The 72,089-nt window shown below is 36.5% G+C and overlaps 1 protein-coding gene and 1 pseudogene across 1 annotated transcript; one reads left to right on the top strand and one right to left on the bottom strand.

The window, feature by feature from the left end:
- The first annotated feature begins 38,758 nt into the window (after nt 1-38,758).
- On the top strand, nt 38,759-40,507 carry LOC131158669 (uncharacterized). The gene has a single exon (XM_058113536.1). The coding sequence runs from the start codon at nt 38,759-38,761 to the stop codon at nt 40,505-40,507; it is 1,749 nt and encodes a 582-aa protein (XP_057969519.1).
- Nucleotides 40,508-61,643: 21,136 nt separating this feature from the next.
- Nucleotides 61,644-68,645, bottom strand: LOC131157991 (disease resistance protein RUN1-like; annotated as a pseudogene).
- Nucleotides 68,646-72,089: the final 3,444 nt, after the last annotated feature.

The raw sequence follows: 72,089 nt of genomic DNA, 5'->3' as shown, positions 1-72,089 counted from the left end.
GAAACCTAGCACACATACACACACTAAACATAATATCAAGCCTACTAGCAGTGAGATATAGAAGACTCTTAATCATGCCACGATACAATTTCACGTTAACAGAGATTCCTTGCTCATCTTTATCAAGTCTAATGGAAGAACTCATAGGGGTACCAAGAATTTTACAATCTTCCATATTAAATTTCTTTAGCAAGTCTCTGACATATTTAGATTGACATATGAAAGTTCCATATTTAGCTTGTTTAATTTGTAGCCCTAAGAAGAAACTAAGTTCACCCATCATGCTCATTTCAAATTGACTTTTCATGCATTTGGCAAACTCATTACACAACTCATCATTAGTAGCTCCAAAAATGATATTGTCCACATAAATTTGAACAAGGAGCATATCATCATTTTTGGATTTGATGAAGAGTGTAGTGTCAATTTTGTCACCGGTAAACCCATTTTTTAGTAGAAAACCACTAAGCCTCTCATACCAAGTTCTAGGAGCTTGTTTCAATCCATACAAGGCCTTAGACAACCGGTAAATATGATCTGGATTTTTATGATTTTCAAAATTGGGTGGTTGTTCTACATATACTTCTTCATTAATATAACCATTTAGAAAAACGCTTTTATTTGAAACAATTTAAAATTTTTAAAAGCAACATAAGCAAGTAGCATACGAATGACTTCTAACCTAGCAACAGGAGCATATGTTTCATCAAAGTCTATCCCTTCTTCCTGATTTTAACCTTGGGCAATTAGTCTAACCTTATTCCTAGTTACTACCCCATTCTTATCTTTTTTTATTTGTATATACCCATTTAGTTCCAATAATGGTGTGATCATTAGGCCTAGGAATTAGGGTCCACACTCTGCTTCTTTCAAATTAATTAAGTTCTTTTTGCATGGACATCACCCAAGACTCATCCTCTATGGTTTCTTTAATATTTTTAGGTTCTTCTTGGGACAAAAAAGTAGAATGACTCACTAGGTTCTTCAAGGAGGATCTTGTGGTTACACCACGAGATTGTTCACCTATGATTTGATTTATAGGATGGTTTCTAATAAATTTCCAATCTCTAGGCAACTCATGAATTTCACTTTCATTCTCTTTAGATGATTTATCATTTACTTTTGAATTTTCATTTGCGTTGTTTTCAATAAATAACTTATCTAAGCATTTTCTAATATCAATATCATCTTCATCATCTTTCTTTGAAAATGGATTAGATTCATCAAACACAACATGGATAGATTCAATGACAGTCAATGTTCTTTTATTGAAAACCCTATATGCTTTACTATTAAGAGCATAGCCTAGGAAAATACCTTCATCAAATTTAGAGTCAAAATTCCCTAGGTGTTCATTATCCCTAAGTACAAAGCATTTATAACCAAACACATGAAAATAGGAAATATTAGGTTTATGGTTGTTCCACAATTCATAAAGGGTTTTATTGAGAGATGGTCTAACACTACAAAGAAACTGGTTTTTAGTGACGAAATTATTAGTGACGGTTTTAATTTCATCACTAAAAGTGGGTATTAGTGACGGTTCTAGCAACTAAAACCGTCACTAATAATTTCATCACTAAAAACCAATTTTCCCGTTTGAATTATCGCGGGAAACCACTTTTTGCGCCAAAATTATCCTAGAAAAATATTAGCAACGGTTTTTGGGGTATTAGCGACGGATTCAAATTGTCACTAATTGTCGATTATTAGTGACGGTTTTGCCATCGTCACTATTGTTTCAGACTATTAGTGACAATTTTTTATTTTCGTCACTACTGGTTCCTTATTAGTGACGGTTTTCTGAATTGTCACTAATAGTCTTTCATATTAAAGAAAAAGTAAGAAAAAAATCATTTCAGAGTACTTGTGACGGTTTTGTATTTTCATCACTAATGGGTCCTTATTAGTGACGATTTTCAGAGCCGTCACCAATAGTATTTTTATTTAAAAAATAAACAAAAAATAATTTTAGAGTAGTAGTGACAATTCCTTATTTTCGTCACAACTCGTCCTTTATTAGTGACGATTTTAGAAACCGTCACTAATTGTTCTTTTATTTAAAAAAATAAATAACAATTTATTTAAGAGTAGTAGTGACGGTTTTAAAAACCGTTACTGATGCTCAAAATTTGAAATCCCTGCCTTAGCCCGCATAATTTCCCACACTTTCCCAAATTTCTTCTTTCTCCTTCCGCCTCCTTCTCCCTCCTGCCGTCTCTTCACTCTTCATCATTTTGCTCCTCCCTCTTGCCCTTCCCTCCTCCTCGCTCCTCACTCCTGCCCTTCCCTCCTCGCTCCTCCATGCACGCAGTGCAGTCCTACCGCCACTGAATCTCAAGCCTTCGCCCACAGCGTCTCCGCCCGTCGCTGCCGCCCCTAGCATCTCCGCCTGTCACCGCCGCCCACAACATCTCTGCCCGTCGCCGCGTCACCTCGTTGCTCAGTCACCTCGTCGCCCATAGCATCTCTACCTTCTCGATTTGTAGGTTTGTTCATGTACATATTGAAGTCTTCAAGTCCTATATATATATAAATGCATTACCATATTTCATGAATTAAGGAATGTTCTTCCTTTGAGCTTTGACACAAATCCACTGCACCTTTAAACTTGCTTTTGACTCTAAAGCTAATAAATGTTTACTGCTCTTTTGCTTTTCCCATAGCTTTAGCCAACTTGCTTTTGCCCTCTGTGCAGTAACTCTTCTTCTGTACTACGTGCTGCCAGATTTTTCCTCATCTTTATGTTTACCTCCTCTGGATAGCCATTGAGTGAATGCAATTCTAGTTGAGCCTGTAACAATTCTTGCTTTGCATCAAATGCTTTTCCATGGATATTGAAAAAGTTCCTTTTTTATGGGACTTCAAATTGTTCTTTAGTGTAACGACTTGAAGAATAATGGTATTTAAATAAGGGGAAATGGGAATCGGAAACAAAAGGAGGCAGTCGACGACGTTGCATTTTGGAAAGGATAATCCTGAGAATTTTTCAGCTACTTGTCAACGAATACAGGGGACTCATCGACGAGGGTATAATAGGAAATCGTCGACGAGGATAGGATTTGTCGACGAAATTTCTACAGAACTCGCCAATGAGGTGATGTGTCTTGTCGACGAGGAAATGCCGAGAGGGGTTCTGGGGCAGTCTGAATTTCATCGACGAGGAGTGGGTTTCGTCGACAAAATTATTGAGGGACTCGTCGACAAGATGACGTGGCTCGTCGACGAATCCAACCCTGTAAATAGTGAAAAACTCGGATTTTTGATGGAAAATCAGTGCAGAAACCCTCTCTCTCTCTCTCATCCTTCGGTCCTTCCCCCTTCTTTCTTTGATTTTGGGTCGGATTTCCACCGGTTTGACGATCTGAAGTCACCACGACGTTCCTGAGAAAGTTCTCTGCAAGTCTGCCGGAGCGGATCGTCGGTGGGGTTGAGTTGGAAACCATCCCAAATCCAAGGTAAGACTTTCTACTCAGTATTTGGTTAATTAACAGTTGTAGGAAGTGATATATGTGTAGAAATACTGAACCTTAGTTCTGGGGAATGCTGTTTTTAGGGTGTTGAATGGGGAACCCTGTGGGTGTGGGACAGATTTTCTTAGGGGCTTCTCAGGAATCAAGTAAGGGGATAAATTAAGCTAGTTCTTTTAAGAAAATGTATGTATATATAGCATTTGATTTCAGGAAAGTAAATATGTTCATATATATGATTTATATGTGGGAAAACACTATTGAAAATGATGGTATGTTAAATATATGAAAAACTTGAGTATAAATTGTTATGAAATACTGTTTTTTGTAAATGTGATTATTATACGGATTTTTATAATGAAAAACCGACGTACGAGCTGAGATTTTTATATATGTTTGCCGGTGTACGGGCTGAGCTATGTGTATGATTTGCCAACGTACGAGCTGTGCTATGGATATGTTTGCTGGTGTACAGGCCGAGCTATGGATATGATTTGCCATTGTACGGGTTGTTCTATGATTTGTCGGCGTATGAGGCGAGTTATGATAAAATGTGAAATACCAGCGTACGGGCCGATGATTTTTCATGATATACGTATATATGTAAAATGATATGATTGATTTGAGAATTAATGATATGAAATATCCATGTATCATGGTTTCAATATATGTTATATGGTATCAGAATCTGGTTGACTTGGTCTAGGCTAGCACTTGCACGGTACTGTTGCTATGTGAACATGGTCTTCGTGATCATGATATCTGTGTTAACGCCGCTGTACAAAGTGGTGTGAGATTGGATGGTCGATGTGGTTTTTAAGAAGTGTGTGAGTGCCCTTTGTGTACTAACCAAGTATGGCAGACCCATCAAACTTACAGACTGTACTTTTGACTTGACAATGGTCGGCCAACCATTTTTAGGTCGCGCCTTCGGGCCACACAACCCAGTCATGTGGGGGTAATACATGACAACAACCAGCTAACCTACCAGGAATGTTTTTATATTATTATTATATAAGATGAAATATGTTTATGAAAATGCAGTATGTTTTGCCATGTTTCGATTTTATATATATATATATATATATATATATATATATATGTTTTTTCTGGATTTGACAAAACAGTTACTAAATATGTTCTGTATGATATATGTATAATACGGAATACTCATGTTACCACACACTAATATTAGTTTATTTCCCTTATTGAGAGGTGTCTCACCTCAAAATTTTATAAACTTTTCAGGAGCCCTAGATAGGAGAGCAGGAAAAGCCCCCCTGATCTAGTGATATTTGTCTGCCCTCTTTGAAGGGTAAGTTTTAGTATGGAAAGTTGGATTTTGTGAGATATGTCCCTAGAATTTGTTTTTGGGATGTATATACTAAAATACAGTGGATATAGTTACTCTGGTATTTATGGTAATGTGATGGATATTTTCGTATTTATAATATTGTGATTGTATGTTTCTTGCTGTTTAGGCTTCCGTTATGTGTTCTGATGTATCCCTGGTACCCACGGGTCCAGGTGGATTATGATCTGCCGAGATTTGTGATATTGATTTTATTATATATATATATTTTTTAAAAATGTGAAAATTAAGCAGGTCATCACATTTAGAATCTTCAAATTTCTCATAGAGTTCAAACATTGGAGTGCCGTTTTTAATAACATTCCAAGATGCTAACAAATATTTTTTAAAAAAATTTTAGATTCAGTTATAGTTCTTGTGAACTCCTCATTTTTAGGCCATCATTTTAATATCTGAATGGAGTGTTTCTAATCCTCAATTCTTGTTCTAATCTCCAATTCTACTAGTCATTCTCGACAAATCAAGCTATAGTTGTCTTCTTTTCAGCTATTCATTTGAAGCGTGCACACATATGAGCCAGCGTCTCATTTCTCCAATCTGACTTTGTAGTATGATGGCTTGTTTATGCTTTCTTTAGTTCTTTAATGTTGTAAACTTCAGGGTTCTAACCCACTCTGTTCTGATTACTTTATGGATGAAAGTGTCCAATCACTTTGTATAACTTTCCCAACCTTACTTAAATTCATAGGCTTGGTTTTTGTTTTGTAAAGACCCCGTACATTCCAACTAGCAACATGGCATATTGAAGATTATGTTTTTAGGTTATTGGAGGCCTAACAGGATTGAGCTGAACAAATGCAAATTAGTCCATTTTTATTTGATTCTCTTTTTACTAATGTCTAAGGACCTCAAAGTGAAAGTCTCATGCTGCCTTTGGATAATGTTTGTCATAAATCTGTTTTGAGATAGCATGGTAATGCATGAACTTATCAAACTTCATGTAGTTTTGAAAACAATAATAATAATAAAGTGAAAAATGGAATATTTTAGGGAATAAAACTAACCGCACAATTTTTGAATGAAATGCCTTAAATCAATTAGCATGTCCAATTAAATAATCTCTTTGAATTTAATTGTATGGGTAAAAATGAAACTTCCATTAGGCAATTATTAAGTCCAAGTAAAAAATTAATAAACCTTTATCCTTCAATTTGAAAGTGATAAGTTAAAATATGAAAAAACATAAATTTATTAAGCTAATTTAGGGGGGGGGGGGAATTGGTCAGTTAATTAAGATATTTTTAAAAATCTTGTATATCCAATTAATTTTTTAATTGATCAATCTAACCTATTATCAGTCGATTGACATAAATATGAATATATAAATTTGTTATTATTTTAAAAAGTTGAAAGATTTATATATGAAAATAGGATATAGTTCCCAAGAGGGGGGTGAATTGAGTTTTAAAATTTTCTTTTAATTTCTTTAATGAAAACTTTGAGAGAAATTTTATTGCTGGAAAATTTCTTAGATATTGAAATCTTTGGAGTTTAGGGCTATTTATAGATGTTTAAGAGATAATTCCTTGCCCCCCAAGTTTACTTGGAGTAAACATCAAGTTTTCCAAAAGAGTAGTGCCCAAGAAATCTATTTAATCTTCCTGGTGAATTTTAAAAATCCTGTTTCGAGTGGCAGTTGCCTACCACGACCTGACAATCGCCTGCCATAGTGAAAACTAGACAACCAGAAGGTTGGCAGTCACCTACCAAGACACAGGCAGTCGCCTGGCTTGACCACCCAAGCGCCTGACAATGCTCAGGCAGTCGCTTGGCACCCTACTGCCTACCAAGTTTACTTATTCTAAAATTTGGCAGTTTATTGCCTATATAGGGTAGTCTCCTGGGTCTTAGTCTTTCCCCTTATATTCTTTGAAAACTTTTTTTCCTTTGAGACCTTTGTTACTTTGATTTCAAAAACATATTTTAAGGTTTTTTAAAAATGTGTTTCTTAGTTTCTTTTGATTTATAAGAGTTTCAATTCAGTTTATATTGAAGTTTACATGAAGTACTTATATAAAGACATCCTTAATACTCTAGTCTTTTGATCTTCAAGTAAATCCTTATTCTTCCATGATCATATATCATCTTTAAGCTTTTGATCATCTTTCTTTCTTCAACCTTTTGTATAGTATGTTCATCATAAGCTTTATTATCCTTTTGAGCTTGAAAATTCTTGAGTTTTGCCTTCTTTCTGAAAGAATTTCACTTGAAACAAACCATATCAAATTTATCGTGATTTGTTATCATCAAAATAAGATTTGTAAGCCTTGTTAGGCCAACAATATATAAAAAATTGATAGTGTTAATAAATCTAAATGAAAAAGACTAACTAGATAATTATAAGGTCTCAAAATGTTTGTTCAAAATATTTATTTATCAGTAAACATTTATTAGCTTTTAGAGTCATATTAGCTTTGACACAAATTAATCAATATTTTTCCATCAAATAAGCTTTTAGAGTTTCCCAAGTTTTTAAAACATTTTAAGTGTGAAGTCAACTGCCCTGGGGCCTTATAAACATTTATTAGCCCCTTTCATATTTGCATGCATTTTTTTTCCCAAATCAAAAGGTTATTAATTACAATTAATTATTTTTTACTTAATTATGTTCATGTGTTTATGATTTGTTTGGGATATCATTATTATTGTTCCAAAAATCACTACTATTGTTCCAAAAAAAATTATTTGTTGGTTTCAGAGTTACAACCCAAATCTTTAGGCTTGTATGCATGAAACGTGAATATTCAAATTTATTTTTCAAATTTTACATGATTCCTTATATTCAAATTTTTGACGAAAGATTTTGTTTTTGGCATCAACATATTTTTTTCTTCATAGAGAGTTTTGTTTCCTGGTTTTAAGATTTTGTTTTCTTGATGTATAATTTTATTTCTCGGTTCAAAATTTTTGTTTTATTTTATATGTATTTAATCATGACAAATGAAGGAGGTTTCCCATCGTTTCTTAATGGGCTTAAAAATAATAATAATCTTTGCCATGTATTTTGTTAAATTTATCTGGAACTTGAAAATTGAATAAAAAACAAAACAATTTGAATATGTGAAGGATCTTTAGGAAAGATTGAAGAGAGTGTCCATGACATTAAAGAATGTGATATGAGCAATAAACTTACTGACTTCCAATTCTACAGTCACAAAACTTAACCTTACAAGTAAATCAATGTCGAATTTTTCAATTGAAACCACGCACAATAAAAGGAAATCCTACTTATCACAGGCTCCTTATGCAAAATTAATTATTGTCATTTCATGTGTGCATTTAAGCTTAGTCGTGTTCAAGAATGTTTACTATACATTCATGCCTTATCGTACATGTGGGACAAATCCATTGTTAAAATTCAATTGATTATTAGTCATATTACGTAGACTAATAATTACTTGTTTCATTTACGATTAGTGATGTTTGTATTTCAACCATTCTTAAATTGTCCAATGTGGACAGTTTAGGAAGTTGTATTTATATTGTTGTCATCATTCATGCTTTGTTCATTGTCATTATATATTTCGAGTGCGTCTCTACTTGTGTTCTTTGGGTGCATAGTAGGATGTGGTGACAATTTGCTAGTGATGGAAAATTAGCAGGTGATGTGCACTTCCCCCATCTCGTGTACTTGGAGAGCCATAGGGAGATGCTGCTGAAATTTATAATGACTACGACAAAGGAATTTAAGCGATTGATCGCAACGTAATTGCAACATTCCTGAATGTGATAGGATTTGTACCCTTTAGAAGGAAGGTGGTTGATTATAGGATTCACGATGCATGCGTCATAAATATTCTGACAATGTAATCAACACCATTTACTTGAACATGTTATAGAGAATTAATGAACATGAATAAGAGTTGGATGAACGCTCGGGGTAGGTTTTTTCCAAAATACGTGAAAGAGATACATGATTTCATAGAGTTCGTGCATCCTCGTGCAGACGGCGCTAGTAGAATAAGGTGTTCTTGCAAGAAATGCCAAAACATAACATTCAAACACATTGATTTGGTTCATACACATTTATTAGACTTTTGAGTGGAGAAAAGGTGCACAACATGCGTGTTCCACGGTGAAGATTATGCAGTTTAGAGCGATGATGATGGCGATGAAGATGAGGGGGCAAATATAGTACGTGGTGATACACGTTTGAAAGGGTTAATCGAAATGTTAGGTGACTTGCAAAGGGGGATTGCAGTGGACACAGAAGACGTCAGTGTGTTGCGTACTGGTGATGAATCTACTTCAGTAGGTACCATACCTTACAATCCTAGTACGTTAAATCGACTCGGTAAACCATTTGCTAATCTTGTGAGGGATGCACGGGTGCCCCTATATCCAAACTTCCAAACTGTACACAGTTCTCAAAATTAGAGTTCCTGATAAAGTTGCTTCATGCAAGGAAAATGCATGGGCTATCTCAGAGTGCATTCAACATGCATTTAAGCCTCATTAAGGTAGCACTGCCTGATGGTGAAACACTTCCAAAGTCCTTTTATGAAGTAAAGACATACATGCGTGCATTGGGTCTCGGTTACACTACATACATGTGTGTAGGTATGATTGTGCACTCTTTTATGGTGAACATGAAAATGCAAGTGAGTGTCCAGAATGTGGTGAACTAAGGTATACAACTAATCAGAAGAAGGGTAAAAAGATCCCCCAAATTTTTTTGTGATATTGTCCATTAATACCACGATTGCAATGATTGTACATGTGTAGAAAGAATGCTGCAGATATGAGATGGCATAAAGAGAAACATCTTCAAGAGGAAAACACCCTTAGCCATCCAGCGGAATCTGAAGTTTGGGCAAAGTTGGATAAAATGCATCCGTGGTTTTTTAGTGATCCTCGCAACATCAGACTTGGTCTTGCTTCAAATGAGTTCAATCGTTTTAGTAACATGAACAACCCGTATAGCATGTGGCCAGTTATGATGATGCCATATAATATGCCACCATGGCGATGTATGAAAGAACCCTTCATTTATATGTCTCTGCTTATTCCCTGACCGAGGGCACCTGGTAATGATATTGATGTTTACTTGAGGCCATTAATTGATGAGTTGAAAGAACTATGGGAAAAAGGAGTGGAGACATTTGATGTGGAAATCGGGACAACATTTCGGATGCATGTTGTACTGTTGTGGACAAATAATGATTTCCCCGCCTACGACAATCTGTCAGGCTGGAGCACAAAAGGTTACTTAGCATGCCTAGTGTGTAATAAGGATGTTGGGTCCTTATCCTTAAAGCATGGACGCAAGTTATGTTTTATGTGTCATCACCGTTTTCTACGACGTGGACATCATTAGAGGTCTCGTGGTGTCAAAAGCTTTAATGGAGAACCTGAACGAAGGTTGCAACCAAACCGACTAAGTGGGGAAGAGATATTAAACCAGCTCAAGTTGATCAGAGATATGAAATTTGGGAAATCACCTAGCGGTAGAAAAAGGAAACGTGCTGAGTGGGAGTTAAATTGGACAAAAAGAAGCATCTTCTTCAAGTTGTCATACTGGAAAGATCTTCCACTACACCACAACTTAGATGTCATGCATATCGAGAAGAACATTTGTGAGAATGTCATTTGTACATTGCTGGATATAAATGGAAAGACAAAGGACAAGGCAAATGCTCGTTGGGATATGGAAGATATGGGAATATGGCCTGAGTTGCATTTGATTTGTGATGGGGACAAATTTCTCATGCATCAGCCTGTTACACATTTTCGAAAGATGAGAAGAATAATTTCTTCGAATTGTTGAAATCAGTGAAATTCTCTAATGGATATGCATTGAACATAACTCAATGCATAAGCACGAAGGAAGGGAAGATGTTAGGAATGAAAAGTCATAACTGTCACATCCATTTGCAATGGGTTCTGCCCGTTTTCCTTCTTAGACACTTGACCAAAGATGTTCGCTCGGTGCTGATTGAATTGGGGATCTTCTTTCAACAGTTGTGCTCCAAGAAATTAAGCGTAAACGTACTTGAATGGTTAGCATAGGACTTGTGATCATATTATGCAAGCTGGAGAAAATATTTTCGCTAGCATTCTTCGATGTGATGGTCCGCCTAGCCTTCCATTTACCAATGGAGGCCATAATTGGAGGACTGGTCCAATATCGTTGGATGTATCCTATTGAGAGGTAAAATTATAAAGTCCTACAATGTTCACGTGATTTCCTCACTTTTTTTTTTTTTTTTGGTGTGCAAGCCACTAATGCTATGTAAAATACATAGGTTTTTATCCACTTTGAAGGGGTATGTGCGTAATAAGGCACGGTTGGAAGGTTCAATCATTGAGGTATACATTGACAGTGAATGTCTTGCATTTTGCTCAATGTATCAACATGATATTGAAATAAGGTTCACTCGTGAGGAGCAAAATGCTGACGTTCATGCTATTAATACTGAAGATGAAGAACCGAGAAGCTCTATATTTTGAGGAAATGTTCGGTCGTTCGGTGCACAGGTTTACGATTTCATTGATATGGATGACCTACGAAAGGCCCATTTTTACGTCCTCAATAATTGTGATGAAACTGTTCCATATATCGAGTACATGGTTCAAAACTCCTTACTTTGCATTGTATTTACATATGCTTATATACTTAGTTGACATTAACATGTACTATTGTTGCATATAGCGAACATAATGCTGAACTTTTGGCTCAAAATGAAAGGAATGCTGATGAAAGACATAAGAAGGAATTTGTCAATTGGTTTGGGTGTCGTGTAAGTAAAAAATACTATCTGAGTTTGCTGCAATGTACATTTTCAATATTGAGGGTTTTCTCATCTAAAGTCCTTTTTAATTAATAGATAAAAGTGATGTATTATAATAAAGAACCAACAGCAAGTAAAGATTTGTACGCGTTGACATGTGGCCCCGATCAACGAGTTAACTGCTACAACGGTTGCATTGTCAACGACTTACGATTTCATACGAAGTCCCTCGAACTGCATAGAAGAACCCAAAATTATAGGGTTGCGGTGCTAGGCACAGAAGGAAATGAGGAAATTGACTACTTTGGTGTGTTGGATGACATTCTAGAGCTTCACTATGGAGCTAACAGACTTGTCCACATCTTCAAGTGTACTTGGTGGGACATTAGCAATAAAAAGAGTGGGATAAATATGAATGTCTACTTTACTAGTGTCAATTTTAGTAAAACATGGTACAAAACGACCCTTTTGTGCCTGCGACGCAGGCAGAACAAGTGTTATACCTTAAGCACACAAAATTGAAAGGTGAATGACATGTGGCCCAAAAAATTCCTCCTCGAAGTTTGTATGATATTACAGAAGTCGCAGATGGGGAGAAGAGTGTTAGCGATGATGCTTTCCAAGAATAATAGCCATTTGTTAGTGTAGCAACGCACTCTGCTATCAATGTTGCCGAGAAAGGAGCCGATCCTATACCATTGAATAGGGTTGGTGCCACGACAGAACACGTAGGAACTGCTGACATTAGAATTGAACCTTCTGTACATGTTGACTTCATAAACAATGAAGAAATTGATGAGGAAGATAAAACTATGGTTGAGTACTGTAGTGAAGAGGAAGACACTCTAAAAAGTGAGGATGATACTGATATTGAGGACGTATAGGGGTTAAACGTGTTATGTTGTCACCATGTATTTGGCATGCGAAAATAAGTGAAAATATATTTCTATGGATCCATCTAATATCCAATCTTCTTATATTTACTTGTGAATTATTTTGTAGACATGGCACTAGGAGGTTTTCGTCACTTACTTCAGTCTAGGCTATCCATGACATCATCCCGCGAGGATGATGGGTCATCCTCGAGAGCGACAGAGCACGTCGGTGTTGATGCGGCACCATCTGAGCCCTCGGGACCCCAGCCCGACATGGATCCATCAGTTGGGATCAAGCCCAAGGTGAGTTGCCCACCATAATGAGCAGTGTTGGTAAGGTTACGAGTATTTGATTTAGAATAATATATTTACTTTCATTTCATGTGTATGATTATCGTATTGTACTTTAACTTTTCTTTCAACATCAACCTCTATTACGTAGACAACGAGTTTAGGCCATGGTGCAACGAAGAACATTATGCTAAAGAAGCACCTGGAGAGGATTGGGAAGCGGATCCGTATAGACATTCCTTCAGGCTGCACAGCCTAGCCACGGGAGCTTGGCATTATATGTCAACAATATGCTCTAGTCACTTGCTTCACCTGGCCAAAGGTAACAGAGGCTCAGCGCTTGGTTCTATATGAGCGCATCTTGGTAAGCAATCCTAAAACATTTCTTTTACTTTTAATATATTACTCAAAATATTGTCTAACATTCAATATATATTTCATATGTAAGAAGAGTTTGACATGGACATTTTCATCGCACAATATGTCAAAAAGGGGGTGAACACGCAGTTGTGCTCTCGGTTTAGGACCTATCGCAGCAAAATGCACAACAAATTTAGGGAGATATGAGATGAGGTAGAAACACACCCATACGATAAGATCTCCCTAAAGGATTGGCGGGTGGTGTGTCGCCATTTTCGCGACCCTAACTATTAGGTGATATGTTTCTATTAATTACAATTGTAAGAACCCGAACCATGATAAATGAGTTTAAATAAATAAGAGAGGGGTAAAATTGGTGTTTGAACAGGCTTCGTCAACAAAGTCGAAAGTTCATCAACGAAGGCCATGCATCTCTCGTCGACGAAGTTCAGAGGCTCGTCGATGAGGAGAAGCCGAGGAGTTTTGAGAAACCGGTGATATCAGGATTCCTAGACGAATCCACCGTCTCGTTGACGAGAAGACTATAGAGCCTCGTTGACGAGTTTGCTCGAGTCAAAGGGCTATAAATATCATTTCTCATTGCTTAACCACTAAGAAAACTCAAATATCTCTCTCTCTCCCTCTAGAACTCTCCCTACTCTCTATCTCCCTAGATTTCTTCATCGTTAGAATCGTGAATCTGAAGTTACCACGAGGATCATGGAAGGATTCTCTACAAGTTTTATGGATCGGAATCCCGTTTCGGAGATTTTTGGGTTTTGGCATAAAATCAAGGTAAGGCTCGGTTTTCAATTCTGATCCTGTAGTTTTGTAGGGAACAGTCTTATGAGTATATTTTGTACTGTGATTTGTAGGTTTTTTAACCTAGTTCGCTGTTTAGGGGCCTTAGATTTCAGGATTTGCTATTCAGGGAAAAGGTAAGGGGAATTGTGTTTATATCGGTTATTTTTGAAATCGAACTAGGTAGAACTGTAGTTCACAGTCTTGTGTGTGTTTTGGCTACTCATTTGGGAGGATTTAACGGAGAAAACCATGAGTTTTTCATGATTACAGTTTTGGGAAAAAGGCGGCGATGGGCTGCATCTCTGGTTTTGTTAGAAACCATGCGTATATGTTGATTTATACTATGTTATAGGGATAGCCATGCCTTGACTTGTTTTAAACTGTATATGTTTGGAAAACCATGATTTTAGATTACCAAATGGGTGTGGTTTGTTTGGTTATATGAGCATGCATGTGTGTGTGATATGTTGAAATGCTAGTAGGAACGTGGTTCCGAATTGTTCTAGGTACTAAGAGTGTCCGGATCTATATTCGAGGGCGTATGAAATCGCTGGCCATAGATTGGCAGAGGTCCGACTCTATATCTGAGGGCGTGAGCCTATTCCGGCAGATCAGGTAGAAGGGTGTGGATCCACCAATTAGCGCCGGTACGATGCCATGGGAGTCGGGGACTAGCCATGTGCCGGTGGCACCGTATTACGCGGGTTGGCTACGGGCTAATGCCATCTGTTACGGGTCGGCTTCGGGTCGATGGGTGTGATGACACCGAGATTGTTGATCATGTGTGTGTGTGTGTGTATGCACTGTGTAAACTAGTACTTGACTGTATTTAACTGCGTGTATGTTGCATCATGATAACACTCAAATTTCACACACCGATATAACCTATGTTCTTCCTACTGAGAGGTGTCTCACCCCTACTGTACGTACATTTTTACAGGTCATTCGAGTAACCGAAACTAGCATCCTGGTGTAGGGAGCATAGTGGTCGGTGTACTATGGTTAGCGCTTGGGTAAGTGCTAGGACTGTGTTTTGGTGGGTTGCCATTTTGAGATGTGTTGGGCGCCCATTTGTACATTTGTGTTAGAGCCTGGTTTCTGCTTTTGTATAGACTCTTGTATGGTACTGCATATGTATGTAGTAAGACCTTATTCCGCTGCGTATGTTTTGTTATGTTTAAATGTGTATAGGGTGCCTGGGAACCCCATAGGGTTGGACCCTCATCCTTAGTCTTGTATCTTGGATGTTTTGTATGGTACAGGGACTGGTTGGTTTACATTTTCACCCCTGGGTCCCATTTCTGGGTTTGGGGCGTGACAACAATAACTACTTTTTCATATTTATGTGATTAATAAAAAGTCATTACATCTTTTTTGTAGGCTATAAAGTATATGACCATTACCTGACAAGTGTTATTTATATTGACATCGCTAATATTAATGAACTTTTATATGAAAATGTAGCGTGATCTCGTCACTGGCGAATTGGAGTCGAGGCCGGATCTTTATCAGAGAACACATCAGAGGCCATCAGGGAAGTGGTGCCAGGGTGCGCAGAGGAAACATGTAAGTCAAGTAGATTATTTATGTAACAACCCGAATAATAATGGGATTTAAATAATAAGAAGAGGGGAAATGGAAACGATAACAGAGGAAGGAAGTCGACTTCGTTGACGACATTGCATTTTGGAAGGAAAAACCAAAAAGGAATCATCAGCGCTTCGTCGACGAATACAGGGGATTCGTCGACGAAGATTGAATTTTGTTGACGAAGAAATATCGAGAGAGTTTTGAGCCGACTGAATTTCATTGACGAAATTATTAAAGGATTCGTCGAGGAATGACGTGGCTCGTCGACGAATCCAGTTCTATAAATAGAAAAATCTGAATTTTTAACTTCATTATTAAGCAACCTTTGCCCTCTCTCTCTCTCCTCTTCGGTTCTCTCTCTCTCTCTCATCGATTTTGGGCTAGATTTACGCCGGTTCAACATTCCGAAGTCACCATGATGCTCTTGGGGAAGTTCTCTCCAAATCTGTCGGAGCTGATTGTTGGTGAAAGCGAGTTGGAAATCATCCCTGAGTTGAGGTAAGACTTTTTAAGTCAAATTTGGTCTTATGACAGTTATAGGAAATGATGTACATGTAAAAATACTGAAGTTTAATACTAGAAGTTTTCAGTTTCAGGGTATTGATCAGGAAACCCTACGGGTGTGAGATTAGAGTTTATAGGGGCTTTTCTCAGTAGTCAAGTAAGGGAATAAACTAAAGCAGTTACTTTTCACCCAAATTACTATTATTTATGAGTAAATTGATTTCCTGAAAATATGTATGATATTAACATATTATGGAATTAATGCACTTTTGGGAAAAATACTGTTATTATGTTGGAATGAGTATATACGTATGAGATGTCAGAAATCATGATTTTCAAATGCAATGAATAGTTTTAATATAGCAAATGTGTGGCATGAATATTATTTTACGTGGAGAAATATTTTGATATGATAATGATGTAAATGCAGTATGATTAGAGAGGTTATTAAGGTATACAGTATATTATGATTTTTATAAATGCATGATAAAATGATTATTTTCAGAATGACGTATTTATGTATGATATCGGCGCGAGGCCGTAATTATGATATGATCGTCGTGAGGCCATAATTATGATATGATTGGCGCATACCGTAATTATGATATGTTCGGCACGAGGCCGTAATTATGAAGGATGCTATATAATCATGTATTATATGTTATCAGAACTTAGATGTTAGTTTAGTTCAACTCAGGCGCTCGGTACCGTAGTTATATAGATCAGATATCTATGTTCATATTAGTGCTAACCACCCCACGAGAGGGTGGGAGATGGATAGTCGATGTGGCTTTCAGTAGAGTGTGGATGTCCACCTAGCAGTCCGGACCAGGGTGTGGTGGGCTCATCGTACTTACAGACATATTTGATTCGGCAGTTATGGGCCAGCCATTGTCGGGTCCTGCCTTCGGGCTGTACAATTCGTCATGGGGGGTAATACATGACATTAGCTAGCTATTCATCCTGGGTATGTTTTCAGTATTATCAGTATAATAGATGTTTTATGTATGATACGACTTACTAGAAAATATGAAAGTATGTGATTATTCAATATGATATGATGAACGTTTACGAAAATATGAAATGTACTGTATATGTATAATTGCATTAGATGTTCACGGTGCCGCACAGCTGTATTTAGTTTATTTTCCATTATTGAGATGTTTCTTACCCCTAACATTAATTAATTTTTTAGGAGACCCTGAGTGACCGGCGGGTCGTGGCCGCCATTGAGTTAGGGATATTACCCCGTTAGGAGGGTAAGATTTTTGTAATAGAGTTAGAATTATTTTGTATTTGACCCTAGAGTTATTTTAATGTTTATGAGGATGTATAAAAATATAGTATTATGATGTTGTAGTAAACTCTGGTATTATGCTTGATGAATGAATGATTTAGATTTTATGCTTGCTGTTGCTTAGGTTTTCGTGTGATTGACAAGTGTCCCCGTTACCCACGGGTTTGAGTTGAATTTTCCATTCATTTTATTACATTTTATGTTAAGAAATTGAGGTCGCTACAATTTAGTTCATTATTTTATCAGTTGTATTCTTATTTCTTGATTCTCATCATTTTTATGACTGAAAATAGGCAAAGATGATTGAGTTGAGGGATGCACCCGTTCCAGAGGGTAGTCAGCCAATGACGAGATCTGCACTCAGGTGCTTAGGGAACGAACGGGGGGCTAGTTGAATGGTTTTGGGAGTGGATACATCACCCCAAAATCATCATCTTCTTTCAGTGCGGTGTATAGTGTTGAGATTGACCGAGAGCATCGAGCCGCCCAAGCTCAAGCAGAGGAGATGGTTATCCGGATGCAGATGATGGAAGCGGAGAACCAGCAATTGAAAGAAAAATGTCGAACTGGGAAGCAGAGATGGAAGTCATAAAGAACTGGAAAGTGCAGATCGAACAAATGATGCACCAATCTCGTCTAGATGATGTGGGTGGCTCCTTTCATTAGAAGGTATGTAAAAGGTAGGTTGTCTTTGGGGCATAATATGATTGTTTTATTTTGACTACATTGCACTACACTACACTGCACAAACATCCACTATTTATTTTTGCTCATTACTTCAGTTTAATAAATGATTTAACTTTTGGACTGCATGCTTAGGTTGATATACCATATGCTCTACGTGCTGGTAGTGGACATTAGGACTGCCAAATTTTTTTCACTTTTTTCCCAAAATAATCATATCTATATACCATATGCTCAGATGGTTAATGCAAAAATACCAACAAGTGCCACATTCTAGCTTTTCCAACCACAACTTAACGTGGAAATACCCTCCAGAGATTTAGGGCCTTCACCCAAGGGGGGACACAATTCGTACTTGCTTAAATTCCACAATTCACAACTACAACAACATATGTTCCTTTCTTTATTAGAAAACCCCTCACTTATAACGGAGGAAAATCGTGGTTCTAGCAAAACAAGCAACTAATAGATAACCACTAAACAACCTAGAAAAAAATCAAAACCTTAAAACAAACCTAAATCCACCCCTATCCATCAAGGCGGGATTCCTAAGGGAGATTTGGATTTAGATTGTAATGTTGGTTACCTACTGTAGCACCATCATATGGTTTAATTTTTAAGTGACTTGTTTGGGTGACATACATTATTTCATTTATTGCAGTGGTTGGTTCTGACTGATGGTGTTCGACTGCATTGAATGAAAAATGGTTTTTTTCTTTTTTTTTTTAAATAGATTTACTTGTTTTCTGTTGGGATAAAAGTACCGAAGTTAATGGATGCCCTTGGAAGGACACTCGTTTAAATGTCATTTTAAGAAAACTTCAATTGCACTTAATGCAGTAGATGATTTTTTTTAACTATATTGAATCTTGTATATATATTTGGAAATATTAATATTAATGAATGTATGAGATGACACCCATTGGCAGGATCTGTATAACAGTTGCTCAGCATTGATTAGTCTTTGATTGATGTTACCATGGGAAATTATACAGTTGCTCAGCATTGATTAGTCTTTGATTGATGTTGCTATGGGAAATAATGCTTTTACGGAAAATGTTTTGCACTTTGCACTTAGATTTTTTTTCTTATATACATTTCTTTTATTTGATTGAGAAAGGATTTGTAAGTTTTCATAAGTTGTGGGAATCAGTATGTGTTAAACTTATTTATGGCATCTTTTTTTCACACTTGGATTGTAACAAACATCTTGTTGATTCCTCTAATTGAATAATAATTGTTTGGGTCTGTAATTTTAGTGTTGAGCAGCATATATATATATATATATAGTATTGTGTTTGTTTAATTCTACGACCTGGACATCCTTACAAGATGAAAATATGTGCCCAAGACCTTACACTTGGACATACATCGAGACACTCACACAAGACAATAAATATGGACACACACTAATGTACCTCACAAGTACTACAAGATAACACTAAGCATTCTCACTTACAAAACACTTCCATGTTGCCAACACACAGAACACACTTGCAATTCTTTTTTGTACACACAGCACACACAATTTTTATTGTTTGCGCACTCAAAATTTTTTCCTACGCACAACACATACAATTTCCTTGTGCTTATCTAACTTTAGTTTAATAAATGATTTAACTTCTGAACTGCATGCTTGGATTGATATATCTTGTGAACTGCATGTTGGTAGTGGACATTAGGACTGTATACTTGATTGGAATGCCACTTGCATGACTAATGTAGTGATGTGTATTGCCTGCTGGTAGATACTTTTAGGTTGTTGCATGTTTTAATCTAAATGGCATTTGTATGATGCATAAATATTGTGAATTACATGCTTTTGTGACTTGTAGGTTTGGGAAATGTTCTATTTATAGACGGCATGCTGCCGAAAATTTGTTGACTTTTTTCCAAAATAATCATAGTCATATACCATATGCTCATATGGTTATAGTGTGCTAAATGTTAAAACATTTTTGAAAGAATAAGTGAATTTAAAATGAACTTTGAACTTGATCTCTAAATTTACTTTTGCATATGCTAAGTGAAAATTTTATCAATCATGGACTCATTTGCATTATTTGATTATTATAGTTGTTTTAGAGTCCTATGGAAGCCATGTAAACCATAAACATTACATTCTATTTTTTTTATAGAACTATATTCTGATATATATTGTTTATGGGATGCATGAACACGTTACATTATTTAATGCTTATTATATGAAGCTCTTGTGTACTCGTAAAATTCATTACTGATTGGATTATTGTGAACTGTTTATTGTAAACACCCAGGTTTGGAGCATATTTCTATGAAAAATATCATATTTACATGAGAAATGCTGCCAAAATTTTTTAAAAAGCGTATACTTATTTTTTTTACTTTCTTAATTTATAGAGTTTGCAATCGTTACAACGTCAGCATGATGTCATGCATTACAGATGCAGCTTTTGTCTTTTTTTGTTAAACAGATAAAATTTTTGTATTTGAATTTGAATTTGAATTTGTATAATGTATTTGTATTTAAGTTTGAATTTAAATTTGTATAATATATTTGTATTTATATTTAAATTAGAATTAGAATTTTGAATAATTTATGAATTTTTTAGCAATTATGGTTTAATGTTACGTATACGAAAATATAATTATAGATTTTTACAGGGATTAATAATTGGAAAAAAATTAATTAAAAATTATTAGTGACGATTTTAAAACCGTCACTAATAGTAGGGTAGTGACGCTTTTAATATTCGCCGCTAAAGCCCAATTATTAGTGACGGTTTTAAAACCATCACTAATAATTACCTTTTTAAAAAGTTGTAGTGGAGGTTTTCAAACCGTCACTAATAATATAGTATTAGTGACGGTTTTAAATCCGTCACTAAAGCCATAGTATTAGTGACGGTTCTCATATTCGTCACTAATACAATATTATTAGTGATGGTTTAAAAACCGTCACTAAAGCCATAGTATTAGTGACGGTTCTCATATTCGTCACTAATACAATATTATTAGTGACGGTTTGAAAACCGTCACTAATAGTTGCTTGTGAGCAATAGTGATGATTTTCAAACCGTCACTAATAAGCATTAGTGACGAATTTAAAACCATCACTAATACTGTTGGCCTTTTAAGGCTTAATATCTTATTTTGATGCTAACAAACAAGTGGAACTTAACATGCTTTATTTAAGTGATGTATTTTTAGGACTCAATGATGAATGTAAGGTTAAAGAATTCATGAAAGATTGTACTTCAAAGAATGATGATTATATTAAAACTTAAGGTATGAATTAAAACTTGAAGATCATTAGAGCATTGATATTAAAGAAAAAGTTTCAAGAATGAAAGCCCAAGTGATCAACATGGAAAGCTCAAAGAAAGATGAAGCAAACATAAAGACCTCAAGGAATTCAAAGATTGAAAATTTGAAAGAGTCTAGAAAATTTCATGTAAGTACTTCAAAAAATTTTAATATGGATGCATGAAACTTTTAGGTTAATTTATTGGACCTAGATACCTTTGAACATACTTGTAAAATATTTTTATAAGGTCAAAAATTGTTTTAAAAAGGTTAGAATCAGTTTTGGAATGAAAAGTACCAAAAAGAGGATTTTTCAAATGTTGTCAATTTTTCTACATTTGCATTGATGTACATTTTTTTCTATCAAAAACGCTTTTTTTAAAAAAAAATGTTCAGCATAAAAGTTGTAGGATTTTCTCTTAACTTTCATTTGACACTAAGAACGTAAAATTTGGAGTTATACAAAAAAAGTTACAACTAAAAAACGGAAGAGTGATCGAAGCTGACAGCATGATAGACGACTGTCAAGAACTTGACAGACGATTGCCAGTGCACTTTGAGGCATCTGTGTGGGTTTGGACAGCTGACTGCCACCATGCTGTGTCTATAATTTAATTGGACATACGACTGCCAAAAATGGACAATCATCTGCCATGCGGCTGTTTTGAAATTTTCATAACAGGCAAATTTTTTAAATGAGGTAGCTTGGGGTTCAAATTTTGTGAAAACTTGGGGGATACTCCAACCCACTTGGGGACCAAGTTACATACATTTTAAAGTCTATAAATAAGTCTCAAATATCATTGAATCAATACACCAAGAATTCAAATTCTGAAAAAAATTCAAAGTCTCTCTCAAATTGCTCTCAAATTCTCAAGGCTCTCTCTTGCTCTCAAGCTCACATATTGTGCATGAATTCAACTGAGTTGTTGCAGATCTTCTCCACTGGAATTGTGCTACAAATTCTAAATCTTTCAATCATTGAAAGAATTAATCGGACATATACTTCATTGAGCTTCAAGTTAATTTCCATATTGTTGTTTACTTTGAAGTATATTAGTTGTGTTGTAATTGGTGTACTAACCAGCTCTTTGAGGAGCAAGTTCTTTGTACGCATCTATTTGATTTATTTCTTGTAGATTGACGATTCCAAGGATTATTTGGATCGTTGGCTAAGCAAGGGGATATTGCTTAGAGAGGTGGGCTCTAACCTAGTTAAGAAGTGATCGGACGAGGGGATATTGTTTGGAAAAGGTTGGCTCTAGCCTTAACCAAGGAGTGTTGTAAAGGTATTGTTCCACCCATTAAAGGAACAAGTTTAGTGAATCATTTGGTGGTTTGCAAAAGGCGAGGACGTAGGCTGGGTATAAGCCGAACCTCATAAAAATCTTTGTCTCACTCTCTCTTTCCCTACTTTTTATTTTCAGTACATATTTAAATTGCGTGGATGGTTTAAATTTGAAAATCATATAAATTACGTATATTTGGAAATCAAGTAAACCTTAAAGTTTGATTTTGATTTGGGTTGCGGAAACCATACGGGAGTACGTTACTTGGCTAAACATCCCAAAGATAAATTAACTTAAGAGTTTATTTGAATTCTGAAGTTTGGAAAGAGTAAATTGGATTTTATATTGAATATCATATTGAAGAAGAAATTTCATATATACATGGCTTTGTTCAAAACACACATTTACCACAAGGCTGAAAACATGAAAAGCTGAAAGTTACATATATTATATTGATTGTGATTGGATGATATAAAAATTTGTTTTATATTCCAAGAATCTTAAATCTTGAATGATTTCATCAATCTAATAGTACTGCAGTGAACTTATATTTGGTAAATAAATTGTGGTTGTGTTGGTTTGGAAATTGTGATTAATTGTTTGATTGTTTTTACTTTCAAAATGTGGTTGAAGATTGAATGTTTAATTGTGTTTAATTGTGTTGTTGATTGATTGTTCAAAAGAAACCAAGTTCTTGTTTGATTGACAAAATAAATAAACAAGTTAAAGAATTGGTTAAATATTAAAAGAAGTTAAGGACTTTAAAAGAACTAAAGAGAAAGTTTTAAAAAGCCAATTCACCCCCCCCCTCTTGGGAAGTTATTCCTAATTTCAAATACTATGACTTTAGTAACGATTTTTGATCGAGCCGGTGTAGAATTTATAGTAACGGGCTTAATTTTTTAGTGACGGTTTTAATCCGTCACAAATACTATATTAGTAGTGACGGTTTGAAAAATTCATCACTAATAAGTATTAGTAACGGCAGATATAGCCACTAATTCAAAACCGTCATTAATAACCTTATTTTTTGTAGTGTAACAACACCCTATTTATGACATAACAAGCAGTACCTTGGTCCAAAAATATTTAGGTAAGTTATGTTCATTCAACATAGTTCTACCCATTTCTTGTAGTGACATATTCTTTCTTTCTACCACACTATTTTGTTGAAGTGTCCTAGGTGCAGAAAAGTTATGTGATATGCCCTCTAAGTCACAATAATTTTCTATGCCCTCATTCTTAAATTCCGTGTCTCTATCACTTCTTATATCCCTTTTCATTTTGAATTCGCCTACAAAACGTGGTAAACTGTTCACATGATTCCTTTTTATGTGCAAGAAATAACACCCATATGAACCTAGAAAAGTCATCAACAATTACAAAAGCATATGATTTACCATCAAAACTTTGCACAGAATTAGGACCAAACAAACCCAAGTGAAGCATTTCAAGTGGTCTAGTGGTAGATATAAATTTCTTTTTCTTAAAATTAAATTTTGTTTGCTTATCCATTTGACATGTATCACAAATTTAGGATGAGTTATGGCAAATTTAAGATAGGAAAATATAGTAGAGGAGTTTATTTTGACCCATGCATATAATAAACTCGAAAAGGAGTCACAAATTTGATTGCACAAGTGACAAAATCACAATTTCCTAAATGAGGGAAACAATATTCCACTAAAATGTGATTTTACCTTACATAAACCAGATGATATATAGAATGGAAATCAAGACCAAAATTTTGATTTCATTCTAGAGTTGATTTTGCAAAGCGAGCCATAAGAAAAGTGCTTGAACTTGGGAATTTACCATGATAAGACCAATAATATTAGAACCAATACGATACTCTATCCATTGTTGCATAGAAGAAGGGTCGAGCGTAGAGTCACGTTACCTCAAAGGGAGTCAAATGCTAAAGCATAATTGGATTGGCTTGGCTTGTAACGAGGTGCTGCAATGAGGAGCAAATTGTGTATTTGAGTGGAAAAAATCATAAATCTCGTATAAATTATAAAGGAGACTTACAAACTTGGATAATTAAGCCGTGCCACCTGCTAATTTCGTTTAAGCGTTTTAGACTATGAATTAATTAGACTATTTCAGAATTGACATTTCAAATGCTACCTTGCTGCTTACACTAGTCCTTAATTTGTGCAGTTAAAGCATGGGAAATGATGAAACAAACCCATTGCGCATATGCCTGCAGATTGCTTACTGGAATTGGTTACCCAATGATTGGTCAGCTCAGTGTTATTAATTACATTAATTAAACACTGCTAGGAAATGGTCAGTTCATGGAAACTGGAATTGGAATTGGAATCTAATAGGGAATTGGAATTTGAATTCCCAATTGATTAGAGAAAGGAAACCATGCAAGGTGTAGTGTTGGTAAGACTTAGAGGACACTTCGATGGGTCAGAGAGATATATATATGCAGATGCATGGCTGTCCTCTCCCAAGCTGTCCCTCTCTCTCTCTCTCTCTCTCTCTCTCTCTCTCTCTCCTGGGTTTCTTTATTACAAGCAAAGATTGGATTTTAATTTGTCCACATCCAAGCAGGGGCGGCCCAGCCTTAAGGCAATTGAGGCAGGCGGCTAGGCGCCCAAATTTTTGAGGTCCTCAATTTTTTTTATATAATAATATTATTTTTGAATTCTAAATTTTTTTTAATTAAATAATATTAATATTATTTATTATGCTCTATTTCCATAATTGACTTCCCAACTAATTAATAAATAATAAAATTATATTTTAAAATATAAAATAAATACAAGTTAAATCTTTTTTTCTAAGTCTTATATTTCTCAACTAACAATTTTATTGTATTTCAAATTATCTATTACTCTCATCTCTCTCTCTTAGTCTCTCTAAAAATTTTTTTTCATCTCTCACACTCTCACACTCTCATCTCTTGGTTTTTCAATGATTTTTGCTCAAACTATTGTGTTCATCATTTTCGGGCCTCCGATTCTATGTAATTTTCATCAACTCTAATTTTTATTTTAATGTTTGTATATTATTTTTCTATTATTTTCACTTTGAATTTTTTTTCTTTCTATTTTTTCTTAGATTTTGGAAGCTTTGAGATTATAGCGTTGTATCCGGCAAGAATCCGATATCTCTAAAGTCTTGCTCGCCGATCGATTTGCAATAATAATAATAATCAGGTTATATTATTTCAATCTACTATTTTTATAGATTTATTAAATTTATTTTTATTTGTTTACATAATTTGTCAATTTATAGTTAGTGTTAATTTTCAAATTTAATTATGTCAACGAGAAAATATGACTCCGGATATGAAAAACGAAGAAAGAAAAAAAAGAAGAAAAATTAGTGTCATCTCAAAAGGGAGCTCTTGATAAATTTATTTTTAATTTTAAGCAAAATATAAATGAGTAAGATGAAAATCCTCCAAAAAACGAGCAATCAATTCCAGAGATGAAATTAGAATCTAATATAATAATAATAATAATAATAATAGTGATAAAGATAACATTGATATATAGGAAATGTTCACTAATGATATTTCTTTTGAAAGACATTTTAACAAAATAGAAGAAAAAAAAAATAATGATGATAATATTTATGATCCAAAATATTGGGAAAATATAGATACCAAGTTACAAAATTTACTAGTTGAAAAAGGTCCTATTAGAGATAATGATTTAATTTTTCCAAAAGATGAAAATTCAAGACATTTTTCAAATATATATTATATTCGAAAATTATCAAATGGAGAGAAACATGATAGAAAATGGCTTATATATTCTAAAGATTTAGATAGAGTATTTTGTTTTTGTTGTAAGTTATTTGGACAAAAATTAAATAACCAACTACTAACTAATACTTGAAAATCCTGAATATAAAATTTTAATTAGTGATTTTGCATCTCAAAAAGTTAAAAAAATTAATTTTAAATAAAAATAAAAATTAAACAAAATATTAAGGATTCTTGAATAAATTATTCGCCTAGAGCCCCATATTATCAAGAGCCGGCCTTGCATCCAAGCCAAGCAGCTATTTATAAATTATAATAGCTAGGTACCCTACAATTCGAAGTTGGCCATACATTATTCTTATTGAAATGAAAAGGAAGCTTTTGAGAGAGAGAGAGAGAGAGAGAGAGAGAGAGAGAGAGAGAGAGAGAGAGACTTAGGGCACACTCTTTTATAAAATGAAAATAAAAATGCATGTGATGGAGCCTGGCTCTCCCCTTTTCAAAATGATGAAAATGTGCATTTGTGATGTAACGTGTGGGACAAGATTTTTTGTAGTTTTTTTTCCCCATTTTTAAATTTGTAACTTTCTCAATAATAAGATGATCTCTAAAGTCTCACTTAATTAATTATATATTTTATGTTATTGTTAGCCTACCATGCTTATGGACCAAGCAAAATATCCAGGAACTTATGTATGTTTTACTTAGGGCGGCACGGCAATTTAATCCAAAAACTTGAATTAAGAAGTTATGGCCGTATAGATCACTTTTCTTTGAATAAAAATTATGGCTATTTGAACACAGTACAACCAATCAAGAATCATTACTAAATGTAAGTGTTAACTAATTTTGATTTGAAAAGAATAAATGAATGGGCTATTTGAACACTGTACAACCAATTAAGAATCATTACTAAATGTAAGTGTTAACTAATTTTGATTTGAAAAGAATAAATGAATGAATGACTATTTGTTTTGAATGACTTTGTCTTGAACTCAATTTATATAATGTACTTGCACATGTGACAAACGGACCATATGATTTAATCTTAGAAGGTAGGTATTATTTACCTCGCAGAATATCATGAAATGCTTGAATACTCGAGGTCACCTCAAATCACCAACAATGATAGTACTAGTTACTGCAGAAGAAAAAATTGTAAAATCCGATCCAATTTACCTCAATTGTTTAGTTAATATGTTGGCTAACCATATTTTGAACACAAAAAAAAAAAAAATATTGGCTTATCAAATTTTCTATCAGCCATGAAAAAGATTCAACGGAAGGATAAAAACAAATCTACTCTCTGTTTTACAATCTTAATTTAATAAATATATGTAAGTGTCAACTTCACCGTACCCAAATGTTTAAATTATTAGGTATTGGATTCACTCATGTATCCGAGCCACTCCATTTTTCAACATCGAATAATCTTGCGAGTGGAATATCTCAAGTAGAGTAGCTTGATGTAGGACTGGTATGGTCGGCCTAGTCCTACGGTCAACCCTCAAGCAAGCACATAAACGTAAACACTTTAATTTAAGAATTCAATCAACCAAATGTAAACATCATAAATTTTGCTACAATTCACATGTTGTAAGATTTTTGAAAAGGTGTATGATTTTATCCAGAAATTAAGTCTCAAGTGTTCCTTTATCAACGAATCAAGTTTTTATGTGGAAAGATGTTATTTCAAAAATTCAAGAATGCATGTTCTACATTAACAATGCAATATTCTTACGATTGATATTAGCAAGTGAAAATATTGAAATGTATGGATTTGTTTTATTTGTATGTGTGACTCTTATACTAAGGGCTCATAAGCAAAGGAAGAAGAAAAACATATGAAGTAAATGGAGCAACACAACAGGGACTCATCGACGAAAGCCCTATGCTTGTTGATGAGTAGATCCCGAGAGCAAGGAAAATTTAGAGTTTCTGAGATATCAAGAGCAGAATAAGAGACTCGTCGATGAGTGGTCGTACTAGTTGATGAGTGGTCTTCTGTGTTTTGTCGACAAGTGTCCTATTCTCGTCAAAAAATGCGTCTGGGCTGCAAGAAAGAATTTGATCAATTTTGAATTGAAACGTTGGGGTGGTTGGGAATTTGGAGGGAAAACCTTTGAGATGTTGTTATATATGTCCTTCTAGTCGTGTATTGATAGAAGAGAGAGATCGTTGTGAAGTTTATTGTGTACTTCCATATTTCTTAGTGAAATTATTGTGCTGATTGCTTCCGTGGATGTAGGTTTTGCCAAACCACGTTAATTCTCGTGTTGTTGTTCTTGTTGTTTCTCATTTACTAGTTGTGTTTGATTTGCTTGTTGCATTTTATTCTACTGTGCATCCTATATCCTATAATCACAACAAATTGGTATCAGAGCGATTGTTGTCATGGCGACAGGATCATCTTCTGCAAGATTTGACATTGTCAAATTCGATGGAACTGAAAATTTCGATTTATGGCAGAGGAGAGTTAAGGATATACTTGTGTAACAAGGAATGATAAAAGATTTACTTCATGTTCAACCAGATGGAATGAATGAGGCAATATGGGGAGAATTGCAAGTAAAGATTGCTTCTACAATACGCTTGTGTTTGGTCGATGAAGTGCTTTATCGTGTGATGGAGGAGGATTCTCCAACGGCTATATGACAAAAGTTAGAAAGCCGGTATATGTCCAAATCACTCAATAATAAACTTTTTCTTAAGCAGCGTTTTATTGGCTTAATATGGTTGAAGGATCAAACTTAGATCAACATATCAATGCCTTTAATCAAATCATAAGTGATTTGATGAAGGTTGACGTAAATTTTTATGAATATGATAAGGATTGATGTTACTAAATTCTTTGCCATCAACTCATATATATGAAAATCTAGTTACCACTCTTACATGGGGAAAATAGATTCTTGATTTAGAAGATGTGACGAGTGCCTTACTAAATTTTCATCAAAGCCTGAAAATATGTGATGAAAGAGAAGTACTTGCGGTGAAAGGTAACAATGAGCGTGGCAAAGGAAAGTTTAAAAGTGGGTCAAGTATAAAATCATGTACTCAATCCAAGAAGAAAAAGGATATCCGATGTTATAAATGCGATAAAAAAGGGTATGTGAAACTGGAGTGTCTGCATTAGAAGAAAGGAAATGTGAAAAAGCATGAGGGGATTTCGAAATCAGCGAATGTGGTTCAAGAAGAAGATTCAGTTTGCAGTGACGGTGATGTTCTTTCAGTTTTGTCAAGGTCGAATAATCTTTTGGACTCTTGGATACTTGACTCGGCATGTTCTTACCATATAACTTCAAACAAGGAGTGGTTCAGCACCTACACGTTAGTAAATTTAGGTTCAGTTCTTATGAGTAATGATGTTTCTTATAAGATCATTGGCATAGGAAATGTTAAAATAAAAATGTTTGATGGTGTTGTGAGAGTTTTGAGTAATGTAAGACATATACTTGAGTTAATGAAGAGTTTGATTTCACTTGGTACTTTGGATTGTAATGGCTTCAATTATAAGTCCGAAAGTAGAGTTATGAAAGTATGGAAAGGTAATTTGACGGTAATGAAAGGGCAAAAGTTAGATGGTAATATCTACACATTGTAGGGAACTACTATTGTAGATGGAGTTGCAACCATATATGCTGAATCTACTGAGACTGTCTTGTGGCATATGCGTCTTGAGCATATGGGGGAACATGGTATCAAGGAACTACACAAGAGGAAAGTCTTGAAAGATATGAAATCATGTCAGTTGGACTTTTGTAAGAATTGTGTTTTTGGAAAACAAAACAAGGCAAAATTCAAGTAAGTTATTCACAAGATGAAATATATTCTTGATTATGTACATTCCGATGTTTGGGGTCCGATTAGAGTAACATCAAGAGGTAGACATATGTATTATGTGTTTTGTTGACGATTACTCATGAAAAGACTGGGTATACGTCATGCAGTACAAGTATGATACGTTTGCCAGGTTCAAGTTGTGGAAGGCTGAAGTGGAAAACTAGACGGGAGGAGAACCAAATATTTAAGGTTGGACAATGGGATCGAGTACGCTAATTCTCAGTTTATGGAGTTTTATGTGTAGTAGGATATTAAGAGACACTTTACCGTTTGTTGGACACCTCAGCAAAACGATGTGGTTGAAAAGATAAACCGAATTCTGCCTAAAAGAGCACGGTGTCTCAAGCTTAATGCAAGGCTATCAAAGAACTTCTGGGCTGCGGCTGTTAGTATGACTTGTTTTCTGATAAACCGATCACCAATGGCATCACTAGAGGGAAAAGTGGCAGAAGAGGCGTGGACGGGAAATGCAGTAGACTACTTCGGATTGAAAGTATTCGAGTGTCCAGCCTATGTCCATGTGTCTAGTGAGGAAAGGTTTAAGTTTGACCCAAAATCTCAGAGTTGCATCTTTTTGGGATATCAAAAGGGTGTGAAGGGGTACAATTTGTGGGATCTAGTAGCAAATAAAGTGGTGATTAGTAGAGATGTAGTCTTTGATGAGAAGACTATGGTGAAACGTACTTAAGATTGTAATGAACAGGATTAGGAACCAAAAAACTGGGGTAAAGATAAACACATTGTGTAGGCGGAGTTGGAAGCTCAGAGCAACGGTAATAATCATGGCCTTATAGTTGTAGGGAGCTCTAACTCGAGAAACCAGCAAGTTGGCAATGATCCAAACGCACTATCGAACCACTATCAAGGTATGTATTTGAAAAGTTAGCATCTTATGCTTTTCTAACCAGTTGCAACGATCCAACTACTTTTCAAGAGGCAGTGCACGACCTCTAGAAGTCCTAGGGATTCCTGAAACAAAGTCCAAGCTAATGTCCTTCTAAGGGATACAAGGCATAGGTAAAGGAGTATACAATCCAATGTTTTGCTTCCTACCCTTTGCAGTTTGGCATGCACCACAATGAGAGACAATTATAGCAACATCCCTTTTCAAACTAGGCTAAAAGAATCTATCCTCTACCATGACAATGGTCTTATCTCTACCAAAGTGACCTACAACACCACTTGTATGTAATTCTCATATTAACTTGTCACATAGAGATGTAGAGGGTATGCACAACTTAGTCCCTTTAAATTGAAATCCACCATGAATCACAAAATCAGGATGGGGTCTAGGAAGTCCCTGTAACAAGTCAGAAAAGATATCACAAAAATCATGACATTAGCAATATTTTTTCTTAATGCTCTTGAAGCCTATGACTCTCACCTCTAAGGTCTGTAAAGTGGCCACAACTTAGCTTAAGGCATTAGCAATTTTTTTTACAACACCGACTCAGTGTTTGAGCATAAAAGTGTATTGCTGAATGTATTCAACCTACTTTACATGTCCATGATTCAATTTATTTTGGGTACTCAAATATTTAAGGGTCTAGTGGTCAGAAAAGAGTACAAACTCTTGTGGGAGCAAGTAATGTCTCTGGTGCCTCAAAGATAGAACCACAGAATAAAATTCTTTATCATATATGAAGTAACACTATTTTGCATCATTTAATTTCTCAATAAAGAAGGCAACATGATGACCCTCTTGACTAAGTACTCCTCCTATGCCTATACCAAAAGCATCACAAGCTGCTTCAAAAAATTTCTGAAAATTAGGAAGGTGTAGCACATGTGCTTTAGTCATCATGTCTTTTATATCTAAGAAAGCTTTGGTTGCAACTTTAGGTCATATGAGTTCACCTTTCTTAAGACAATTTGTAATGGGTGCCATGATGTTACTAAAATTTTTAATGAACCTTTGGTAAAATGTGGCTAACCCATGGAAGCTTCTTGCTTCATGAATGTTCCTAGGAGTAGGCCAATTTTGAATGACCTTGACCTTTTCAGGGTCAACAGAAACTCCATTTTCAGTCACAACAAATCCTAAAAAGATTATTTGTGAGGTCATGAAAGTACACTTTTTCAAGTTTGCATAAAGTTTTTGCTCTCTTAGCACTTTAAACACTCTTCTCAAATGAACTAATCATAATGAAGCTTTGTTTGCTTGGTCAACCTCATTTTTGCAAATCTCACACAATGTGGGTCATTCATTTTATACCAATCAAAATATGAATTCATTTTAGTCAACCAATCTTGAAAAATTTTTGGGTCCACTTGACCATCATATGTAAGGGCTTCAATTTTCACTCTTCTCATCACATCCACATCCAAATTATGATTTTCCCTATGATATGGTAACTTGGTTGAAAATCCTTTTCATCATAATTGTAACGACCTGCCTATTTTTTCATATTTATTTTTTTCATATATAACAACATACATAATAACCCTGTAAACCCGCTTATAAATTGGACTAATCATAATCAACCCGGAGCTGTGGGTACCGAGGAAATACCTGTCATACATCTTTGATACCTATACAACGGAAAACATAAATTACATACATACCATTCAACCAGTTACAATACCAGAGTTACTAAATCTGCCATATATTTACAAACATCCCAAAAAGGAACCAAAAAGTCAACCTAGGATCATAACCCAAAAACAACCTGACCTGGCTCATCTACTTACCCTTCAAACATGGCAGTTCAATCAATCTCTACTGCTACGGAGCCCAGTCCGCATGCCTATCTGGATTTCCTGAAATATTTGTAATGCTGGGATGAGACACCTCTTAGTAAGAGAAATAAACCAATATCAATGTGTGGCAACATGAGTATTTTTCGTGATATACATGTAAACAGTACATAATTCATATCTGGTAAAAACTGTTGTATCATATTTGAATAAAACATGATTTAACATAACATAGTTTAACGTATTAAATTCCTGTACTGAAAAATCATCTTATATAACCATATCATACTTGGATTGTTACCCAGGATAGATAGATAGTTAGCTATTGTTATGTCTTACCCCTCACATGACAGGGTTGTGCTGCTTGAATGCAGAACCTAATAATGTTTGGCCGACCATACTATGTCAAACATAGGTGTGTAAGTACGATGGGTCTGTTGTATCTGTATTGGACTATCAGGAGGACTACGACACTCCCATAGAATCACATCGATTGCCATTTCTCACACTCTACATAAGATGTGTGGTAGCACTAATGTAAACGTGAACATACAGCTACGGTACCGTGTTTCGTGAAACTAAATTAAGCTATCCGGGTTGTGATAACATATAATACATTTCATGATATTCAACATAGCAGTTTCATATTTCAGAGTAAAACATAACATGGTAATATTTTCTTGAATCTTGACATAACATGCATAATTACAACATTTTATGCCGTCATATCATAACGTAAAAATCATGACACTGGCGCCAGCATAACATGACGTACTTGCACATGAAATTCTTACCCTTGTTAATATCATATTCTTAAAACCATAGTTTTTGTACTATTTTTATGATTTTCCTGAAAACTGCTATAACATGCTTATCTTGGAAAAATCATAATATTTCAATATAACATAATTTTCATGAAAATATTATACTTATGCCACACAAATGTAAGTAGCCTCATAAACTCATAATTTGTTCTGAAATCATATTTTCTTATAAAATGTGTTAAAATCATTTATCTGTTCAACAACAGTATTCAAAAACATAGTTCTATAACATACATATTTTCCTAAAAATAAATGTTGTATAATAATAATAATTTCATGAAAAAGGCTGACTTAATTTATCCCCTTACCTGACTTACTAAGAAGCCTACAAAAATAACCAAACCTAATCCTATGGTGTTCCCAGTTCAACATTCTGAAATTACATTTTTCTCAACAAAACTTTAGTATTATTCTATCTAAAGCATTTTCCTCAGTCCATAAACACCAAATACCTTATAAAGTTTAAAATAACCAACTTACCCAGATTTTGGGATGCTGCCCAAGTTGGTAACCAACAAACTACTACAGTAGACTTAAAAAGAATCTTCCTAGGAGTAGCGTGGCGGCTTCCGATCGTCGAACCGGCGAAGAACGAAGCCAAAATCTAAAGAGAAGGTGGGAGAGATGTTTTTAGAGAGAGAGAAAACCTTGCATGCAATTTCCTTCGCTGAAAACTTGAGTTTGACATATTTATAAAACACGGATTCGTCGACCAAACACGTCACCTTGTTGACGAGTCCATGAAGGGAGTTCATCGACGAACACTTACCCCTTGTCGACGAATTTCATGCCCTAAAATCATCCCTCTTGGTAATGTCTCATCGATGAGACACGCGTCCACGTTGACGAGCCCAAGAAGCCTATTCATCGATGAGCACTTTCCACTCGTCGACAAGACCCTGCTGAATCCCCTTTTTAAAATTCATTTTCTCTCATTCCTTTTATTATTTAATTACTATAATTGTTCGGGTCTCCACAATAATCCTCATTATTCCAGTTTGGAACATAAGGGTTATGACATTGGAACCTTCTAGGAGCATTTAGTCTTTATGGGGGAGGAATGGGTGGACATTCTTGAGGTGGCGTCCTCTCTCTTGGAGTGTGGTTTTGCTCCCTAGAGTGATGGGAAACAAGCTCATTTTCAACCTCAAGGAGCTGTCCCGGATTTTCTTGTGGTGGGTTAGGAGTTAAACTAGCTTCCAACCTCTCAATTCTTGCAAACGCATTGATCAAGTCTTGGGTCAAGTCATGGATTTGGTCTTGCAAGTCATCTAAGAGCGTGTCACTGTCCATATCATTCCTACAATCATGATAACGATTCCCAGTTCAGGTCGCTATCAAAACACAACAAACACAAGGGGAAGGGGCTCACGGCCAAGGGATATTCGGGGCAAGGGATCACGGTTTTGAGGGTAATTTTGGGGAGGCCAATTCAACCAAGGGAATGGGACTTTGAGGGTTTGCCTAATCTGACCTAGGCTCTGATACCAAGATGATGTAGGACGGGTATGGTCGGCCTAATCCTACAGTCAACCCTCAAGCAAACACATGTACGTAAACATGTTAATTTAAGAATTCAACCAACCAAACGTAAACATCATAAATTATGCTACAATTTATATGTTGTAAGATTTTTGAAAAGATGTATGATTTTATCCAAAAATTAACTCCCAAGTGTTCCTTTATCAAGGAATCAAGTTTTTATGTGGAAAGATGTCGTTTCAAAATTCAAGAATGCAAGTTCTATGTTAATAATGTAATATTCTTATGATTGATATTAGCAAGTGAAAATATTAAAATGTAAGGATTCAAGTGGGCTCCTCTAATATGAGATTCTAGGATTCAAGTAATGGTTCTCACAATAAAGCAAGGATTCAACATAGGTAATGAATTTATCCAAGAGAATCATTGGATGATTTGATGTTGTTCAATACGAGTTTAGACCACGTCGAAAGTCCTTCGAAAAAGCTTTGAAACGTCAAAATGAAAGTAGCTATGGGGGTGTAGGGAGAGGAGGTCGTGTGGGTGTATAAGGGGGAGGCCATGTAGGTGAGAGAGTGAGGAGGGGGTAATGGTGGTGTTGGATAGAGTGGTCTTTCATCACTTGATCTCCGACGAGAACGGTGTAGCCTCACGCTACGCAATCACAAGATTGGACAAAGCTTCAAACTTTAATAATGAAAATTTTCTTTTAATATTCAAAACATAGGCTATCTTAGAGTTCTTACAATGAGAAGAATATAAAGACTAACATAAGAGACAAAACATTAAACATTCTCATAACTCCCACACAAGCACGAGAGACAAAACGTTAAACACTCTCACTAAATCCGAACACAATTAATACTTTCCAGCTTACTAGATACACACTCATGCTTAGTTGTCTTAAACTATTACAATTCAAATTGGAGACTCAAACATGTGCCAAAAGGGAGGCCAAAACCATGTGGCCCGTGGGGCATAAATTGTGTGGGGCCCATATGGCAGTGTGGGGTTTACATGGGTCTTGGGCTTGATCTTGCTTCAACATTTTCACTTGGGTCTTCATGCACCTAATAGACTTCAAGACTAAATATCGAAGTCTTCAAATTTTCAATCCATGAGTCCATAAAATGTCCAAGTCCAAATTAAATGTCCATGCAAATATAGAATATTAGCTTCAAGAATGCATCCACAAATAATAAAGTCTTACAAAATCTTTCATCAAAAGGTAGATGATCTTCAAGTATTTCCATGTGTACTTACAAAACAATTATGAGTAATAGTGGACATTGACAAAGGAGATAGTCAAAGCATGTTGATCCCCATTAGAGCTACATTTGGTGCATTGTAGAAACAACCGATTCTCTATTAGCTAGTAGCAAACAGAGGCATATTTAGGTCATCATATTGAATTAGCAACAACTTCATACCCAAACTCAACTTGGTTTATAAATTTTAAACTCGATCAAAACTCGAGTTGAAGTAGGTCGATCTTATAATTGTCATACCAAATCTTAACTTGACTAAAATTCTTAAAATTTGAAATGGCTTGAATTAAACTCGATTCATTTATAAAATAGTATTAAATGTTAAATATATGTATAAAAAATATGTATAATATAACACTTGTATATGGTTAGAAATAATAAATTAGAATTTATATCAAGCTTGATCAGACTAATAGAAAATATTAATTGCAAAACAAGCTCAAGCTATCAAATTACTCAAGTTATTTAAAGGAGAATGATTTGAACTACCTGTTAACTTGATCTTAATTAAGAGACACTCAAACCGACCTGATAGAGCTATATTCTCGAGGACTATTATGAGAAAGAATCTCATTTCACACTAAAACAAATGCATACCAAAAAATTAAATTATTTGTCCCTTGAACTCTTCCATGCTCAGTCAGTCCTTTTCTAGTACTTCCCCACATAAATCACCCATTAGAAAATGAAGCGCGAGTACAGGGGAAAATTAATGTGGAACTGTAGAAACATTGGAGCCTCTGCATGATTCCACCGGAGGCTCCAGATGTTGCTGTGCAGTGTGTACAGTTACACCACCCCCACCCTTTTTAATCATATTAAATAGTGCAAAAAAGGTTGCTTTCTTAATGATAAGGTGGGGGCAATTCAAATATTTCAATCATCACATCCACGCCCCAATTAATATTAAAATTGCTCCCAATATTTGTACAATAAAGAACCAATTATATAAACTTTTACCTTCTAACCCATAACCCACAAAATGGGTATTATTATTATTATTATTATTATTATTATTATTATTTTGTTGGATTTCTTTTAGGGTTTATGTCGAGGAATGTACGACAACTATGATGAATAGTACAAAAAAATAAAGAGATAAAAGAAAGAAAGAAAAACATATGAATTCAACGTGATTCGGCAAAATACCTACATCTACGGAAGTGAGTGGTGACTAAATTTCATTATTGTCAAAAGTAGAGTTACATCATATATATTTATATTAACTCTAATCGTATAGATGTGTTAGAAAAGTTTTTCAAATACCCTTATACCGTACTGCGGGGGCAAACAAGATTGCTGACGATTTTCTTCAGGCCAACTTCCTAGATGGCTTCTAGAAGAAGCCGTCGATATACTTATGGGAAATTGTAGATGATTTTCTTCGGACTAACTTCTTAATTTTCTTTAACTTACTTTTTCTGTACACATGTTCTACTCAATATGAATCACGCACAACAAGAACTTGACTAATCTACGAAATAAGTGGAACGTTTTTTTATTTTATTTTATAATATGAGTATCTCTAATCAATTGACATGACAATAGCAACAATTTCATCTCTTATTATATTATGAAATTTGTATTTCTTTGTGAGGAATTGCAAATTATTTTAAATATTTGAAAAAAATTCATTTTCCCAAATCAAGTTTACATTTTTTAAAGGATGATTTCACAAATGTTTAGATATTTGGAACATTATTTACGTTATTTAATATAATAAATAATAAAAAATATATAAGTATCTAAAAAACAAATATTATAAAGGTCGAGCTCAAAGGGAAGTTATTTTGTCGTTGTGTAGGTTTTCAATTCGTTGGCATTTCCTATTTTTTATTTTGAAAAAAAAAAAAGAAAAGAAAAAAGAATTAACAGTTCTTAACCGGAGGGTTAGATTAATGACGCCCGCACCATTAGTAGTAGACGCCTGACCAATTCATGTCAATACTTTCTGTACACCTTAGGAGCGAGCGATGGTAGCTTGAGTAAGTAACCCCACTCGCTTGATTAAAAGCAGACTTTAGATTAAAGAGTGGCTGTCTTATAAAGCCTTCCTCTGTTTCACCTCCAACTCAAATTACATGGGTAAGCTCGTTTGCCCATGAATCAAATCATACAATGCTGAAACAGCTTCTGTGCATCATCAGATCACAGTTTGAATCAGAGCTGTGATGTGATGATACATTCAACCCTTTGGTAATATCATTTTAGCACCTACCTAATCATTTTTATATTCGAAGCTTTTGAATTTGCACATTTTCATCAGCCCCCCCATGAAACAGGAGCAGAGCATCTCTGTTGTTTTATAGGCTCCCCCCCAAACTTCTCTTTTCCCACAAGAAAGCCCAATCCCAACACCCAACTCATGGAAGAAGATGGAGACTCCCCACCCTTCTGGTCACAACCCACTCGCCGTCACCGATCATCTTTTCCGATCCTCAGTCCCACGCTTCTGATCGTCCTCTTCTCCGTGGTTGCCTCGCTTTTCTTCCTTTTTGCTGTTCCTCCGTTTATTTCGTTCTTCACCACCCAAATTTTCCGACCGCATGCCGTCAAAAAGAGCTGGGATTCGTTGAATGTCCTGCTCGTTTTGCTAGCCATCCTCTGTGGGATTTTTTTCAGAAAGAACGAAGATGAATCCGTGGCGGAACAAGATAGTGACAACGGTAAAACAGAGGCCTCTGCTCCGAGCAGAACAGAGGGCTCTCTTTCGCATCGATGGTATGATCAGTACTCTGACGAGAGGATCTATGACGCTCCGGTGAGTAATTCACCAGTCACGGGAGTAGGCCGGTTGAGGAGGAGTAGCAGCTCGTACCCCGATCTGAGGCAAGAATCTTTGTGGGGAACCGGCTTGCGGTTCTTCGACGACTCCGATGTGAACAGGTCTCGCTCTCGTCCGTTGGACTCTGTTCGAAGTCGCCGGCGGCGAAGGGATATTGACGGAGAGGAGTATTCCGGAGAAGTTAAAGTGATTCCGGTGGACACTTTTGAACTACGGGCCACGAGAAGTCCAGCTATTGTGGCTTCGCCGCAGCCTGTGGCACCGAAGTCTCCGGCGCCACCCCACTCGCCGCCTCCGCCTCCGCCTCCGCCTCCGCCGGCGATGAGTCGGAAACAAAAGAGAACGTATCAAACTCATGCCCGCAAAGAGAAGGAAAAGGAGACTTATACGAATATTTGTCATGACTTTGAGAAAACCCAACCTTCTCCGCCGCCCCCTCCTCGTCCTCCACCTCCGCCGCCGCCGCCGCCGCCGATGCCAATGTCGCATCGATCGGAGCAGAGTTATGGGAAACATACTCGGAAAAAGGGCGGCGCAAAGAAGGAGATAGCGAGTGTTATAGCTTCACTGTATAATCAAAGAAAGAGGAAGAAGAAGAGCAAGCCGAAGAACGAGTACGATAATTTGTTTCATCCTCAAACTTCTTCCACCGATTTAAGACCACCGCCTTCGGCGCCGCCGCCGCCGCCTCCTCCTCCTCCTCCTTCTGTGTTCAACAATCTATTCAGAAGGGGAATCAAGAGTAAGAGAGTTCATTCAGTCTCTGCACCGCCACCGCCACCGGCGCCACCACGACCACAACCTCCGCAGCGAAAAAGCCGGATCTCGCCCCCACCGTCTCCCCCAATGCCGCCGCTACCGCCGGAGTACAGACGCCGGCAATTAACTCGCCGGCCGACCTTTCCAGCGAGGATGAACAGTTTCTACGACGGCGATGAGAATGGAAGCGACAGCGGGCAGTCGCCGTTGATTCCAATGCCGCCTCCACCTCCACCACCGCCGTTCCGGATGGCGGAGCCGAAGTTCGTTGTTCGCGGGGATTTTATTAGGATACGGAGCGGTCATAACTCTCGCTGCGGGTCTCCCGAGCTGGACGACGTTGAACTTTCATCTGGGAAGCAACCAAACGTGATGAGCGGTGGAGATTCATCCGGGTCGGGTTTCTGCTCGAGCCCGGATGTCAATGTCAAGGCCGCCACCTTCATTGCCAGGCACCGGGACGGGTGGAGACTTGAGAAGATACAGTCCATGAAAGAGAAACAGAGGATGGGCTTTGATCCAGGCCCAGACATAGCGGCAGGACCAGGCCCAATTCCTGGTCAGATATGACTATTGACATGAAATTACCACGCTGCACTTCACTCAAAATTTTAAAAATATTTTTAGGGTCTGAGTTGATTTGAATTCTCCGCTAGGAGAGTGGGGAGACACATAGATTACTTCTTGGGGGTATTTTATTATACAGTTCAAAAAAAAAAAATACAGGTACAGTAATACATAGGATGTATTGGGCTTTGGCTTTGGGCTTTGGGCTTTGGACTTTGGGCTCTGATTGTGGTTTTTGTTCCCCTCTTGGAGCCCAAATTGGATTTTACATGGTAGGGATGGGAGGTTGGATTGCAGGAATAAGCCTGGTGAGAAGTGTTGTAAGCAAACATAGGTGTGTGCAAGTTTCAATTGTTTTTTGTTTTTTGCGTTTTTATTTTTTGTTTCTGTTTTTTCAGCAGTATCTGTAGATTTGTATTTCTAGGATAGACTTTGCTCAAGATGATTATTTTGGAGTGCAAAGAAATTGGAAAGGGAATTAGGCAATAAGGGAGAGTGAGAGTGATATAAAGAGGTTATTATGGAGATGACCAAGGATTTTGAATGCAAAGCATTTTAGTAATTTCATTTAACCTAAGCAGAGAGATTATGTCTCCATGATAGCAAGCACAATTGGTGCTCTGATACCAATTGTTGATGCGAATGCGCAGCGGAAATCTCACACTCACGAACAAATCGGAACAAACAATTGCAAACACTCAATGATGAACAATACGAAAATTAACTGTGAAAATTAGAGAGAGAATCAAGAGGTGTACAATAGAAAATTTTCTATTTCATTGTGAATGTAGAATTGATTTGTACATGGGTATTTATATAGGGATTGGAGAGAAAGCATTAAATTAAATTGATACAAATACGGAGAGGAGCCTATGGAATAGTCAACTGCTTGATTTTGTGTGATTGTCAATCTCCTTAATTGTTGATTGCCTAACATCTTGCCATGATTCTTGTGATTTCTCAACACTCTCCCTCAAGTTGGAGTGAATGTTTAAGACACCCAACTTTTTGAGGAGATGATTGAATTGTATCGATCCAAGGGCCTTAGTAAATAAATCAGCTAGTTGTTGGTTTGTTGGTATGTAAACCGTCTAGATAACACCATTCTGGACCTTTTCTCGAACGACATGACAATTAATCTCTATATGTTTTGTTCGTTCATGAGAGACGGGATTTAAGGTTATATGGATAGCTGCTTTGTTGTCACAATACAGTTTCGCCCACTGTTGATGTATAATATTGAGATCTGTCCGGAGGGATTTTAACCAAGTAATCTCATAACATGTGGAAGCCATGGATTTGTATTTTGCTTCTGCCGACGAGCGAGAAACTATTGTCTGTTTCTTAGTCTTCCATGAAATAGAAGATTTTCTGAGTAAAATGCAATACCCGGTGACTGATTGTCTAGTGTCTCTACAACGAGCCCAATCAGTGTCACAGTAGGCATGTATTTGGATTTCACTAGAAGCTGAGAGAAAAATCCCTTGACCAGATGATTGTTTAAGATATCACAGGACTATATGCGCAACATCCAAGTGGGGTGTTCTAGGCTTATCCATGAATTGGCTCAGCACATGTACTGCATATGATAGTATTGACCTTATGGGTCATATCCCGTTTTGATCATGACAAATACATTAATATTTAATGTTTGTCGAGTTTGTGTGCAGGATCAATTAGCAAAATCATATGGTGGCATATGATGACTCAAAGAAAAAAATAAAGACCAAAAGTGTTTTAATTGTTGTAATTTATGTTCAATTCATTGGGTCTGTAATAACTATTTCAAGGTCTGTAATAATTTATGTATATCATGTATGTAGGGACTATAAGCTCAAGACCTTAGATGGACCTTACGGATCACCCTTCGGTCGACTGACGCTGGATTTTTAGAGTTAGCTCAGGTTGCCCTAGATTGACCTTAGGTTCCTACACACTTAGTGCACAGGACTCCATTACACTCACATGTCATTAGGGGTAAATTTAAATTAAAGAATCATAAGGGCTTCAGGCGACTGAACCAGACAAGTCAAATTGTCTCGATCAATCGAACTGTTGATTGGTCAAAAAGTTGACCTTCCTTCAGGTGACCAAACTTAGAATGAACTGAATGTCCACGGTCGACCGAACTCAAATCCTAACTTTTTTCAACAATTCGGACGCCCGAACTTCATGTTCAAAATACCCTCGAGCGACCGAATGTGCAAGTTCGGTCTAACCTCGGACATATTGGGAAAATCGCCTTGGTCAGTAGACCGAACCCTTGATCAGGCACCCAAACTTCAAAATTGACTTTTTTGGATGTGTTTGTTCGAGCGACCGAGCCTATGGTTCGGTCGACCTAAACTCTCGGGTTAGCCAAATTTTTACCACAGTTAATTGGGATTAAACAGGGTTAATTTTTTTAAACTCTTTTAAAATAAATTTAATAATTCCCTATATATCCCCAACAGTTATAATTTTGGCCAAGTCTATAAATGCATGTTCATTTGCTTAATTAAGGTGAAATTAGCACTTTGATTAGCAAAAATATTTTCTGTATTTTTTAGAGACCTTTTTCAAAACACAACTCCCATACACTCTCATACTACTATTCCTTTGCTAAATCAATCCTTGTGAGAGTACTTTGAGTGATTATACATTATTCATATTTGTTAGAAACTCTCATTGTGCTCTTTATTTGTTTAATTTTTGAATTAAGAGTTGAGCAAAGATTTTTCCCCCGATTTTATTTAATAAATCATTGTGTGGGAAAAATCTTGTAGCTAGTGAGTCTTTGCATTATTATTGCAAGACTCATTGAGCTTGTGTTTTTGATTGTGCAAGTATTATTTTTCACAAGCTAATTTTTCGAATATCTCTTGTTCTTGAATATTGAGAAAATATTTTTAGAGGTATTTTGATTACACTTGGTGAAAATCTTTGAAACCCTAAACTGTGATTGAGACTTACAACTATACATTGTTTCAAAGATTAGCTTGTTAATACAGTCTTGTGCTTGATTAAATATAGGCATTATATTGAGTGTTGATTGCACACATATAACACTGAGCTTATAGTTCTTATATTATTGATGTGCATTAATTGATATCGGTATAAATCTGCTTAGTTGAGAAGCATAAATTTTGTACACATCTTGTATTGTGATTTGGTTGTATTCCAAGTGTGAGCCTAAAGAGGGAGACTTGCCTTTTGAAAATTCCCAAATTAGCTTTGATCTGGTTAGGAAAGTTAGGTGCACAATCCTAGTAAGGTATTGTATACGATGCCACTCCACCTTGAAGTGAGCGTTAGTGAAATCCTTGTACTTATGAGCCAAGGCGGGGACGTAGGCAGTATTGGCCGAACCCCGATAATATTTTTTGTGCCTACTTTTAATTTCAGCACTTGAATGTTTACGTTTAATTGTTTAAATATTTGATTTGGATTGCATAAAAAGACCTTAGGTTGTGAAATACTTCTAACATCTGGTTTAACCTAGGAATAAGTTTAAAATTTCAATTCACCTCCTCTCTTAGGAATATACCAAAGTCAATAGATAGGTTTGGTCTGTGATAGTCAAGTAAATCAGTCTTCCCACTAGTCTTCTATATGATGAAGGGTCCTGAATAAGTTCTCCTTGACTTTTATTAAGTGCAAGATGTCGCTCCATAGGAAAGTTTCCTAGCTTTACCCCAATGAAACCTGTATCTTCTAGTATTTCAAGTGCATACTTTCTTTGTGACAGAAAGATACCATTTGCCGAACAAGCTACTTTGATGCCAAGAAAATACTTCAGAATCCCAAATCTTTCAATTTGAAATGATCACTCAAATGTTTCTTGAGAGCATGAATCTATTTCAAACTGTTTCATGCAATGATTATGTCATCAACATATACTAAAATAGCAGTAAAGTTGCCTTTGTGAGATTAGACGAAAAGAGAGTAGTCTGCTTTGGATTGGTTGTACCTGGCATCAATGAGAGTTGATGATAGTTTGGCATACCATTGCCTCGAAGCTTGTTTGAGGTCATACAAGGATATGTTGAGTTTTCAGACACGAGTCTCCCCCTTTCGTCCGAATCTTAGAGGGAGCTGGATGTATACTTCTTCATCCAAATCACTATGGAGAAAGGCATTGTTGACATCAAGTTGGTAAAGGTGCCAACTATGAGCAGCAGCAAGTGCAAGAACAATGCAAATAGTGACCATTTTAGCAACATGAGCAAATGTCTCAGTATAATCAATGCCTTCTTGGTGATTATAGCCCTTAGCAACAATATGAACCTTGTAATGTTCAACGGAACCATCAGAATAATATTTGATCTTGTATACCCATTTATAGCCAATAGGGCACTTGCTAGGAGGAAGTGTTGTCAAGGCCCAGATACAGTTCAGTTCTAAGGCATCAACCTCTGCACGCTTGGCAGTACACCATTTGGGATCGTCCATGGCCTGCAAGAAAGAGCTGGGTTCTTTTGCAATAGAAATGGATGTAGTGAAGGCATGATGAGATGGGGATAAATGACTATAGGAAAGATAATGAGCAAGAGGATAAGGTTTACTTGGAGAGTGGATCATAGCCAATTTAGAAGATTGGGTGGGACGAGACAGTAGTACCTGTCCAACATGAAAATCTTGTAAGTAGTGTGGAGCATGGGTAGACCGACTAAATCTCTGAGGCATAGCAGGTGGTGGTGAAGGGGGTGAAGAAGTGGAAGAAGGAGATAAGGTGGGTATGGGAAGATCAGCTAAAGTATCAGGAGTAGATATGGGACAAGGGAGGACAGGATCAATGGGAGAAGGTGGAGAGTTGAAAGGGAAATGGTCTTCATAAAAAATGACATCACGAGAAACGAAAGTTTTATATGTGGCAAGATCATAAAGGCGATACCCTTTATGACGATAGGGATAGCCAAGGAAAACACACTGATTGGCTCGAGGATCAAATTTGGAAGGGTTGAGTGAATAAGTAGAGGCATAACATTAGCACCCAAAGACATGCAGGTGTGTATAAGTGGGTGGAACACCATGTAGTTTTCATAAGTCAAACCACCTGAAATTGGAGAAGGAGTGCGATTAATAAGGTATGTTGTTATGAGAATAGCATCATCCCAGAAGTGTTTGGGCATATGGGCTTGAAATAATAAAGTCCGAGCAACATTAAGAAGATGACGGTGTTTGCATTCAACCACTCCATTTTGCTGTGGAGAGGAGAAACAAATCTTTTGATGTAAAATGCTATTGTCATCATAGAAATGGGGCATGTCAAATTTAGGATCATTATCACTGCGTATTGTTTTAACAGTGGTAGAAAAATGATTTTCAATGAAGTTGATAAAGGACTGCAAAAAGGAGTGGGTTTCAGATTTGTGCCACATTAAATAAAGCCATGTGCATCATGTAAAATCATTCACTATGGTGAGAAAATATTGGGCACCATTAATGGAAGCAACACGATAACCCCCCCAAATATCGACATGCAGTAAATGAAAGGAAGTAGTTGAAGAAATTGAGCTATTTGAAAAAGGAATACGAGTTTGTTTTGCTGAAGGACAAATAAGACAAGGTTCTAAATTTGAGTTACAATTTGTAGAGTTATTAGTAGAAATAGATGACAGTATTTTATCAGAAAGGTGACCAAGACGTTGATGCCAAAGTTGAGATGTAGTCTTAGCCATTTGACAACGAGCAATTCTGGTGTTGGTGAAGTAGTATAGGCTCTCTAGCTCAGTTTCCAACCCAATCATCTTCATCGAGCATAGGTCCTGAATAAGGCAAAAATCTAATGAGAAAGGGCAAGAAAATGAAAGCCTCTATTTTATATTATCAAAATAGAGGTATAAAGAAGAAGAAAAATGACAACCTCGTAAATGATTTCTTCTCTGATACCATATGAAAATTAGAGAGAGAATCAAGAGGTGTATAATAGAAAATTTTCTCTTTCTTTGTGTATGTAGAATGAATATGTACATGGGTATTTATACAGGGATTGGAGAGACAAAGCATTAAATTAGATTGATACAAATATGGAGAGGAGCCTATGGAATGGTCAGCTGTTTGATTTTGTGCGATTGCCAATCTCCTTGATTGTTGATTGCTTAACATATTGCCATGATTCTTGTGATTTCTCAATATTAACAATCAACCACAAAAAATAAAGGAGAGTAATAAGAACACACACACAACACAAGATTTATGTGGTTCAGTAATTTGTCTACATTCACAACAGCAGTGGATGTTTTTCACTATCACAATGAAGCTTACAAGAAGCTTACAAAGCCCAATGAAGCTTACACCAATCTCAATCAATCTATAGTTAGATAATAATGATTATATACTAATATAATGCGATCATAAGATCTCTAGTGTTTTTAAAACACTTCTGTAGCGCTCCCCAAGGAAGAAATTCCCCCAAAAACTCCCAATTTATTAATCTTGGATTCAAAAATCCGTGATGTCCACGAGTGAAACCATCGACTGTTTAGGCCAAACCGTCTACGATTTGAAGCCGAGAAGAAACCCCTACACCACTGCCTGAAACCATTGATGGTTACACCCAAATCGTCGACCATCTGCCCCCAAGGCTGCACCCTACAAACCTTTCCCTTTGTCCCTCACTTCACGGTGCTTTCCCTTGGACCATGTGTTCCACTCAGAATATGAGCCACATCCCCAACAATCTCCACCTTAACAAATATTCACTACTTAGGAAAAATCTGAAAGTAGAACCCCGTTGCTCCACCCGGGTCAATAGATTGGGACCCATCTCCTGTCTAACACCTGGAGACGTAAACCAAGTCCAAGCAAAGCTTGAACTTTTCGCTGGTAACAAGAACTCCACCTAACTGAACACCCAGCTCCTTAAACAATCCTTTAAACCATAATGCTACTTTGGTAGCCTCAGTCACTACCAAGAACTCCGATTTAGTTGCAACCAGTGTGACCTAAGACTATACCTTGAACTCCAACAATTAGGTCTTCCACAACATACCCCATTCTAGGCCTCTTGTCATCCAAGTCCCCTATGTAGTCTACACCTATGAACCTCACAACTGGTGAATCCCTCTATTTCCCACCAAAGTACCCCACTTTACTGGCATAGGAACCTTTGACATGACCCGAATATCATTGTCTATCCTTGAGTATTGTGCGGTAGATTGTTTACTTAGATTCGAAAATGGTGTACCAGTGACCGATTTAACATTAACCATGTTAAATCTCTTCAACACCTGATCCATAAAATCACCTCGAGATAACCACACTCTCCGTGTAGTTTTGTCCACACAACCACCATGAGATAACTCCAATCTCCCTACAGTTATGACAACAAAGTCACCCTAAGATAATCTTATTGTAAGAACTCGAACCTATTGTAAAAGAGGGGTAAAATGGGAATTTTGCAGGCTTCGTTGACGAAGCCAAAATTCATCGACGAAGGTAGTAGGATTTTTGTAGATGAAATTCAGAGGTTCGTCGATGAAGAAAAGCTGAGAGGCGGAAATTGGAAATATCAAGCTTCGTCGACGAAATCTCCGATTACTCGACGAAATCCCTGACTTTTTGTCGACGAAGGCACCATTTCGTCGACGAAATCCTCCAGGTCAAAGGCTTATAAAAGGATATTTTGGGGTTGCTTAGTTCCTAAGTTTTGGAATTCCTCTCTCTCTCTCTCTCTCTCTTTCTCTCTCTCTCTCTCTCTCTAAATTTTGAAGCTCTCTCTCTCTCTCTCTCTCTCTCTCTTTGATTCCTTCGCCGTTTGTCACCAGATTCACAAATCCAAAGTTACTACAAGGATCAGTGAAGGATTCTCTACATTTCTACTGGAACGGAATCTCGATTCGAGCGTTTTTGGGTTTTGGGCCAAAATTGAGGTAAGACTCAGTTTTCATTTCTGATTCGGTATATGTATAGTAGTTCGGATTATAAGTATGTTTTGTACTATGAGTTGTAGGTTTTGGAGTCTCGGTTCGTAGTTTTGAGGACCAGAGAGTTCGTAGTTGGTTTTCGGGTTAAGGTAGGGGGATTCGGTTTATATCAGTCCATTTTCGAAATCATGATCAGTAAGCCTGTACGCTACGATCATATGTATATTTTGACTACTTATTTGGGGAAATCTATCAGGTAAAATGCGGGATTTTCGGGTTACAGTTTTTAGAAAAAATGGGGATTTCGGGTATCATCTCTACTTTGGTTAGAAAACTATTTGTGTTGTTTAAAACTGTATTATTGAGATGACTGTAATCCATATTTGCATAAACTGTATACTTGAAATTGTAAACGATATGATTTGTCGTAAACCAAATAAGTGTGGTATGTTTGTACGGATGTATGTATTTGTTTTAGGTATTTGTGTAAATAGCTATGTGGTGGCTTATTACCATATGCTGAAATGTATAGGAATGTGAGTTCGAAAATGGTTCCAGGTTTTGTGAAATCGGCTAGAGGCGGCTAATTACTGTACGTCGAAACAACTAGGGGCGGCTAATTACCATACACTGCGCCATGTATCAGTTAACTACCATAGGCGAGAGTGGCCGGCTATATCCGGGGTGTGAAATATCACCAATATGTTTCAGCTGGTCACCGGTGGTGTGATCTAAACCGTATGTAACAATGGATTCACAGTGGGCCTAGGTCATCACAGCGTAGTTTGCACGTGGCAATGTAATTGGGGTGAGACTAGGTGGCCTTGTGTAGTTGTGTATGTAGCAATTGATTCACTATTGGGCCTAAGTCGTAGATCTTCGTAGTTGCATGTGTTGGAACGTAACCGCTGTGAGACTAGGTGACCTTGTGTAGTTGCATATGAAGCAATGGATTCACTATTGGGCCTCAGTTGTCGCAGCGTAGTTGCGTGTGTAGCAATGTAATCGCTGTGAGTCTGTGGTGACCTTGTGTAGTTGCGAACTAGTATGATGATACTGACCGGAGTCTGTGGTGACCTTGTGTAGTTGCGAACTAGTATGATGACACTGACCGTATGTATGTATGTATTTAGGTATCGTATGAACTAGAATGATTTTTGTGAAAATACTGGAACTGTATGGAATTGTTTTGAAACTGTACAAATTGTTTCAAATTGTATCGTATGTATGGTGTTATAAAGTATGTAAAATGACACTGGTATGCCACACATTGATATAACCTGTTTTCCCCCTTACTGAGAGGTGTCTCACCCTGAATATATACAAATGTTTTTCAGGTCCTTTGGGTAGCCGTAACTAGCATCCTAGCATCCCGAAGCGAGGGGTGTTGTTTAGCTACTACTAGTGCCTAATAGGTACGAGTTCTTGTAACCGAGTTGTCGTGATGGATTTTGTAGACGCCCGTAGTATGTATGGTATTCATAGAGATGTTTACCCTAGTATGTATAGACTCTGATATGATACTTTTATGTATGGAAGACCGTATTCCGCTACATATTCTAATGAGTATGGATGTTCAAGTGTATGTATATAGGGCATCTGTTCACCCCACGGGGTCGGACCCTCTTTGTATGTTGTATCATATATGTTTTAATTGATACAGAGACAGGTTAGGTTACTTAAATTCACCTCTGGGTCCCATTTCCGGGTTCAGGGCGTGACAGCTTGGTATCAGAACTAACCAGGTTTTTAGGTCTTGTAGACTTGGTTAGGAGTATTGATGTGTTCATACTAGAGCATAGGATGTAGGAAATGGGTAGTGTTTGGTCAAGGGTTGTTCTGCTGCTAGATCTGGATGTGTCGGCGGTATTCTGTGTTTTTCCTGGAATGACGATTCCAGTAAAGGCAGGGCAGACCATTGATGACTTTCGTGTCTATGTGACGGGATAGGCTTAGACCTGTAAGAGTGATAGTTGACATGATTAGGTCTATGGTTGTGTTAATTGCGTATGATATAGGGATTCTGACCGATTCCTATTCTGTTTTCAGTGTGGAGCCCAAGGATAATAACTTTGGAGAGTGGCTCCGAGGAGACGGCAAGTGATGAGTCTCCTTCAGTGTCTTGTGGTTTGGCGAGATGGGTGATCAGAGAGATTGGGCGAAGTGTTAGGAGACGCGAGAGTTCTCCTACTAATGCAGGGTGTACCATCGATAGGTTCACACTCATGCACCCTTCGACATTTATGGGAGGAACTGATCCGATAGTGGCAGAGGACTGGGTCGAGAAGACCGAGAGGATTCTGGATGTCCTCCACTGCACTAATGGGCAGAAGGTCTTGTACTCTACCTTCCAGCTGACTGGGGAGGCAGGGCGATGGTGGATGGCGGTGAGTCTACTTGAAAGGTAGAGAGTTGGTCCATCTAGTATGACGTGGGGCTGCTCAAGGATGTATTTTTTGAGAGATACTTTCCGATCTCCATTGGGGATGCGAAGGTTGATGAGTTTTCGGGCTTGACGCAGGGAAATTTGACGGTACAGAGGTATGCTTCCAGATATATCGAGTTATCTCGATTTGCACCGTACTTGGTTTCGAATGAGCACGAGAAGGCTCGGAGGTTTGAGAAGGGTCTGAGGAAAGACATCCGCCGACTGGTAGGGATGCTACAGATCCGTGAGTTCTCTGTCCTGGTGGATAAAGCCATCATTGTTGAGACTGACCTTCGGGGAGATGAGGTAGTACAAATTCAAGGGAAGAGACCAGCATCTTCCTGTCCTCAGAGTGGTCCTCAGCTGGGACCGTGGAAGAAGAAGAAGAATTACAGTTTCGGGCATCGGCAGAACACTGAACGGCTGAGTTTTTAGGGGGATCCATCCTCCGCACCGTGCACTAAGTGTCGTAAATGGCACGATGGCGAATGTCAGCCATTCTGGGGAGTCTGCTTCAACTGTGGCCAGTCAGGCCACATGGCGAAGTACTGTCTGGAACAGAGGAGGATTATGCCTGCACAGAGCCAGACCCGTGGGAGTAATCAGATGCCACAAGGGAACAATCAGGCAGCCACGGTTCCGCGCGAGAGTATATTCACTTACTCTATCAGATGTGAAAAATGCTAGGAACGTGGTGACAGGTACCATGTTATTACTTTCAAATAGAGTAGTTGTTTTATTTAATTCAGGGGCAACCCATTCGTTTTTATCTGCTAGTTTTGTGAAGTTGTGTGAGGAAGAAACCTATGTGATGAATGAGATGTTGTCTGTAAGTACGCCAATTGGGAGTATAACAATTTGTAGTAAAATGTTAGAAAACTGCCCAGTTGTGATTCAAGAGAGGCTGCTATTGGCAAATCTTGTAGTATACGACATGTCAGGTTTTCACGTCATATTGGGAATGGATTGGTTGTTCTCCAGCTATGCGGTGATTGATTGTCGTAAGAAGGTAATAGTGTTCAGACCTTTTGGGAAGCAGGAGTATGAGTTTATGGGATCGTGTGTGCATCTGACGCCACAGATCTTATCGGCATTACAGGCGACAAGGTTACTTTTGGATAGTTGTCAGGGGTACTTAGCTTACGTAAAGGAACCGCCACGGGATGAGTTGAAGCTCAAGGACATTCAGGTAGTCAGCGAGTTTCCGGACGTGTTTCTAGATGACTTACCCGGTTTACCTCCGAATCGTGAGGTGGAGTTTACAATATAATTTTTTCCTGGCAAGGCACCAATCTCTAAAGCTCCGTACCAGATGGCTCCAGCAGAATTTCGAGAGTTGAAGGAGCAGTTACAAGAATTACTGGACAGGGGATTCATTCGACCTAGTGTTTCACCCTAGGGAGCTCCAATACTGTTTGTGAAGAAGAAGGACGGGTCGATGTGGATGTGCATTGATTACCGCGAGATCAACAAAGTGACAGTGAAGAACCGTTATCCTTTGCCTCGTATAGATGATCTTTTTGACCAATTGCAGGGGACACAGGTCTTTTCGAAGATCGACCTACGATTAGGGTATCATTAGGTGAGGGTTAGATCTGAGGATGTAGCAAAGACTGATTTCCGAACTAGATACGGCCACTATGAATTCTTGGTTATGCCATTTGGGTTAACCAATGCGTCGGCAGTGTTCATGGATTTGATGAACAGGGTATTTCATGAGTACTTGGATCAATTCGTAGTGGTGTTCATTGACGATATTCTGGCATATTCGAAGAGTTCGAAAGAGCATGAATGTCATTTGAGATTGGTACTACAAATTCTGCGAGAGAAGAAATTATTTGCTAAGCTGAAAAAGTGTGAGTTCTGGTTGAATCAGGTCACGTTCTTAGGCCATGTGGTGTCTAAGGGCGGTATCTCTGTTGATCCTAGCAAGATCGAAGCTGTGGTTGACTGGGCTAGACCGAAGAGTGTGCAGGAGGTTTGGAGTTTTCTAGGACTGGCGGGTTACTATCGTCGGTTCGTACAGGGTTTCTCCAAATTATCTAGACCTCTGACACGATTGACTAAGAAGGGAGTGAAGTTTGACTGGACGAGTGATTGGAGCAGTGTTTTCTTGAGTTGAAGCACCGGTTGGTTACAACTCCAGTATTGACCATTCCTTCGGGGGATGAGGATTTTGTGATTTATAGCGACGCGTCCCTGAAGGGTTTGGGGTGTGTGCTTATGCAATAGGGTAAGGTGGTAGCTTATGCTTCGCGACAACTTAAGGAGTATGAGAAGAATTACCCTACGCATGATTGGAATTGGCTACTGTAGTTTATGCCTTAAAGATCTGGCGACACTACCTATACGGTGTTCAGTGTGAGATTTTCACTGACCACAAAAGCCTCAGGTACTTTTTTACGCAGAAGGATCTGAATATGAGGCAGAGGCGGTGGCTAGAGTTGATTAAGGACTACGACTGCACGATTAGTTATCATCCGGGGAAGGCTAACGTGGTAGCTGCTGCGTTGAGTCGGAAGTCAGAACATGCATCAGTATCTGCAGTTATGGCTCAGCATCATGTCAGGCGGGATTTGGGAAGCCTTGGCGTGGAAATGGTGTTCGGTGATCATCAGGCGTTCATTGCTAGTTTGGTGATTCAGCCGACGTTGTTTGAGCATATTAAAGCCGCGCAAGCAAATGATGCAGAGTTAGCTGAAATTATGGAGAAAGTGCAGCAAGGTTCGGATGCGGATTTTAACATCTCTGACAGAGGTGTGTTGAGGTTTGGGACCAGACTGTGTGTTCCAAAAGATGATGAGGTCAGAAAAATGATTCTGGAGGAAGCACATCATTCTCTATATACGGTACATCCGGGTAGTACGAAGATGTATCAGGATTTGCGCGAGTCCTTCTGGTGGAGTGGTATGAAGAGGGATATTGCTCGGTTTGTGGAGCAGTTTCTGACGTGTCAGCAGGTGAAAGCTGAACATCAGAGGCTGGCAGGGCCGTTGCAGCCTTTGCCTATTCCTGTGTGGAAGTGGGAGCACATTTCCATGGACTTTTTTATCGGATTACCGACAGCGCTTCACGGGCAGAATGCTATTTGGGTAATTGTGGACAGGTTGACAAAATCTGCTCACTTTATACCGATAAAGGTTAGCTACCCTTTGGGTAGGTTAGCTGAGATGTACGTGCGTGAGATTATAAGAATGCATGGGGTACCGGTGTCCATTGTTTCAGATCGGGATACGAGATTTACTTCTCGATTTTGGAAGAGTTTGCAGGAAGCATTGGGGATGAAGCTTACTTTCAGTACAGCGTTCCACCCCTAGACTGATGGACAATCGGAGAGGACGATACAGATCTTAGAGGATATGTTACAGGCTTGTGTATTAGATTTCGGTGGTAGTTGGATTCAGTTTCTGCCACTAGTCGAGTTTGCCTATAACAACAGCTTCTAGGCTAGTATAGGGATGGCACCATTCGAGGCTTTGTATGGTCGGAGGTGTCGATCTCCTTTGTATTGGAATGAGGTCGGTGAATGTCAGGTTTTAGGACCTGAACTTGTGCAGCAGGCATCTGAGAATGTAGGTTTGATCCGGGAGAGGATTAGATCAGCTCAGAGTCGGCAGAAGAGTTACGCGGATGTTTGCTATCGTGAGTTAGAGTTCGAAGTAGGGGGTAAGGTATTCCTTACAATCGCTCTGACGAAGGGAGTGATGAGATTCGGAAAGAAGGGCAAATTGAACCTGAGGTATATCGAACCATTCGAGGTACTTGAGCGAGTGGGTCCGGTAGCCTACAGAGTTGCATTACCCCCAGCACTCTCGAGGGTCCACGATGTATTTCACGTATCCATGTTGAGGAGATACGTGTTGGATCCGTCACATGTTATTAGTTACGAGTCTTTGGGACTTGAGAATATTTTAGCGTATGAGGAGATACCCATTCAAGTTCGGGACTGTAAAGTTCAGAAGCTTCGTACTAAAGAAATACCATTGGTGAAGGTATTGTGGCAAAACCACGAGATTGAGGAAGCTTCTTGGGAACTGGAAACGGAGATACGCCGAAAGTATCTGCAGTTGTTTTGAGTAGTATTTGGATAGTAGGATGGTATGAGTATGTATGTATGTATGTATGTATGTATGTGATACTCTGTTATCCTATTTGTATTGTGTGGTTAGTCTCTGGGAGTATTGTGTAGTATTGTTAGCTTCCGAGACTGTGTATGTATATAACCACGGTTTTCCTCCACCATAAGTGAGGGAATGTATGTATTGTAATGGGGTTGGGTATAAATGGCCGCCGTATTTTCTAGAGTATGTATGTATGTATTGTAACGGGACTGAGTATAAATGGTCGCCATACTCTCTAGAGAATGTATGTATGTATTGTAATGGGGCTGCATATAAATGGCCACCGTATCCTCTAGAGTACGTATGTGTATATCGTGACAGTTTGGTTTCGTTTTAGAGTGAGTATGTATGTAGTAGTATGAATGTGTTTGTAATGAGAGATTGCAAATTTCGAAAATGAAATTTTTGTAAGGAGGGGAGATTGTAAGAACTCGAATCGTGGGATGTGGAATTATATTGTAAAAGAGGGGTAAAATGGGAATTCTGCAGGCTTCGTCGACGAAACCAGAATTCGTCGATGAAGGTAGTAGGATTTTCATCAACGAAATTCAGAGGTTCGTCGACGAAGAAAATCCGAGAGGCGAAAATTGGAAATATCAGGCTTCGTCGACGAAATCTCCGATTGCTCTATGAAATCCCTGACTTTTTGTCGACGAAGGCACCATTTCGTAGACGAAATCCTCCGGGTCAAAGGCTTATAAAAGGATATTTTGGGGCTGCTTAGCTCCTAAGTTTCAGAATTCCTCTCTCTCTCTCTCTCTCTAGATTTTGAAGCTCTCTCTCTCTCTCTCTCTCTTCGATTCCTTCACCGTTTTTCGCCGGATTCACAAATCCAAAGTTACTACGAGGATCAGTGAAGGATTCTTTACATTTCTACTGGATCGGAATCTCGATTCGAGCGTTTTCAGGTTTCGGGCAAAAAATGAGGTAATACTCCGTTTTTATTTCTGATTCTGTATATGTATAGTAGTACGGATTGTGAGTATGTTTTGTACTATGGGTTGTAGGTTTCGGAGTCTCGGTTCATAGTTTTGAGGATCGTAGAGTTTGTAGTTGGTATTTGGGTTAAGGTAAAGGGATTCTGTTTATATCAGTCCATTTTCGAAATTATGATCAGTAAGCCTATAGGCTACGATCATATGTATGTTTTGACTACTTATTTGGGGAAATCTATCGGGTAAAATGCGGGATTTTCGGGTTACAATTTTTGGGATTTCGGGTATCATCTCTACTTTGGTTAAAAAACCGTTTGTGTTGTTTAAAACTGTATTATTAAGATGAGTGTAATCCATATTTGCATAAACTATATACTTGAAATTGTAAACGATATGATTTGCCGTAAACCAAATAAGTGTGGTATGTTTGTATGGATGTATGTATTTGTTCCAGGTATTTGTGAAAACAGCTATATGGCGGCTCATTACCATACGTTGAAATGTATAGGAATGTGAGTTCCAAAATGATTCCAGGTTTTGTGAAATCGGCTAGGGGCGGCTAATTACCGTACGCCGAAACAGTTAGGGGTGACTAATTACCATACGCTGCGCCATGTATCGGTTAACTACCATGGGCGAGAGTGACCGACTCTATATCCGGGGTGTGAAATATCACTAGTATGTTCTGGCTGGTCACCGGTGGTGTTATCTACACCGTATGTAGCAATGGATTCACAGTGGGCCTAGGTCGTCGCAGCGTAGTTTGCACATGGCAATGTAATCGGGGTGAGACTAGGTGACCTTGTGTAGTTGCGTATGTAGCAATGGATTCACTATTAGGCCTGAGTCGTAGATCTTCGTAGTTGCATGTGTTAGAACGTAACCGCTGTGAGATTAGGTAACCTTGTGTAGTTGCGTATGAAGCAATGGATTCACTATTGGACCTCAGTCATCGCAACGTAGTTGCGTGTGTAGCAATGTAATCGCTGTGAGTCTATGGTGACCTTGTGTAGTTGCGAACTAGTGTGACGACACTGACCGTATGTATGTATGTATGTATGTATGTATGTATGTATGTATGTATGTATGTATGTATTTGGGTATCGTATGAACTGGAATGATTTTTGTGAAAATACTGGAACTGTATGGAATTGTTTTGAAACTATACGGATTGTTTCAAACTATATCATATGTATGGTGTTATGAAGTATGTAAAATGACACTGGTATGCCACACACTGATATAACCTGTTTTTTCCCTTACTGAGAGGTGTCTCACCCTGAATATATACAAATGTTTTTCAGGTCCTTTGGGCAGCCGTAACGAGCATCCTAGCATCCAAAAGCGAGGGGTGTTGTTTAGCTACTACTAGTGCCTGATAGGTACGAGTTCTTGTAACCGGGTTGTTGTGATGGATTTTGTAGACGCCCGTAGTATGTATGGTATTCATAGAGATGTTTACCCTAGTATGTATAGACTCTGGTATGATACTTTTATGTATGGAAGACCGTATTCCGTTGCGTATTCTAATGAGTATGGATGTTCAGGTGTATGTATATAGGGCATCCGTTCACCCCATGGGGTCGGATCCTCTTTGTATGTTGTATCATGTATGTTTTAATTGATAAAGAGACAGGTTAGGTTACTTAAATTCACCCCTGGGGTCCCATTTTTGTGTTTGGGGCGTGACACTTATTCTCCCTATAACCTTATCCTTGTGACTCTACAGCCTGAGAACCCTCTTGCCAACACTAAAAACCTTCATGTCAACTTCTTTTCTCAATAGAGTCCTCGATTGATTTATCTCAGCACTAAAAACCTTCATGCTTATAAGCATATCGGATGATGAACCTATCCTTTAATTTTTATTTTATTTTTTTTAATCACATACTGCTTTTACCTATATTTTATCTTATTTATAAAGTTTTAAGTTTATTAATAGACAAAAAAATAAAATAAAATATAATTTGGTTATTATTGTGTAATAAATAATATTTATTTTATTGTGTATTTAACCAAAATTATATTTTATTACACAATAATAACCATAAAATTTAAATGTACAGAAATTAATATATTTTGTTGAAAAAAAACGAGAAGAAAAATTTTAATTTTATGTATAAGAAAAAATATTAAATATTAAAAAAATATTAAATATTAAATATCATTTAATTATGATACTGTTAAAGAAACTAATTGATTTAAAATTTTATTTATTTCTGTAACTAGACATCATTATTGAATTAATTTTATGTATAGGAAAAATGTTAAATATTAAAAAATTTAAGAAGAAAAGAGTGAAACAATATATTACATGACTATTAATTTATGCTTGCCCATCACAGTAGCAGTTGTACTTCTCCTACTGCTGCAACTGCTGCCTATCTTATCACACACCACCTCTCTCTCTTCTTTTTCAGATCCCATCAGGAACTAATTAATGCAGCCCCATATCAGTTCAATGTCAGCCCCATATCATTTCAATGTCAGCGCCCCACGATTGCTTCTACCCGGAAAGGAAAAAAATTTCGCTGGACCAATTAGCGAGATTTGCTTAGGACACGTGATAAATCTCGCTAGACCATCTTGTGAGATTTGTATGGGAATTGGATTCAATCTCGCTGGACCAAGTAGCGAGATTACGTCAAAGTCATTTTGAGAATTATTTTCCAAAATAAGGTATTATTTAATATATATATATATTTTTTAAAAAGATAAATTGAAAAAAAAAAAACTCCCATAAAAGCTCCCCACTTTACGAGGGTAAGGGGAGGGTCGTCACAGTGTATGCAACATTATTCCTACTTTTACGCAGATAGACTATTTCCTTGGACTGGTCACAAAGGAACAACCTTAATGTTGATCCAAGGCCTGCCCTCAACTAATCTTTATTTATTTTTTCTTTTTTTTTCTCTTCATTAAAAAAAAAAAAAATTTACGAATGTTGTCAATCTCTTATCTTATATACCGTTTCTTTCTTTACATCATCTCAATGTTAAAATCATAGATTTCTAATTAGTTTCAAATTTTAACTTAAACCAACCTCTAAATTTGAATACTTCATTATTTTAGTTGTTGGGCATATAATATCTAAACAATTTTAGCTCTAGAACATAATTATTGGGTAAAATAAGAGGTAACTACATAAATGTCATTTTCACCCAACCTCTTTGATCAGGACTTTTTTTAATAAATAAAATAGTACTGTTTTTTAAAAATATAAATAATATTATTTGTCCTTACTTATAGGATTAAGGGTGCTTATTAAGCATAAAATTAGCCCATTCCTGCAACCAATTTGTTCTAAATATCATTCACACGCAGAACAGTGCATGCTTTTTTCAAACCTATGTTAAATCCGCATTTCATACTTTGCAAACTAAATGAGAAAAGAAAATCATCAACTACTTCTGCAATTTGAAGACGTTAACCAAGTCCAAGCAACACTTGAACTTTTTTTTGTAACAGGAACTCCACCTGACTGAACACTCAGCTCCTTGAACGATCCTTTAAACCATAATGCTACTTTGGTAGCCTCAGTCACTGCCAAGAACTCCGATTTAGCTGCAACCATTGTGACCTAAGATTATACCTTAAGCTTCCTACAATTAGGTCTTCCACAACATACCCCGTTCTAGGCCTCTTGTCATCCAAGTCCCCTATGTAGTCTACACCTGTGAACCTCACAACTGGACTATCCGTCTGTTTCCCAGCAAAGTACCTTACTTTATTGGCATAGGAAACCTTTGACATGACCCGAATATCACTGTCTGTCCTTGAGTATTATCAGGTAGATTGTTTACTTAGATTTGCAAATGGTGTACCAGTGACCAATTTAACATTAACCATGTTAAATCTCTTCAACACCTGATCCATAAAATCACCCCGAGATAACCACACTCTCCCTGTAGTTTTATCCACACAGCCACCATGAGATAACTCCAATCTCCTTATATCTATGACTACAAAGTCACCTTGAGATAATCTTATTCTCCATATAACCTTATCCTTGCGAATCTACAGCCCGACAACCCTCTTGGCAGCACTGAAAACCTTAATGTCAACTTCTTTTCTCAACAAAGTCCTCGATTGATATATCTCAGCACTAAAAACCTTCATGCTTATAAGCATATCAGAAGATGAACCTATTCTTTAATTTTTATTTTATTTTATTTTATTCACATACTACTTTTACCTATATTTTATCTTATTTATAAAGTTTTAAATTTATTAATTGATAAAAATAAAATAAAATAAAATATTATTTTGGTTATTACTGTGTAATAAATAATAGTTATTTTATTGTGTATTTAACCAAAATTATATATTATTACACAATTATAACCATAAAATTTAAATGTACAGAAATTAATATATTTTGTTGAAAAAAAACAAGGAGAAGAAAAATTTTAATTTTATGTATAAGAAAAAATATTAAATATTAAATATCATTTAATTATGATATTGTTAAAGAAACTAATTGATTTAAAATTTTATTTATTTTTGTAACTAGACATCATTATTGAATTAATTTTATGTATAGTAAAAATATTAAATATTAAAAAATTTAAGAAGAATAGAGTGAAACAATATATTACATGACTATAAATTTATGTTCGCCCATCACAGTAGCAGCTGTACTTCTCCTACTGCTGTAGCTGCTGCCTATCTTATCACACACCACCTCCCTCTCTTCCTTTTCAGATCCCATCAGGATCTAATTAATGCAGTCCCATATCATTTCAATGTCACCGCCCCACTATTGCTTCCAACGAGAAAGGAAAAAAATCTCGCTAGACCAAGTAGTAAGATTTGCTTGGGACACTTGACAAATCTCGCTAGACCATCTTGTGAGATTTGTATGGGAATTGGATTCAATCTCGCTGGATCAAGTAGCAAGATTATGTTAGAATCATTTTGAGAATTATTTTCCAAAATAAGGTATTATTTAATATATATATATTTTTTTTTAAAAAAAGATAAACTGAAAAAAAAACTCCCATAAAAGCTCCCCACTTTACGAGGGTAAGGGGAGGGTTATCACAGTGTATGCAACATTATTCCTACTTTTACGCAGATAGACTATTTCCTTGGACCGGTCACAAAGGAAGAACCTTAATGTTGATCCAAGGCTTGCCCTCAACTAATCTTTATTTTTTTTTTTTTCTTCATTAAAAAAAAAAAATTTACGAATGTTGTCGATCTCTTATCTTATATACCGTTTCTTTCTTTACATCATCTCAATGTTAAAATCATAGATTTCTAATTAGTTTCAAATTTTAACTTAAACCAACCTCTAAATTTGAATACTTCATTATTTTAGTTGTTGGGCATATAATATCTAAACAATTTTAGCTCTAGAACATAATTATTGGGTAAAATAAGAGGTAACTACATAAATGTCATTTTCACCCCACCTCTTTGATCAGGATTTTTTTTAATAGATAAAATAGTACTGTTTTTCAAAAATATAAATAATATTATTTGTCCTTACTTATAGGATTAAGGGTGCTTACTAAGCATAAAATTAGCCCATTCCTGCAACCAATTTGTTCTAAATATCATTCACACGCAGAACAGTGCATGCTTTTTTCAAACCTATGTTAAATCCGCATTTCATACTTTGCAAACTAAATGAGAAAAGAAAATCATCAACTACTTCTTCAATTTGCTTAAGACGCATTTGGCAGAATAATGTATTATATAAATGCTTGCAAAAATGTGGTATTCTACCTCAACAGTTCCCAATGCGTTGGTCTTTCATGTGATTCAGAAACAAAAAAGGAATTCATTAAGAAAAAGGAATACGACTTAAAAATCTTCAATTATATATTGGGGCTATCAAGAATTCGAACATTGTTGTTGGAAGCAAAAGATTCAAAGATGCCAGAAATATATCTCCTGTTGTGCAACTTCTGCTTCTCTTCTGCCAGCGAGCAGATCTTGCCTAGCAGAGATCAAACGCCTCATCTACATAAATCGAGATTTGGAGAAATGAAACAAGATACAAAACAATCACGACTGAATTGGCAATTTGGCTCAAAAGCTATTCCATTCTGTACATTAAGGAACTGATGCCCATGATGTTGCTATCACAACTTTCATTTTGGGTTTGCATTTACCAGTCAAACAATTGGTTCCATTCTCCACCAAATTTAAGGAAAGCAAGTCAAATGCCACCTCCTTTTTTCCTCATTACCTTTTCCCAAAGTGGAGGTGGCACGAGAGCTTGCGTAGTCGAAGCCGCCCGAACAGTAAAGGATGTACGAAAACTAACGTGTTCCACTAGGATGTCTGAAAACTGATATGCTTCACTCTGAGTCTCATCAGAGATAGACAAGTCTTCATCCTTTTCTTCTGCGCCTTCCTTGGACACTAGACAGGCTGCACACTTCTCTATCACAAACCCAGATTCTAGATTGGAACAAAAATCAACATTAATCTTCGTAAAATCATCCCTCCAAGCATATACGTGTGAATCCTTGATATCTTCTAGTTTTAAATAACCAAGCCATAAGTGCTCCTCATTGGATTTGAATTCTGGATGGTTCTTGTATCCAATGTAATAATCGCAGGTAAGGCCATAGCCATAAACATATCCCGGTCCCCATGCAACATCCAAAACCGAAGCACAACTTCCATCGTGGGATTTGAAAACAACACACATAGCAACTCCCACTATATCATCATACCAATTTGGAGGCAATTGAATAGACACTGAATCCCCCATGTTCTGATGACTGAACCACTTTGGAATCTCTTTTCCAGGAAGAACAGTGTCGAAATTTGGTGGCAAATTAGGAGCCTGCACCAAGAAAAAATCCATATTAAAGAGAGAGAGAGAGAGAGAGAGAGAGAGAGAGAGAGAGAGACCTGAAGTTGATTATTCACCAATATCCCAACCAAATCATCTATGCATTGATTCTCCAGCAATTTTGAACAACTTGAGAATCCAGCATGTCGATAATTCAATGTGCATGTATTTGGTAATTTTTCCAGTGATGTGCAACCGTCTGCAACTAAAGTATCGATACTTGATGGAAGCTCTGGCAATGCTTGGAGCCTTTCACAACCATCCAAATAAAGAAATAGCAATTCAGAAAGCTGACTGATGCTTGAAGGGATGCTTATGAAATTATTATGGCTGAGGTATAACTGCCTTAAGATGACAAGCAGCCTATATCATTTGGGACTGCCAAGAGATTGGAATCACGGACATCTAGAATACATAAAGAGGATAGCCTTGACAATGGAGACAATTCTAGACTGGCGAACATATGATCTCTACTTGGCAATAACATAGAGAAAAGTTGATGACGCCATGATTTCGACATTTTTGGACTAACTCCGCAAAAAGATATAGATGTTAGGTTCTTTAATTGTATGATAGAGGGCGGAAGCTGGTTTATGGCTGTCCTATCAGCATATAGTCCCACTAAACATTCTAAACTCCCCATGTCCTCTGGCAATTTAGCAAGTTTTGAGCAGCCCGAGAGAGTGAGTGTTTCAAGAGATCGTAGCATACATATGCTGCTTGGGAGACACTCAAGGTTTTTGCACTCTTTAAGATCTAGTGAAACGAGACCGCTGAGATATTTAATGGAAGGCGGTAGCCCTTTGATGGAAGTCCCCTGCAAAGAAAGCTCCCATAAATGCGGCATATTACTTGAAACCTCAGGAAATGTCTGGAGTTTCGAACAGCCTGAGAGGATGAGACTTTCAAGAGAATCCAAGTCAATTGCACTCACAAGATATCTAAGACTTTTGCAGTCTTTTAAATTCAAAAGAATAAGCCTCTTGAGAGTTCCAATGGATGGATGAATCTTAACCAAATTTATACAACCTTCAAGAATTAGACTCTCCAGGTTCGGGACACCAGTAAAGTTTGGGGTCTTCATCAGATTCTGGGAGTGACTGAGCTTCATGAATTTCAAATTCTTTAATACCTACTTAAAAAAAAAAAAAAGAAAAAAAAAGGCAGACAATAAGTTACTAAGTTTCATGAAGTTTTAACTTATTAAAAAATTTTAGAGAGAGAGAGAGAGAGAGAGAGAATTTCTTATGGACATTATGATTTTCAAGTAAAGAAACATAAAAGTTAAAAGACATACCATGATCCCTTTCCACAGTTGTTTGATGCAGCCATAGGACATATTAAGCTCAACAATGTTCTCCGGATGAAATTTTGCAGGAAAAGATTTCAAAGGAAATCCACACCAGTAAAGACACCTTAATTTGTTAGAAAGAAACTCAAAGCCTCCAGAAATGTGCAATTTACAATCTTTGTATAACTCAAGCTTATTCAACATTGCATCAGATTTAGTTCTGAACCTTAACTCTTTTCTGGAAAGATATTCAAATCCTCCAGGTTGGTCCATAAAACCGATTCTGAGCAATCTTAGATTAGGCATGGTTGCAAAGGCTTTAGCACTAAAATTTACCTCTTTTAGTCCATAAAGGTCTAGGACTATGGCTTGAACCTCTTCAGTCCCCTATAACAAAAACACAAGTAAAAAATTAAGTGTTTAAAACCATAAATGGATTCCTATGAACGTGTTCATCAGTCTAGGCTTATGATATATCAATGCTCAAATGTCAAGAGAAAGCTCATGTATATGGCACCTACTGATTTTTTTGACAGTACGTGACAAACATCTTCATGGGACCATAACCTGCTGAGTCTGCCAAGCTCTTCAAGGGACCGTTGACGAACTATATCCCTTCCCATTTCTTGCAATAAGTCATGCATCAACACCTTGTTTTCTTCGAGTGTTATAAGCGACTTTTCAACAAGAACACTAATATCAATAGGGAAGAAATCACAACTCTCTAGTATTTTAGTTACGTACTCCTTGTCATCTCCTTTAAAGAAACATGCAATATCAAGAAATAAATTTTTCTGCCGATCATCCAGTGCATCATAACTTATTCTGAGAATCTTTTGAATTTCTTCATTGGGATATTTTTTCAGTTTATTCAACACACTTTTCCATTCATCAACACCTCTGCCACAAAGAAAAGATCCCAAAATTTTAAGTGCTAATGGAAGGCCCTTTGCATAACTTATTAGTGATTTTGTGACTTCAAAATATTCTTCCTTGGGGAATTTCTGCCCAAAAGCCTTCCAGCAAAAGAATTCGAAAGATTCTAAGTTGTTCAATTGCTTAGCCTTGCATATTTTTGCCACATTATGCGCAATTAGCAATTGCTTATCTCTAGTTGTGATGATGATTCGACTTCCAGGGCCAAACTAATCATGCTTCCCAGCAAGTGCTTCTAACTGCTCCAACTTATCCACATTGTCAAGAACAATAAGAACCTTTCTGAAATGAAGCCTGTCCCTTATGACATTTGTTCCCATATTAGAAGTATCTATATTTACATTTCCTTCCATCAAGATTGTGGAAAGAAGTTTTTCTTGCAAAAAAACTAAATCATGTTCCCTTACATTTGCAAGAAAGCAACGTCCTTCAAATAGAACAGATATTTGATCATAGACAACTTCCGCAATGGTGGTCTTACCTATGCCACCCATGCCCCATATTCCTACAAAACAAACATCATTGACCTCGGTGCATAACAACGAAATCAATTCTTCTATGCGAGAATCAATACCAAATAGATCCTTAGCATTACTTTTGGACAAATACTTTAGTTCGTTTAGTATAAAGTGGACAACTCCATCAATAAGCATGGATTCAGACCTGATGAAGACATAGAACAGTAGAATTGGCAAGCTTACATAACCCAGAAATAGTGAAATACACAAAAAAAAATGTTCTACTTATTCCTTCGGCCTTTAATTAACCGGAATCAACAATGCTAACCTAAAATTCATTCAATTACAAAACTGTTATTGCGTGTTGTGCAAGGAAGTAATCCTACAATCTTAGATATCTTATGTAATCCTATCCCTTATCTTCAATTCTTGAGCATCATTCTTTTGTTTTCTATTTTGAATTTTGAAAGATATAACAGATTTTTGTCATATTAAGGTTTCTACAGCAATTGTTTGGGAGACTAAAAAATAATTTTGAGGTTGTGTACTTTTGAAATTAGATTTTGAGCACAAATAATAGGAGTTGTGAATGACAAATGCAAGAGAATTAAAAAAATAAATAAATAAATAGATAAATAAAGGTCAGTTCCCATGGAGAAATTATTAGATAGACTTGGGGGTATACCACATCATCTATAGACTAATCTAATTAAACGACAACAACTCTTAAATAGACCAAATATGAAAATCCTCATTATTATTGCTCCCCGTAATAAATTCTTATCTTTTTCTTATTTAGGAAATAAATGCTTCTTTTTGCTTTTTATGCATTTAAATTTATATATTTTGAAAGAAAATAATACTAAAGATAAAAACAAATAAAAAATGAGTACAAGACATAACATGATCTTATTTACTTGACAAAAAGAGAAAAAAATAAATTAAGTTATGAAAAAAATAAATTATCTAGTAGAATAGATATAAAATTGAAAGTATATGTTTATCTGAAAAAAAAAAAATATAAAGTTGACATATCAGTAGACTATAAAAATTTTAATGTCTTATAGTTTGCGTGGTGAATAATCAAAGATGCGTCAATGAATGGACGATAATGGTTTCATCCCTCTAATTTGGTGTCATCTGAGTGAGGTCCGAAGAGCTTGCTCAAGTATGAGTTATGAGCCATAAAATAAATAAATAAATAATATGATAATATAAATAGTAAAAAGTATGTTTTTATATAATTCCTAATGAAGAATCACAAGAAAGGTGATTTTTAATATATATATATATATATATATATATATATATATCTTCTTTTCAATATTATTATGAAAATATATTTTTTATTATTAATATAATAATATTATTGTGATGTGGAACATTTTAAAATTTAAGAACAATTTTTATAATCGATTTATATTCTAGGACAACTTTATATTTTTTTTTTTTTAACAATTATATTTACTCTCAAATTTAGATCCAAAGTACTAGGAAATGTAAATTATTTGTTTTCTTCAAGTAAATAAGATTATGTTAGGTTTCAAACTCAAAATTTATTAATTTTTTAACTTTTCGGCGTGGTTTTTTTCTTTTAAAAACTGCATAAATTTAAATACATAAAAAAGACAAAAATATGTATTTATATCTTAAACAAGAAAGGAAATTAGAGTTTATGTTGGGAAGGACCAAGTGATTAGGATTTGCTAATATGTCTACCTTAAAATTGTTAACATTTAATTGGATTAGTTTATAAATGATGTGATATCTAATAGTTTCTCGTTTACATAAAAAGCATTTTTTTAGTCATTAATTTGTAGTATGTCAATCACTTAGATAAAAACGGTAGCCGAATGCACAAAGCAAATGCAGGGTTTACAGATGAATCATAATTGGTTTATGGTATACCATATTACTTTGCACTCCTCAAACTCATAACCTTCAAATCACATTGCAACAATTTTATTCTTTGTGCTTAACAGAGTTGATAGTAGACCAAAAAAGAAAAGAAAACGTATCAAAATTTATGGGAGACAAAGAAATACCTGCACGACTCCTGTGAATCCCACCCGGACAAATTGGTAGCTTCGATCAGAGCTGCCCTCCATCTCTGCACCTTCTCCTTTCTCTCCTTGAAATATTCTTCGTGTTTGGCAAAGGCTTCTGCGAAATTCCCAGTTTGCTTCCGTACTTCCGAGGGAGTCACATTGTAGAAAATGGGGACAACTGTTTGCCCAATCAGGTTCTTGCATTCCATGATCTTCGCAAGTTCATCCAAGCACCAAGTCGAAGAAGCGTAGTTTTCGGAGAAAATGATGATCGAAAACCTCGAACCCTCGATGGCTTTCACCAGCTCCGGCGAAATTTCTCTCCCCCTTTTGAGCTTTTCATCGTCCCTGTAGGTGTGAATCCCTTTCCGATGCAAAGCCGCGTAGAGATGGCTAACGAAGCTGTTGCGGGTATCTTCGCCCCTAAAGCTCAAGAACACATCGTATATATGCCGCAGATTGGAAGAAGAAGAAGAAGAAGAAGAAGGAGAAGAAGAAGAAGAAGACGCCGACGAAGAGCCTCTTCGGTTGCCGGTGGAAGCCATTGGAAAATGGAAATTCAGCAGAGAAAGGTGTGACTGAGTGAAGATCTTATCAGAGAACAAAGTAAAAAATACAAGCAAGGTTATGTATGGATCTTCCTGCGCGTTGGTGTGGAAAGTAGAAAAGTGAAGCGAGTGGTCAGAAAATTTCTGGGAAACCTGCGGGAATCTTCACCATTCCTGATTTCTCCCTCTTTCAGCCAAATAAAAAAATAGCACAAGAGTTCAAAACTGAAGCTCCCTGGAGACGAGCAAGAGAGAAGGATCTTCCCCATCCGTTGACCCAAAAGTTAATGGAAGATAAGCAAAACAATACGTATTACGACTACCCTGAGGCTTCTACGCAATACGCCATACAAACCCGAAACAAAGAAACATGATTTAAAAAAAAATAAAATAGAAAAGGGAAAAAGTAAAAAGAAGAATGGATCATTTGCCTAGATTGTTCGAAGGGAGCACTACGCGACCCTCTGGTACAGCTTTCGAGACGGAGAGAAAGCGAAGATGATAAGAGAAGCTTCTGGCGTAGTGGGGAAGACGATTAGTTGATCGAGCTTCGTGAACTCGTAACGACTAAAATGAGTTTGGAATGAATTTGGGAGTCTAAAGATGTCATCTTTCATCTGTTTATTTTTCGTATTGATGTGTCTTTTACGCCTGCAACGCGTTTGATGAAATGTTTGAGAGAGTTAAAAGCTATCGTGAAACTTCAACGGCACTGTAGGGCAAATGTTTTTAATTTTTTTTGGTGGGAAGGTTCAAGAAAGTTAAGTGACCATTAAATTGATAAAATTTGGTTCCGAAAATTTAAATTATTTGATAAGTTATTATTTTTTTCTCTAAAATTTTGAATGTATGTCTGTGTTTGGGAGTTTATAGCTCAGCTTATTGTGTGGCTTTGTACAAAACAAAGTATAATTATTATATTATGTTTTGATTAAATGCACACAAACCCAATTCAAGGCTTGAAATTAGTGAGTTGTGTTTATTTGAGGCGTTGGTTGGAAGTCGGAGGTCCAAGAAAAACCACCTTATTTTAGGAAATTGCATCCTTTCTATCCTTGTGTAATTATGCAAGGAGCATAATCTTAAATTTGACTCACAATGAAAAGAGTTAAAAATTTGCATTATCCCAAAAGTAAAAATAAAGTACACAAAGTCAAATAATGCATTAAAAGTGATGAATAACAAAACACCTATAGGGCCAAATGGCATCATTTTTTTTTTTTCCTGAAAACGTGAGAACTCCCGTACGAGCCCTTTGGATCCCCCGGTGCGGCACCAAACCCCCGTGAGCAGTTACCTTCTTCTCCCCCCCCCCCCCCACCTTGATGTGCCGCCCCAGGTAAATCCGAATGCGGCCACGACTTCTAGGCGCCAGTTGGACATTCAACAAATCCGCCCCTTAGGCCACACATTATGTGTTTACTGAGATTCGAATACATGATGCTCCTTCTTACATGCCAACGCCTTTCTACTGTGCCATGCCCGTGGGGGTAGGGCCAAATGGCATCGTTGTTGGAATGTTAATAGATCAACGAGTATTATGTTGACGAAAATAAAACATACAAGTCCCCACGACATAGCGCAGTAGAATGACATCAGTAAGTAAGAAGGAGCATCAGGGGTTCAATTTCAGGTAAATACACTTACGAAACCAGCGGTACCTATGGATGATGAGAGTTTACTTTATGAGTCAGTAGAGACCGTTGATGGTGAGAGTTCTCTGTGAGCCAGCAGGGACCGTGGATGGTAATGGAGATGTGTCCCGGGAGTCGGGTTGGCCAAATGTACAAGTGATGCATAAAAGTTGTGTCTACATCCGAACTTTACCCTAATCAGCGAGATTTGGGGGCGAATGACGCTGATTCGTAGGTTTGGTGCCGTAACAGGGGGTTCGAATGGCTCATTGGTGGTTGGAGTTCCTATGTAATAAAAATAAATAAATAAATAAATAAAAATAAAACATACCTATAAATCAATTTATTAGAGTTTAGTCTATATATTATGAAAATTTGCATTTAAATTTTCATTCTAATAGTATTTGGAATAAAATAATACACGAAAAATTAGTTTCCTTATCATTTTTCTTTTTATATTTTTTTTCTTTCACATTTTTATTTTACTAAAACGAAACCCAAAGGAGAAGTTTTGAAATAGAATGAGGATCTGCACATGGTTTACACAATGTTTAAGACGAGGGAGTTGATGAGAATGTAAAGAAGGTTAGGTTGCCATCCAAATTTGGAATTTATTTATTTATATATTTATTTCACTTTGAATTTTATGCAAGAGGAAGGGATTGAAAGGGCATCTATGCCCTCCATTGCCTTTTTTTTTTTTTTTTCAAGTATAAGTAGATTCTTAACATTACTTGTGGACAAATACTTCAGTTTGTTTAGTATAAAATTGGTAACTTTATCAATAAGCTCATTTTCAAACCCGATGAAGACATAGAATAGAAGATTTGACAAGCTTACATAACCCACAAATAAAATACAAAAAAAAAATTGTTCTACTTATTCCTTCTTTCTTTAATTAACCATAAATCAACAATGTTAATCTAAAAGTCAATCAATTACAAAACTCTTATTGTGTGTTGTGTAAGTGACCCTACAATCTTAGATATCTTGTTTAATCCAATCCGTTATCTTCTGTTCTTTGCCATCATTCTTTTGTTTTTTATTTTGAATTTTGAAAGATATAAAAGATTTTAATCATATTAAGGTTTATACGACAATTGTCTAGAAGACTAAAAAACAATTTTGAGGTGGTGTACTTTTGAAATTAGATTTTGAGCACAAATTACAGGAGGTGTGAATGATAAATGCAAGAGAATTAAAACAAGAAAAATGGGTTTCATGGGGAAATGATTAGATAGATTGGGTCTATCACATCATCTATAAACTAATCCAATTAAATGACGACAATTCTTAAATAGACCAAAGAAGCAAATCCTCATTATTATTGCTTCTCATAATAAATTATTATCCTCTTAATTTCTTATTTAGGAAATAAATGCATTTTTGCCTTTTATATATTTAAATTTATATATTTTTAAAAGAAAAGTATGCTAAATAAAAAAGAGTTACGAAAAAAAGGACAAATAAATTAAGTTACGAAAAAAAAATTAACTAGTAGAATAAATATAAAATTGAGAGTAAATATTTACCTGAAAAAAAGAATATAAAGTTGACATATAAGTATACTAAAAGTTTTATTATGTCTTATGGTTTGCCTGGTGAATAATCAAAGATGCGCCAATGGGCTGTAATGTTTTCATCCCTCTAGTTTCATGTCATCTGGGCGGGTCCGAAGGGCCCAACCAAGTAGGAGTTATGAGTCATAAAATAAATAAATAAATAATATTAAAATATATATAATAAAATGTATTTTTTTTTATATATTTCCTAATGAGGAATCATTAGAAAGGTGATTTTTAAAATTAATTTATTTTTATATATATTATCTTCTTTTCACTATTATTATGAAAATATATATTTTTATTATTAATATACTAATATTGTTGTGATGTTGCACATTTTGAAAAATTAAGAACAACTTTTATAATCTATTTATGTTCTAGGACAATTTTATTGACTCAAACAATCATATTGACTCAAAAATTTAGATCCATGGTACTAGGAAATGTAATTTTTTTTTTCTTCAAGTAAATAAGACTATGTTATGTTGTGAACTCAAAATTTATTATTATTTTTTTAACTTTTCAGCGTAATTTTTTTCTTTTAAAAACTACATAAATTTATATATATAAAAAGACCAAAAATGTATTTATATCTTAAACAAGAAAGAAAATTAGAATTTATTTTGAGAAAAAACAATTGATTGGGATTGGTTGATGTGTCTACTTAAGAGTTGTTAACATTTAATTAGATTAGTTTATAAATGATGTGGTAGACCCATTCAACCATATAATTTCTCATTTCCATGGAAAGTGTTTTTAGTCATTAATTTGTAGTATGTCAATCACTTGTATAAAAACGACTACCTGATGATGCCAAATGTCAAGTAATGACATTGACATTTGGTGGTTAGATTATATAGGATATCACTAAATTATAAGTCTCATACTCAAGAGTTTTCAAAGACAAACCATGATTTATATGAAAATATCCTATACTCGATTTTGTTTAAAATGGGACAA

This window comes from Malania oleifera, chromosome 6 (assembly GCF_029873635.1).
Source record: "Malania oleifera isolate guangnan ecotype guangnan chromosome 6, ASM2987363v1, whole genome shotgun sequence".
Lineage (NCBI taxonomy): Eukaryota > Viridiplantae > Streptophyta > Magnoliopsida > Santalales > Ximeniaceae > Malania > Malania oleifera.
Note: the sequence above shows the minus strand (reverse complement) of the source record. Positions and strands in the feature narration are given on the sequence as shown.

What these genes read in the sequence shown, in the direction of transcription:
- LOC131158669 (XM_058113536.1), top strand. Translation starts at nt 38,759, where the DNA reads ATGGAAGAAGATGGAGACTCCCCACCCTTCTGGTCACAACCCACTCGC.